The sequence below is a fragment of the Cetorhinus maximus genome, unplaced genomic scaffold (genome assembly GCF_964194155.1).
Source record: "Cetorhinus maximus unplaced genomic scaffold, sCetMax3.hap1.1 HAP1_SCAFFOLD_680, whole genome shotgun sequence".
Taxonomy (NCBI): domain Eukaryota; kingdom Metazoa; phylum Chordata; class Chondrichthyes; order Lamniformes; family Cetorhinidae; genus Cetorhinus; species Cetorhinus maximus.
This window is the reverse complement of record NW_027596622.1, coordinates 41963-112530: the sequence shown is the minus strand read 5'-3', so window position 1 is coordinate 112530 and position 70568 is coordinate 41963. Positions and strand designations below refer to the sequence as shown.

Here is a 70568-nt window from a genome sequence, read left to right as displayed (position 1 = left end):
TGGTGAAGAGGAAACTGGGCATGTGGGATCGACGCTCCCTCTCCATTGCGGGTAAGAACCTGGTCATCAGGTGTGAGGTACTCTCGCTGTTGCTGTACGTGGCGCAGGTCTGGCCCATTCCAGACTCCTGCGCGACGGCGATAACTCGAGCCATCTTCCGCTTTATCTGGAGGTCGAAAATGGATCGGGTCCGCAGGGACGCGATGTACAAGCCTCTAGATAAAGGGGGAAAAAACGTGCCCAACATCGCCCTCATACTGATGGCCACCTTTGTGTGCGGCTGCATCAAGCGGTGCGTAGACCCTCAGTACGCAAACACCAAGTGTCACTACGTGCTGAGGTTCTACCTGTCCCCGGTGTTGCGAAGGATGGGTCTGGCCACGCTGCCGCGGAACGCTCCAAGTAGTTGGACCGTGCCGTACCACCTGTCCCTGGTGGAAAAATTGATGCAGAAAAACACCTTTGACCACAAGTCCATCAGGCAGTGGTCAGCACGTAACGTCCTAGAGGCCCTGAGGGATAAGGAGAGGGTGGACCCTGTGGGATGGTTCCCCGAGCAGACTGTCAAAGTCATTTGGCAGAATGCCTCATCGCCAGAACTTTCCAACAAGCACCAAGACGTAGCTTGGCTGGTGGTGAGAAAGGCCCTCCCCGTCAGATCCTTCCTACACGCCAGGAAGCTCACCCCCTCTGCACGTTGCCCTCGAGGTGGCTGTGGTGGGGAAGAGACCGTTGTCCACCTCCTTGTGGATTGTGCCTTTGCAAAGAAAGTCTGGAGAGAGATGCAGTGGTTGCTGTCGAGGTTCATCCCGAGCAGTTCTGTGACACAGGACTCTGTGCTCTACGGGCTGTTCCCAGGGACACACACCGAGACAAACATCAACTGCAGCTGGAGGATCATCAACTCGGTGAACGAGGCGCTTTGGTCTGCCCGAAACTTGTTGGTCTTCCAGCACAAAGAGTTGTCCCCGACCGATTGTTGCGGACTGGCACAATCCAAAGTCCAGGACTACGTGCTGAGGGACGCACTAAAGCTTGGGGCAGCTGCCGCAAAGGCGCAATGGGGAAGGGTCGCTGTCTAAGACCTTTCTACCACAGCGCACCGAGAGACTGGGAACTGTTTAGAGCCCCTCGGGCTGTACAGATCAAAATGAAAGGCTGTAAATGATTGTAATATTGTTTGTACTGATGCACCTGGTGATACATTTTGTAAAAGTTTAACCTGGATTGTACCCTTGTAATGTTGTTTTTGAAATGGTTTGGAATGTGATTGAAGATATTTTATGAATAAAGTATATTTTTACAAAAAAAAAAAAAAAAATCTGTTCTTATCAGTTTAATATCTGATACGTCCCTTATCTGGGGACCATATATTAAATTGATTTTTGGAGCAGGGAGATGGAATAGGGGCTTGCTCCGTCCACTCCACGCATCGACCCGGTATTGCAGTATCTCTGGGAACGGTGCACCCTCCCCTTTCCAGGGGATTTTCAATGCTAAAAATAGTTTTCTTACAAACATCTGCTTTCTTTACTTCTCAACATGTACATGTTCCAAAATCCAACTTTCTTTCTTTCTCTCTCTCTCTCTCTCTCTCTCTCTCACTCACTCACCCGCAGCAGCTACACACAAAAAACACGCACTCTCACCCAACACTCGCCGGCAGGGCCGGCAGCAGATTGGACGCTACGTCCAGATCCCTGATGGAAACAGTTAAGGATGCCAAGCTGCACGACGTCTTCAGCAACCCTGCAGACGGAGCGCAGCGTAGATACACCTGGTCGCGGCCAGACGGGTCCATTCGTTCCAGGATAGACTTCCTGTTTGTGTCCCGTGCATTCACAGTCAGATCCACCGAGGTCAAGCCGGTGTTCTTCTCTGACCACTGCCTCCTACTGGCGGACTGCCACTTGGAGAAGGACCTGAGGGTGGGCAGGGGGGCATGGAAGCTAAATGTGCAACTGCTGACCCCAGAGAACATTGAGGAGCTCAAGAGGGATTACAAAGGTTGGAGAACCGTGAAACCCCTCTTTGAGTCCCTGACACACTGGTGGGAAGCGATCAAGGGAAACATCAAGAGGTTTTTCATCCTCAAAGGCACCCAGAAAGCTAGAAAGGAACAGAGGGAAATGTCCCGACTCCAGAAAAAGATGCAGAATCTGCTGCGGCTGCAGTCGATGGGGGTCGATGTCAAGGAGGAGCTCCAAGAGGTGAAGGGCCAGCAAGCCTCGCACTTTGCCTCGGAGGCCTCCAAGATCATCTTCCGTTCCAGAGTCCGCTCCGTGGAGCAGGATGAGACGTGCTCACGTTTCTTCTTCCAAAAGGTACACAGAGAGCGCTCTGTGATCAGCAGCCTGAAGGAAGAAGACGGCTCAGTAAAGTCATCACGGTCCGACATTGTGAGGATCAGCAAATCCTTTTATGCCGGATTGTATGACGTGAAGCCCACGGACAGCACGGCCTCCCAGTCCTTCCTGTCCTCTATCACGGAGGTCTTAGACCACAGTACGCGGGAGAGCCTGGACAAACCGCTAACTCCTGACGAACTGACTAAGGCCCTCGAGTCCTTCGAGAAGAGTAAAACCCCCGGAAGCGACGGCTTGCCGGCGGAGTTGTATTGGGCTCTGTGGGACTTGATCGGGCCAGACCTGCTAGGAGTGTACGAGAGTACGCTCCTGGCCGGTAGTATGTCAGAATCCATGAGGAAAGGCATCATCACCCTCATCTACAAGCACAAGGGGGAAAGGGAGGAAATTAGAAATTGGCGACCCATTTCACTGTTGAATGTGGACTATAAGATTCTGTCCAAGGTCATCGCCAACCGGGTTAAATCCGCTCTGGAATTGGTGATTCACCCTGACCAGACCTGCTCTGTGCCAGGCAGGAAGATCTCTGACAGCCTGGCGCTGCTCAGGGATACGATTGCCTATGTACAGGACAGGGGTGTGGATACCTGCCTCATCAGCTTGGATCAGGAGAAGGCCTTTGACAGAATATCGCACACCTACATGGGGGATGTGCTCTCCAAAATGGGCTTTGGGGAGGGAATTCGAAATTGGATCCAACTGCTCTACACTAACATCAGTAGCGCAGTCTCAATCAATGGGTGGGAAACAGATAGCTTTCCGATTAAATCTGGAGTCAGGCAGGGCTGTCCTCTCTCGCCTGTCCTTTTCGTGTGTTGCATAGAACCCTTTGCCGAGTCCATCAGGAACGACCCGGGCATAAGAGGAGTGACGATCCCAGGCAGTGGAGGCACTCAGGTAAAAGCCTCCCTGTACATGGACGACGTCGCCGTCTTCTGCTCGGATCCGCTGTCGGTGCGCAGACTGATGCACATCTGCGACCAGTTCGAACTGGCCTCGGGAGCCAAGGTAAATCGTGGGAAGAGCGAGGCCATGTTCTTTGGGAACTGGGCTGACCGATCCTTTGTCCCCTTCACTGTCAGGGCTGACGGCCTGAAGGTGCTGGGGATATGGTTCGGAGGGACCGGGGCATGCGTTAGAAACTGGAAGGAGCGAGTGGCTATGGTGAAGAGGAAACTGGGCATGTGGGATCGAAGCTCCCTCTCCATTGCGGGTAAGAACCTGGTCATCAGGTGTGAGGTACTCTCGCTGTTGCTGTACGTGGCGCAGGTCTGGCCCATTCCAGACTCCTGCGCGACGGCGATAACTCGAGCCATCTTCCGCTTTATCTGGAGGTCGAAAATGGATCGGGTCCGCAGGGACGCGATGTACAAGCCTCTAGATAAAGGGGGAAAAAACGTGCCCAACATCGCCCTCATACTGATGGCCACCTTTGTGTGCGGCTGCATCAAGCGGTGCGTAGACCCTCAGTACGCAAACACCAAGTGTCACTACGTGCTGAGGTTCTACCTGTCCCCGGTGTTGCGAAGGATGGGTCTGGCCACGCTGCCGCGGAACGCCCCAAGTAGTTGGACCGTGCCGTACCACCTGTCCCTGGTGGAAAAATTGATGCAGAAAAACACCTTTGACCACAAGTCCATCAGGCAGTGGTCAGCACGTAACGTCCTAGAGGCCCTGAGGGATAAGGAGAGGGTGGACCCTGTGGGATGGTTCCCCGAGCAGACTGTCAAAGTCATTTGGCAGAATGCCTCATCGCCAGAACTTTCCAACAAGCACCAAGACGTAGCTTGGCTGGTGGTGAGAAAGGCCCTCCCCGTCAGATCCTTCCTACACGCCAGGAAGCTCACCCCCTCTGCACGTTGCCCTCGAGGTGGCTGTGGTGGGGAAGAGACCGTTGTCCACCTCCTTGTGGATTGTGCCTTTGCAAAGAAAGTCTGGAGAGAGATGCAGTGGTTGCTGTCGAGGTTCATCCCGAGCAGTTCTGTGACACAGGACTCTGTGCTCTACGGGCTGTTCCCAGGGACACACACCGAGACAAACATCAACTGCAGCTGGAGGATCATCAACTCGGTGAACGAGGCGCTTTGGTCTGCCCGAAACTTGTTGGTCTTCCAGCACAAAGAGTTGTCCCCGACCGATTGTTGCGGACTGGCACAATCCAAAGTCCAGGACTACGTGCTGAGGGACGCACTAAAGCTTGGGGCAGCTGCCGCAAAGGCGCAATGGGGAAGGGTCGCTGTCTAAGACCTTTCTACCACAGCGCACCGAGAGACTGGGAACTGTTTAGAGCCCCTCGGGCTGTACAGATCAAAATGAAAGGCTGTAAATGATTGTAATATTGTTTGTACTGATGCACCTGGTGATACATTTTGTAAAAGTTTAACCTGGATTGTACCCTTGTAATGTTGTTTTTGAAATGGTTTTGAATGTGATTGAAGATATTTTATGAATAAAGTATATTTTTACAAAAAAAAACAACCTGTTCTTATCAGTTTAATATCTGATACGTCCCTTATCTGGGGACCATATATTAAATTGATTTTTGGAGCAGGGAGATGGAATAGGGGCTTGCTCCGTCCACTCCACGCATCGACCCGGTATTGCAGTATCTCTGGGAACGGTGCACCCTCCCCTTTCCAGGGGATTTTCAATGCTAAAAATAGTTTTCTTACAAACATCTGCTTTCTTTACTTCTCAACATGTACATGTTCCAAAATCCAACTTTCTTTCTTTCTCTCTCTCTCTCTCTCTCTCTCTCTCACTCACTCACCCGCAGCAGCTACACACAAAAAACACGCACTCTCACCCAACACTCGCCGGCAGGGCCGGCAGCAGATTGGACGCTACGTCCAGATCCCTGATGGAAACAGTTAAGGATGCCAAGCTGCACGACGTCTTCAGCAACCCTGCAGACGGAGCGCAGCGTAGATACACCTGGTCGCGGCCAGACGGGTCCATTCGTTCCAGGATAGACTTCCTGTTTGTGTCCCGTGCATTCACAGTCAGATCCACCGAGGTCAAGCCGGTGTTCTTCTCTGACCACTGCCTCCTACTGGCGGACTGCCACTTGGAGAAGGACCTGAGGGTGGGCAGGGGGAATGGAAGCTAAATGTGCAACTGCTGACCCCAGAGAACATTGAGGAGCTCAAGAGGGATTACAAAGGTTGGAGAACCGTGAAACCCCTCTTTGAGTCCCTGACACACTGGTGGGAAGCGATCAAGGGAAACATCAAGAGGTTTTTCATCCTCAAAGGCACCCAGAATGCTAGAAAGGAACAGAGGGAAATGTCCCGACTCCAGAAAAAGATGCAGAATCTGCTGCGGCTGCAGTCGATGGGGGTCGATGTCAAGGAGGAGCTCCAAGAGGTGAAGGGCCAGCAAGCCTCGCACTTTGCCTCGGAGGCCTCCAAGATCATCTTCCGTTCCAGAGTCCGCTCCGTGGAGCAGGATGAGACGTGCTCACGTTTCTTCTTCCAAAAGGTACACAGAGAGCGCTCTGTGATCAGCAGCCTGAAGGAAGAAGACGGCTCAGTAAAGTCATCACGGTCCGACATTCTGAGGATCAGCAAATCCTTTTATGCCGGATTGTATGACGTGAAGCCCACGGACAGCACGGCCTCCCAGTCCTTCCTGTCCTCTATCACGGAGGTCTTAGACCACAGTACGCGGGAGAGCCTGGACAAACCGCTAACTCCTGACGAACTGACTAAGGCCCTCGAGTCCTTCGAGAAGAGTAAAACCCCCGGAAGCGACGGCTTGCCGGCGGAGTTGTATTGGGCTCTGTGGGACTTGATCGGGCCAGACCTGCTAGGAGTGTACGAGAGTATGCTCCTGGCCGGTAGTATGTCAGAATCCATGAGGAAAGGCATCATCACCCTCATCTACAAGCACAAGGGGGAAAGGGAGGAAATTAGAAATTGGCGACCCATTTCACTGTTGAATGTGGACTATAAGATTCTGTCCAAGGTCATCGCCAACCGGGTCAAATCCGCTCTGGAATTGGTGATTCACCCTGACCAGACCTGCTCTGTGCCAGGCAGGAAGATCTCTGACAGCCTGGCGCTGCTCAGGGATACGATTGCCTATGTACAGGACAGGGGTGTGGATACCTGCCTCATCAGCTTGGATCAGGAGAAGGCCTTTGACAGAATATCGCACACCTACATGGGGGATGTGCTCTCCAAAATGGGCTTTGGGGAGGGAATTCGAAATTGGATCCAACTGCTCTACACTAACATCAGTAGCGCAGTCTCAATCAATGGGTGGGAAACAGATAGCTTTCCGATTAAATCTGGAGTCAGGCAGGGCTGTCCTCTCTCGCCTGTCCTTTTCGTGTGTTGCATAGAACCCTTTGCCGAGTCCATCAGGAACGACCCGGGCATAAGAGGAGTGACGATCCCAGGCAGTGGAGGCACTCAGGTAAATGCCTCCCTGTACATGGACGACGTCGCCGTTTTCTGCTCGGATCCGCTGTCGGTGCGCAGACTGATGCACATCTGCGACCAGTTCGAACTGGCCTCGGGAGCCCAGGTAAATCGTGGGAAGAGCGAGGCCATGTTCTTTGGGAACTGGGCTGACCGATCCTTTGTCCCCTTCACTGTCAGGGCTGACGGCCTGAGGGTGCTGGGGATATGGTTCGGAGGGACCGGGGCATGCGTTAGAAACTGGAAGGAGCGAGTGGCTATGGTGAAGAGGAAACTGGGCATGTGGGAGCGACGCTCCCTCTCCATTGCGGGTAAGAACCTGGTCATCAGGTGTGAGGTACTCTCGCTGTTGCTGTACGTGGCGCAGGTCTGGCCCATTCCAGACTCCTGCGCGACGGCGATCACTCGAGCCATCTTCCGCTTTATCTGGAGGTCGAAAATGGATCGGGTCCGCAGGGACGCGATGTACAAGCCTCTAGATAAAGGGGGAAAAAACGTGCCCAACATCGCCCTCATCCTGATGGCCACCTTTGTGTGCGGCTGCATCAAGCGGTGCGTAGACCCTCAGTACGCAAACACCAAGTGTCACTACGTGCTGAGGTTCTACCTGTCCCCGGTGTTGCGAAGGATGGGTCTGGCCACGCTGCCGCGGAACGCTCCAAGTAGTTGGACCGCGCCGTACCACCTGTCCCTGGTGGAAAAATTGATGCAGAAAAACACCTTTGACCACAAGTCCATCAGGCAGTGGTCAGCACGTAACGTCCTAGAGGCCCTGAGGGATAAGGAGAGGGTGGACCCTGTGGGATGGTTCCCCGAGCAGACTGTCAAAGTCATTTAGCAGAATGCCTCATCGCCAGAACTTTCCAACAAGCACCAAGACGTAGCTTGGCTGGTGGTGAGAAAGGCCCTCCTCGTCAGATCCTTCCTACACGCCAGGAAGCTCACCCCCTCTGCACGTTGCCCTCGAGGTGGCTGTGGTGGGGAAGAGACCGTTGTTCACCTCCTTGTGGATTGTGCCTTTGCAAAGAAAGTCTGGAGAGAGATGCAGTGGTTGCTGTCGAGGTTCATCCCGAGCAGCTCTGTGAGACAGGACTGTGTGCTCTACGGGCTGTTCCCAGGGACACACACCGAGACAAACATCAACTGCAGCTGGAGGATCATCAACTCAGTGAAAGAGGCGCTTTGGTCTGCCCGAAACTTGTTGGTCTTCCAGCACAAAGAGTTGTCCCCGACCGATTGTTGCGGACTGGCACAATCCAAAGTCCAGGACTACGTGCTGAGGGACGCACTAAAGCTTGGGGCAGCTGCCGCAAAGGCGCAATGGGGAAGGGTCGCTGTCTACGACCTTTCTACCACAGCGCACCGAGAGACTGGGAACTGTTTAGAGCCCCTCGGGCTGTACAGATCAAAATGAAAGGCTGTAAATGATTGTAATATTGTTTGTACTGATGCACCTGGTGATACATTTTGTAAAAGTTTAACCTGGATTGTACCCTTGTAATGTTGTTTTTGAAATGGTTTGGAATGTGATTGAAGATATTTTATGAATAAAGTATATTTTTACAAAAAAAAAAAAAAAAAATCTGTTCTTATCAGTTTAATATCTGATACGTCCCTTATCTGGGGACCATATATTAAATTGATTTTTGGAGCAGGGAGATGGAATAGGGGCTTGCTCCGTCCACTCCACGCATCGACCCGGTATTGCAGTATCTCTGGGAACGGTGCACCCTCCCCTTTCCAGGGGATTTTCAATGCTAAAAATAGTTTTCTTACAAACATCTGCTTTCTTTACTTCTCAACATGTACATGTTCCAAAATCCAACTTTCTTTCTTTCTCTCTCTCTCTCTCTCTCTCTCTCTCTCACTCACTCACCCGCAGCAGCTACACACAAAAAACACGCACTCTCACCCAACACTCGCCGGCAGGGCCGGCAGCAGATTGGACGCTACGTCCAGATCCCTGATGGAAACAGTTAAGGATGCCAAGCTGCACGACGTCTTCAGCAACCCTGCAGACGGAGCGCAGCGTAGATACACCTGGTCGCGGCCAGACGGGTCCATTCGTTCCAGGATAGACTTCCTGTTTGTGTCCCGTGCATTCACAGTCAGATCCACCGAGGTCAAGCCGGTGTTCTTCTCTGACCACTGCCTCCTACTGGCGGACTGCCACTTGGAGGAAGACCTGAGGGTGGGCAGGGGGGCATGGAAGCTAAATGTGCAACTGCTGACCCCAGAGAACATTGAGGAGCTCAAGAGGGATTACAAAGGTTGGAGAACCGTGAAACCCCTCTTTGAGTCCCTGACACACTGGTGGGAAGTGACCAAGGGAAGCATCAAGAGGTTTTTCATCCGCAAAGGCACCCAGAAAGCTAGAAAGGAACAGAGGGAAATGTCCCGACTCCAGAAAAAGATGCAGAACCTGCTCCGGCTGCAGTCGATGGGGGTCGATGTCAAGGAGGAGCTCCAAGAGGTGAAGGGCCAGCAAGCCTCGCACTTTGCCTCGGAGGCCTCCAAGATCATCTTCCATTCCAGAGTCCGCTCCGTGGAGCAGGATGAGACGTGCTCACGTTTCTTCTTCCAAAAGGTACACAGAGAGCGCTCTGTGATCAGCAGCCTGAAGGAAGAAGACGGCTCAGTAAAGTCATCACGGTCCGACATTCTGAGGATCAGCAAATCCTTTTATGCCGGATTGTATGACGTGAAGCCCACGGACAGCACGGCCTCCCAGTCCTTCCTGTCCTCTATCACGGAGGTCTTAGACCACAGCACGCGGGAGAGCCTGGACAAACCGCTAACTCCTGACGAACTGACTAAGGCCCTCGAGTCCTTCGAGAAGAATAAAACCCCCGGAAGCGACGGCTTGCCGGCGGAGTTGTATTGGGCTCTGTGGGACTTGATCGGGCCAGACCTGCTAGGAGTGTACGAGAGAATGCTCCTGGCCGGTAGTATGTCAGAATCCATGAGGAAAGGCATCATCACCCTCATCTACAAGCACAAGGGGGAAAGGGAGGAAATTAGAAATTGGCGACCCATTTCACTGTTGAATGTGGACTATAAGATTCTGTCCAAGGTCATCGCCAATCGGGTCAAATCCGCTCTGGAATTGGTGATTCACCCTGACCAGACCTGCTCTGTGCCAGGCAGGAAGATCTCTGACAGCCTGGCGCTGCTCAGGGATACGATTGCCTATGTACAGGACAGGGGTGTGGATACCTGCCTCATCAGCTTGGATCAGGAGAAGGCCTTTGACAGAATATCGCACACCTACATGGGGGATGTGCTCTCCAAAATGGGGTTTGGGGAGGGAATTCGAAATTGGATCCAACTGCTCTACACTAACATCAGTAGCGCAGTCTCAATCAATGGGTGGGAAACAGATAGCTTCCCGATCAAATCTGGAGTCAGGCAGGGCTGTCCTCTCTCGCCTGTCCTTTTCGTGTGTTGCATAGAACCCTTTGCCGAGTCCATCAGGAAGGATCCGGGCATAAGAGGAGTGACGATCCCAGGCAGTGGAGGCACTCAGGTAAAAGCCTCCCTGTACATGGACGACGTCGCCGTCTTCTGCTCGGATCCGCTGTCGGTGCGCAGACTGATGCACATCTGCGACCAGTTCGAACTGGCCTCGGGAGCCAAGGTAAATCGTGGGAAGAGCGAGGCCATGTTCTTTGGGAACTGGGCTGACCGATCCTTTGTCCCCTTCACTGTCAGGGCTGACGGCCTGAAGGTGCTGGGGATATGGTTCGGAGGGACCGGGGCATGCGTTAGAAACTGGAAGGAGCGAGTGGCTATGGTGAAGAGGAAACTGGGCATGTGGGATCGACGCTCCCTCTCCGTTGCGGGTAAGAACCTGGTCATCAGGTGTGAGGTACTCTCGCTGTTGCTGTACGTGGCGCAGGTCTGGCCCATTCCAGACTCCTGCGCGACGGCGATAACTCGAGCCATCTTCCGCTTTATCTGGAGGTCGAAAATGGATCGTGTCCGCAGGGACGCGATGTACAAGCCTCTAGATAAAGGGGGAAAAAACGTGCCCAACATCGCCCTCATACTGATGGCCACCTTTGTGTGCGGCTGCATCAAGCGGTGCGTAGACCCTCAGTACGCAAACACCAAGTGTCACTACGTGCTGAGGTTCTACCTGTCCCCGGTGTTGCGAAGGATGGGTCTGGCCACGCTGCCGCGGAACGCTCCAAGTAGTTGGACCGCGCCGTACCACCTGTCCCTGGTGGAAAAATTGATGCAGAAAAACACCTTTGACCACAAGTCCATCAGGCAGTGGTCAGCACGTAACGTCCTAGAGGCCCTGAGGGATAAGGAGAGGGTGGACCCTGTGGGATGGTTCCCCGAGCAGACTGTCAAAGTCATTTGGCAGAATGCCTCATCGCCAGAACTTTCCAACAAGCACCAAGACGTAGCTTGGCTGGTGGTGAGAAAGGCCCTCCCCGTCAGATCCTTCCTACACGCCAGGAAGCTCACCCCCTCTGCACGTTGCCCTCGAGGTGGCTGTGGTGGGGAAGAGACCGTTGTCCACCTCCTTGTGGATTGTGCCTTTGCAAAGAAAGTCTGGAGAGAGATGCAGTGGTTGCTGTCGAGGTTCATCCCGAGCAGTTCTGTGAGACAGGACTCTGTGCTCTACGGGCTGTTCCCAGGGACACACACCGAGACAAACATCGACTGCAGCTGGAGGATCATCAACTCGGTGAAAGAGGCGCTTTGGTCTGCCCGAAACTTGTTGGTCTTCCAGCACAAAGAGTTGTCCCCGACCGATTGTTGCGGACTGGCACAATCCAAAGTCCAGGACTACGTGCTGAGGGACGCACTAAAGCTTGGGGCAGCTGCCGCAAAGGCGCAATGGGGAAGGGTCGCTGTCTAAGACCTTTCTACCACAGCGCACCGAGAGACTGGGAACTGTTTAGAGCCCCTCGGGCTGTACAGATCAAAATGAAAGGCTGTAAATGACTGTAATATTGTTTGTACTGATGCACCTGGTGATACATTTTGTAAAAGTTTAACCTGGATTGTACCCTTGTAATGTTGTTTTTGAAATGGTTTTGAATGTGATTGAAGATATTTTATGAATAAAGTATATTTTTACAAAAAAAAAAAAAAATCTGTTCTTATCAGTTTAATATCTGATACGTCCCTTATCTGGGGACCATATATTAAATTGATTTTTGGAGCAGGGAGATGGAATAGGGGCTTGCTCCGTCCACTCCACGCATCGACCCGGTATTGCAGTATCTCTGGGAACGGTGCACCCTCCCCTTTCCAGGGGATTTTCAATGCTAAAAATAGTTTTCTTACAAACATCTGCTTTCTTTACTTCTCAACATGTACATGTTCCAAAATCCAACTTTCTTTCTTTCTCTCTCTCTCTCTCTCTCTCTCTCTCACTCACTCACCCGCAGCAGCTACACACAAAAAACACGCACTCTCACCCAACACTCGCCGGCAGGGCCGGCAGCAGATTGGACGCTACGTCCAGATCCCTGACGGAAACAGTTAAGGATGCCAAGCTGCACGACGTCTTCAGCAACCCTGCAGACGGAGCGCAGCGTAGATACACCTGGTCGCGGCCAGACGGGTCCATTCGTTCCAGGATAGACTTCCTGTTTGTGTCCCGTGCATTCACAGTCAGATCCACCGAGGTCAAGCCGGTGTTCTTCTCTGACCACTGCCTCCTACTGGCGGACTGCCACTTGGAGAAGGACCTGAGGGTGGGCAGGGGGGCATGGAAGCTAAATGTGCAACTGCTGACCCCAGAGAACATTGAGGAGCTCAAGAGGGATTACAAAGGTTGGAGAACCGTGAAACCCCTCTTTGAGTCCCTGACACACTGGTGGGAAGCGATCAAGGGAAGCATCAAGAGGTTTTTCATCCTCAAAGGCACCCAGAAAGCTAGAAAGGAACAGAGGGAAATGTCCCGACTCCAGATAAAGATGCAGAATCTGCTGCGGCTGCAGTCGATGGGGGTCGATGTCAAGGAGGAGCTCCAAGAGGTGAAGGGCCAGCAAGCCTCGCACTTTGCCTCGGAGGCCTCCAAGATCATCTTCCGTTCCAGAGTCCGCTCCGTGGAGCAGGATGAGACGTGCTCACGTTTCTTCTTCCAAAAGGTACACAGAGAGCGCTCTGTGATCAGCAGCCTGAAGGAAGAAGACGGCTCAGTAAAGTCATCACGGTCCGACATTGTGAGGATCAGCAAATCCTTTTATGCCGGACTGTATGACGTGAAGCCCACGGACAGCACGGCCTCCCAGTCCTTCCTGTCCTCTATCACGGAGGTCTTAGACCACAGTACGCGGGAGAGCCTGGACAAACCGCTAACTCCTGACGAACTGACTAAGGCCCTCGAGTCCTTCGAGAAGAGTAAAACCCCCGGAAGCGACGGCTTGCTGACGCAGTTGTATTGGGCTCTGTGGGACTTGATCGGGCCAGACCTGCTAGGAGTGTACGAGAGTATGCTCCTGGCCGGTAGTATGTCAGAATCCATGAGGAAAGGCATCATCACCCTCATCTACAAGCACAAGGGGGAAAGGGAGGAAATTAGAAATTGGCGACCCATTTCACTGTTGAATTTGGACTATAAGATTCTGTCCAAGGTCATCGCCAACCGGGTCAAATCCGCTCTGGAATTGGTGATTCACCCTGACCAGACCTGCTCTGTGCCAGGCAGGAAGATCTCTGACAGCCTGGCGCTGCTCAGGGATACGATTGCCTATGTACAGGACAGGGGTGTGGATACCTGCCTCATCAGCTTGGATCAGGAGAAGGCCTTTGACAGAATATCGCACACCTACATGGGGGATGTGCTCTCCAAAATGGGGTTTGGGGAGGGAATTCGAAATTGGATCCAACTGCTCTACACTAACATCAGTAGCGCAGTCTCAATCAATGGGTGGGAAACAGATAGCTTTCCGATGAAATCTGGAGTCAGGCAGGGCTGTCCTCTCTCGCCTGTCCTTTTCGTGTGTTGCATAGAACCCTTTGCCGAGTCCATCAGGAAGGATCCGGGCATAAGAGGAGTGACGATCCCAGGCAGTGGAGGCACTCAGGTAAATGCCTCCCTGTACATGGACGACGTCGCCGTCTTCTGCTCGGATCCGCTGTCGGTGCGCAGACTGATGCACATCTGCGACCAGTTCGAACTGGCCTCGGGAGCCAAGGTAAATCGTGGGAAGAGCGAGGCCATGTTCTTTGGGAACTGGGCTGACCGATCCTTTGTCCCCTTCACTGTCAGGGCTGACGGCCTGAAGGTGCTGGGGATATGGTTCGGAGGGACCGGGGCATGCGTTAGAAACTGGAAGGAGCGAGTGGCTATGGTGAAGAGGAAACTGGGCATGTGGGATCGACGCTCCCTCTCCATTGCGGGTAAGAACCTGGTCATCAGGTGTGAGGTACTCTCGCTGTTGCTGTACGTGGCGCAGGTCTGGCCCATTCCAGACTCCTGCGCGACGGCGATAACTCGAGCCATCTTCCGCTTTATCTGGAGGTCGAAAATGGATCGTGTCCGCAGGGACGCGATGTACAAGCCTCTAGATAAAGGGGGAAAAAACGTGCCCAACATCGCCCTCATACTGATGGCCACCTTTGTGTGCGGCTGCATCAAGCGGTGCGTAGACCCTCAGTACGCAAACACCAAGTGTCACTACGTGCTGAAGTTCTACCTGTCCCCGGTGTTGCGAAGGATGGGTCTGGCCACGCTGCCGCGGAACGCTCCAAGTAGTTGGACCGCGCCGTACCACCTGTCCCTGGTGGAAAAATTGATGCAGAAAAACACCTTTGACCACAAGTCCATCAGGCAGTGGTCAGCACGTAACGTCCTAGAGGCCCTGAGGGATAAGGAGAGGGTGGACCCTGTGGGATGGTTCCCCGAGCAGACTGTCAAAGTCATTTGGCAGAATGCCTCATCGCCAGAACTTTCCAACAAGCACCAAGACGTAGCTTGGCTGGTGGTGAGAAAGGCCCTCCCCGTCAGATCCTTCCTACACGCCAGGAAGCTCACCCCCTCTGCACGTTGCCCTCGAGGTGGCTGTGGTGGGGAAGAGACCGTTGTCCACCTCCTTGTGGATTGTGCCTTTGCAAAGAAAGTCTGGAGAGAGATGCAGTGGTTGCTGTCGAGGTTCATCCCGAGCAGTTCTGTGAGACAGGACTCTGTGCTCTACGGGCTGTTCCCAGGGACACACACCGAGACAAACATCAACTGCAGCTGGAGGATCATCAACTCGGTGAACGAGGCGCTTTGGTCTGCCCGAAACTTGTTGGTCTTCCAGCACAAAGAGTTGTCCCCGACCGATTGTTGCGGACTGGCACAATCCAAAGTCCAGGACTACGTGCTGAGGGACGCACTAAAGCTTGGGGCAGCTGCCGCAAAGGCGCAATGGGGAAGGGTCGCTGTCTAAGACCTTTCTACCACAGTGCACCGAGAGACTGGGAACTGTTTAGAGCCCCTCGGGCTGTACAGATCAAAATGAAAGGCTGTAAATGATTGTAATATTGTTTGTACTGATGCACCTGGTGATACATTTTGTAAAAGTTTAACCTGGATTGTACCCTTGTAATGTTGTTTTTGAAATGGTTTGGAATGTGATTGAAGATATTTTATGAATAAAGTATATTTTTACAAAAAAAAAAAAAAATCTGTTCTTATCAGTTTAATATCTGATACGTCCCTTATCTGGGGACCATATATTAAATTGATTTTTGGAGCAGGGAGATGGAATAGGGGCTTGCTCCGTCCACTCCACGCATCGACCCGGTATTGCAGTATCTCTGGGAACGGTGCACCCTCCCCTTTCCAGGGGATTTTCAATGCTAAAAATAGTTTTCTTACAAACATCTGCTTTCTTTACTTCTCAACATGTACATGTTCCAAAATCCAACTTTCTTTCTTTCTCTCTCTCTCTCTCTCTCTCTCTCTCTCACTCACTCACCCGCAGCAGCTACACACAAAAAACACGCACTCTCACCCAACACTCGCCGGCAGGGCCGGCAGCAGATTGGACGCTACGTCCAGATCCCTGATGGAAACAGTTAAGGATGCCAAGCTGCACGACGTCTTCAGCAACCCTGCAGACGGAGCGCAGCGTAGATACACCTGGTCGCGGCCAGACGGGTCCATTCGTTCCAGGATAGACTTCCTGTTTGTGTCCCGTGCATTCACAGTCAGATCCACCGAGGTCAAGCCGGTGTTCTTCTCTGACCACTGCCTCCTACTGGCGGACTGCCACTTGGAGGAAGACCTGAGGGTGGGCAGGGGGGCATGGAAGCTAAATGTGCAACTGCTGACCCCAGAGAACATTGAGGAGCTCAAGAGGGATTACAAAGGTTGGAGAACCGTGAAACCCCTCTTTGAGTCCCTGACACACTGGTGGGAAGCGATCAAGGGAAGCATCAAGAGGTTTTTCATCCTCAAAGGCACCCAGAAAGCTAGAAAGGAACAGAGGGAAATGTCCCGACTCCAGAAAAAGATGCAGAATCTGCTGCGGCTGCAGTCGATGGGGGTCGATGTCAAGGAGGAGCTCCAAGAGGTGAAGGGCCAGCAAGCCTCGCACTTTGCCTCGGAGGCCTCCAAGATCATCTTCCGTTCCAGAGTCCGCTCCATGGAGCAGGATGAGACGTGCTCACGTTTCTTCTTCCAAAAGGTACACAGAGAGCGCTCTGTGATCAGCAGCCTGAAGGAAGAAGACGGCTCAGTAAAGTCATCACGGTCCGACATTGTGAGGATCAGCAAATCCTTTTATGCCGGATTGTATGACGTGAAGCCCACGGACAGCACGGCCTCCCAGTCCTTCCTGTCCTCTATCACGGAGGTCTTAGACCACAGTACGCGGGAGAGCCTGGACAAACCGCTAACTCCTGAAGAACTGACTAAGGCCCTCGAGTCCTTGGAGAAGAGTAAAACCCCCGGAAGCGACGGCTTGCCGGCGGAGTTGTATTCGGCTCTGTGGGACTTGATCGGCCCAGACCTGCTAGGAGTGTACGAGAGTATGCTCCTGGCCGGTAGTATGTCAGAATCCATGAGGAAAGGCATCATCACCCTCATCTACAAGCACAAGGGGGAAAGGGAGGAAATTAGAAATTGGCGACCCATTTCACTGTTGAATGTGGACTATAAGATTCTGTCCAAGATCATCGCCAACCGGGTCAAATCCGCTCTGGAATTGGTGATTCACCCTGACCAGACCTGCTCTGTGCCAGGCAGGAAGATCTCTGACAGCCTGGCGCTGCTCAGGGATACGATTGCCTATGTACAGGACAGGGGGGTGGATACCTGCCTCATCAGCTTGGATCAGGAGAAGGCCTTTGACAGAATATCGCACACCTACATGGGGGATGTGCGCTCCAAAATGGGGTTTGGGGAGGGAATTCGAAATTGGATCCAACTGCTCTACACTAACATCAGTAGCGCAGTCTCAATCAATGGGTGGGAAACGGATAGCTTTCCGATTAAATCTGGAGTCAGGCAGGGCTGTCCTCTCTCGCCTGTCCTTTTCGTGTGTTGCATAGAACCCTTTGCCGAGTCCATCAGGAAGGATCCGGGCATAAGAGGAGTGACGATCCCAGGCAGTGGAGGCACTCAGGTAAAAGCCTCCCTGTACATGGACGACGTCGCCGTCTTCTGCTCGGATCCGCTGTCGGTGCGCAGACTGATGCACATCTGCGACCAGTTCGAACTGGCCTCGGGAGCCAAGGTAAATCGTGGGAAGAGCGAGGCCACGTTCTTTGGGAACTGGGCTGACCGATCCTTTGTCCCCTTCACTGTCAGGGCTGACGGCCTGAAGGTGCTGGGGATATGGTTCGGAGGGACCGGGGCATGCGTTAGAAACTGGAAGGAGCGAGTGGCTATGGTGAAAAGGAAACTGGGCATGTGGGAGCGACGCTCCCTCTCCATTGCGGGTAAGAACCTGGTCATCAGGTGTGAGGTACTCTCGCTGTTGCTGTACGTGGCGCAGGTCTGGCCCATTCCACACTCCTGCGCGATGGCGATCACTCGAGCCATCTTCCGCTTTATCTGGAGGTCGAAAATGGATCGTGTCTGCAGGGACGCGATGTACAAGCCTCTAGATAAAGGGGGAAAAAACGTGCCCAACATCGCCCTCATACTGATGGCCACCTTTGTGTGTGGCTGCATCAAGCGGTGCGTAGACCCTCAGTACGCAAACACCAAGCGTCACTACGTGCTGAGGTTCTACCTGTCCCCGGTGTTGCGAAGGATGGGTCTGGCCACGCTGCCGCGGAACGCTCCAAGTAGTTGGACCGTGCCGTACCACCTGTCCCTGGTGGAAAAATTGATGCAGAAAAACACCTTTGACCACAAGTCCATCAGGCAGTGGTCAGCACGTAACGTCCTAGAGGCCCTGAGGGATAAGGAGAGGGTGGACCCTGTGGGATGGTTCCCCGAGCAGACTGTCAAAGTCATTTGGCAGAATGCCTCATCGCCAGAACTTTCCAACAAGCACCAAGACGTAGCTTGGCTGGTGGTGAGAAAGGCCCTCCCCGTCAGATCCTTCCTACACGCCAGGAGTCTCACCCCCTCTGCACGATGCCCTCGAGGTGGCTGTGGTGGGGAAGAGACCGTTGTCCACCTCCTTGTGGATTGTGCCTTTGCAAAGAAAGTCTGGAGAGAGATGCAGTGGTTGCTGTCGAGGTTCATCCCGAGCAGTTCTGTGACACAGGACTCTGTGCTCTACGGGCTGTTCCCAGGGACACACACCGAGACAAACATCAACTGCAGCTGGAGGATCATCAACTCGGTGAACGAGGCGCTTTGGTCTGCCCGAAACTTGTTGGTCTTCCAGCACAAAGAGTTGTCCCCGACCGATTGTTGCGGACTGGCACAATCCAAAGTCCAGGACTACGTGCTGAGGGACGCACTAAAGCTTGGGGCAGCTGCCGCAAAGGCGCAATGGGGAAGGGTCGCTGTCTAAGACCTTTCTACCACAGCGCACCGAGAGACTGGGAACTGTTTAGAGCCCCTCGGGCTGTACAGATCAAAATGAAAGGCTGTAAATGACTGTAATATTGTTTGTACTGATGCACCTGGTGATACATTTTGTAAAAGTTTAACCTGGATTGTACCCTTGTAATGTTGTTTTTGAAATGGTTTTGAATGTGATTGAAGATTTTTATGAATAAAGTATATTTTTACAAAAAAAAAAAAAAAATCTGTTCTTATCAGTTTAATATCTGATACGTCCCTTATCTGGGGACCATATATTAAATTGATTTTTGGAGCAGGGAGATGGAATAGGGGCTTGCTCCGTCCACTCCACGCATCGACCCGGTATTGCAGTATCTCTGGGAACGGTGCACCCTCCCCTTTCCAGGGGATTTTCAATGCTAAAAATAGTTTTCTTACAAACATCTGCTTTCTTTACTTCTCAACATGTACATGTTCCAAAATCCAACTTTCTTTGGAAAAACTCAGCAAGTCTGGCAGCATCGGCGGAGAAGAAATCAGTCAACGTTTCGAGCCCTCATGGCCCTTCAGCAGAACTGAAGCATAGTTTCAACAAGGGAGAAATATAAATTGGTTTAAGGTGGGTGGGGGGGAAGAGACACATTGAGGGTGTGGTGTGAGCAGATAATCAAAAGATGTCAGAGACAAAAGGGTCAAAGAGGTGTTGAAGGTGGTGGTCTTTGTCTGAGAAAAGTGCTAATTAAGAATGCAAGACAGGATATTCAAAGTACAGCTCTAGTGGGGGTGGGGTGGAAAGACTAAAGGTCTTTAGTCTTTCCACCCCACCCCCACTAGAGCTGTACTTTGAATATCCTGTCTTGCATTCTTAATTAGCACTTTTCTCAGACAAAGACCACCACCTTCAACACCTCTTTGACCCTTTTGTCTCTGACATCTTTTGATTATCTGCTCACACTACACCCTCAATGTGTCTCTTCCCCCCCCACCCACCTTAAACCAATTTATATTTCTCCCTTGTTGAAACTATGCTTCAGTTCTGCTGAAGGGCCATGAGGGCTCGAAACGTTGACTGGTTTCTTCTCCGCCGATGCTGCCAGACTTGCTGAGTTTTTCCAGGTAATTCTGTTTTTATTTTGTTTTGGATTTCCAGCATCCGCAGTAGCTTTTAGCTTTTTGTTTTTATCCAACTTTCTTTCTTTCTCTCTCTCTCTCTCTCTCTCTCTCTCTCACTCACTCACCCGCAGCAGCTACACACAAAAAACACGCACGCTCACCCAACACTCACAGACAGCACTCTCATCTCACAAACACTCTACCTCACTTATACAAAAACAGCTTTCACTTGCAAATACACCTCTCAAACACTCTCTCAGCTGCACCTTTCGCCTCACAACATTTTAAACCAGCTCTCTGCTGCCGCTGCCGCTGCTGCTGCTGACACAGCAACAATCAAAACTCACACCTCAAAGCTCACACACTTTACACAGCTACTCCGAAACCTCTACATCCACATTCACACAATCCTTACATTGCACAAGGAGCCCATTCCGCCCGTCGTGCCTGCACCAGCTCTCCCGGTGAACATTTCACCTCGTGCCTTTCTCCTGCCTTCTCCACGTAACCCGGCACATGCTTTCTTTTCAAATAATCATCTCATTCCCTCTTCAATTGAACCTGCCTCCGCCGCGCTATCAGGTGGTGCATTCCAGACCCTGACCGCTCGCTGCTCCTATCGCTTTTGCTTCTTTTGCCAGTTACTTTAAACCTGTGCCCTCTCCTTCTCGATCCTTGCCCCGGTGCAAACAGTTTCTCCCTATCTACTCTCTCCAGACCCCTCATGATTTTCAATACCTCTATCAAGTCTCCTCTCAGACTTCTTTTCCCCAAGGAATACAGTCCCAACTTCTCCAATCTTACTTCATAACTCAACTTCCTCGCCCCTGGAACCAAACTCGTAAACCTCTTCTGCACTCTCTCCAATGCCTCCACTACCTTCCTAAAATGCAAGTCAAAATGCAATCCCTCAGAGTCGGCATGGCTTTACGAAGAGTAAATCGTGTTTGACTAATTTGCTAGAGTTCTTTGAAGATGTGACAAGCAAAGTGGATAACGGGGATCCTGTAGATGTAGTATGTCTGGACTTCCAGAAGGCATTTGATAAGGTGCCGCACAAAAGATTAATACACAAGATAAGATCACACGCAGCTAAGGGTAATATATTAGCTTGGATAGAGGATTGGCTAACCAACAGAAAGCAGAGAGTCAAGATAAATGGGTCTTGTGTGGATGCCAAGCTGTAACTAGTGGGGTGCCACAGGGTTCGGTCCTCGGGCCCCAACTATTTACTTGGATTCAGGAGTAGAAGGTACTATAGCTAAATTTGCAGATGACACCAAAATAGGTGGGAAAGTAAGTTGCAATGAAGAAATAAGAAATTTACAAATGGATATGGACAGGTTAGGTGAACGGGCCAAAATTTGGCAGATGGAGTTTAACTAAGTTAAATAAGTTTAATAAGTGTGCGGTTATCCATTTTGGTCAGAAGAATAAAAAGGCGACTTATTATTCAAATGGAGAGAAACTTCAGAAATGCTTCAGCACAGAGGGATCTGGGTGTCCTCGCGCACGAATCGCTGAAAGCTAGTATGCAGGTACAGCAGGTAACAAGGAAGGCAAATGGAATCGCTTCTCGGCCTTTTGGCTAAGATCAAGTGTTGCAGGGGCGACACCATGGTCCTACCAAGGCAAGGTCGGGATGGAAGGGCTATAACCAATCGCAATCGAAATCCATACCGTGGGTTACCTATCACCGTCCGAGTCACGGTGAACCACAGCGACGAAGGAGGATCACCTATGGATCGGGGCTTCTTCACCAGGAGGATCCTGTTGAAGGCGTGCGGCTTCCAAGCTACGGAGATCTTCACCCTGCACGACTCCCGCAAAGGTGGTTATTTCGACGTGACGTTCAAGCAAGTGGCAGACTGCGTCCGGCTCCTGAGGGTGTTCGAGGAGAAGAGAGACCTGCCGGAGATGAAGATCCTGACGGCGGAGCCGCACTTTTCTCTGCCGTTGCAACGGGAACGTGAGGTGATGGTGCATGTGTACAACCCCTTCGTCCCTGTCGCCGACGTGGTCACCTTCCTCACCAGGTACTTCGATAAGGTGGGGAGCGGCACCGAGATTCGAGACGACTTGGGGATCTGGACAGGCAAACGCCTGTTTAAGGTCACGCTAAAGACCGATGGTAAGGGAGCCATTTTCCACCCTCCTTCCAGTTTCGCTATCGGGGGAAACCGTGGCTACCTGGTCTACGCTGGGCAACCCAAGCATTGTCGCTCATGCGGCAAGGCTGGTCATGTGGCGGCCAACTGCAGCGCCTCCCTCTGCAAGATCTGCAAACAGGAAGGGCACCAGACAAAAGACTGCAAACAGGCCAAGTGCTGCAACCTGTGTGGCGAGGCAAGTCACCTCTACAGGACCTGCCCCAAACGCTGCCGTACTTACGCACAGGCAGCCAAAGCCGACCACGGGGAAGCAGAAGAAATGTTCCGTGTCACTCCAACCACCAAGGCCCCCAGGGAGCTCAACGGGACAAAGGAGGACACAGAGAGAGACAAGGTGGAGAAAGAGATTGAGGCAACAGAGAGCCAATCAACAGCACCACCCCCTGAACCTTCCAGTCCTCAGGACAGCGAATCAATGGAGGAGGAGGCAGCAGTGGAAAAGCAGCAGGGGGAGTGGCGGACGGTGAAGAACAAGAAAAGTAAGAGGGAGCGAAGAAGAAGCAAAGGCGTTTCCCAGAGAAGCGGCAAGAGGCGTCTCCCATCCGACACGGATGACAAGGGCAGCAGCTCTTCGGATGAGGAAGTGCCAGAGCGGCACCGACAGAAGAGGCGGCAAAGCTCCAGGGCGGTGGAGGACGAGACACCCGAGCTCCAGAAAATTGGAGACAACAAGGAGACCAACGCACCCCAACTTTGCCTGCAACCTGAGGAGGCCAGTGCACCACAGCCCCTGGAATCTGGGAGCAGTGAGGCAATCATCGCACCCCAGCTCCAGGAAGCCGGGAACAGCAACCCCCCAGAGGGGGTGAGTTTTGGAGAAGCTTCTCCAGCAAAGGTCATCTCAAAATCCGCTCACTACGTGAACCTCCAGATGCCACTGGAGCAGAACACGGCCAAGGAGATCTACCTCAGCCCATCCAAAGTGAAGGAATTTGAGCTCACTACGGGTATGAAGGAGCAGACTAAAGGTCTGGGACTCTCAGAGACAGTGGGTTTGGTAGGAGAATAAATGCTTTAATATGGGTTTAAAGATTGTATCCATAAATGTGCGTAGCATTAAATCTACTACGCGATGTGTTGCGACCTTGGACTACCTAGCCAAGGTCAAAGCTGACCTGTTGTTTCTGCAGGAGTGTGCGATACCGCACCTCAGCTCCTACAGGCAATGGTCACGATGGTGGTCCCACGGGCCATCGATCTGGTCGGGCGGAAACGACTCTCGTTCCTCCGGCCTGGGTATTCTGCTGCGGGGAGGCAACTTCACCGTCTCCGAGGTCAAGGAGGTGGTGGGCGGGCGACTCCTGGTAGCAGACGTAATGTACAAGAACGCTCCACTCCGGTTAATTAACGTGTACGGCCCGGCACAAAGGGCTGAGCGGCTGGAGGTTTTTCAGCAGCTCCCACTGCTGCTGGCGACCTCCAGGCCGGTCATTCTGGGCGGGGACTTCAACTGCATCATCGATGCGGCTGGACGATCCGGCAGGGCCGGAAGCAGATTGGACGCTACGTCCAGATCCCTGATGGAAACAGTTAAGGATGCCAAGCTGCACGACGTCTTCAGCAACCCTGCAGACGGAGCGCAGCGTAGATACACCTGGTCGCGGCCAGACGGGTCCATTCGTTCCAGGATAGACTTCCTGTTTGTGTCCCGTGCATTCACAGTCAGATCCACCGAGGTCAAGCCGGTGTTCTTCTCTGACCACTGCCTCCTACTGGCGGACTGCCACTTGGAGGAAGACCTGAGGGTGGGCAGGGGGGCATGGAAGCTAAATGTGCAACTGCTGACCCCAGAGAACATTGAGGAGCTCAAGAGGGATTACAAAGGTTGGAGAACCGTGAAACCCCTCTTTGAGTCCCTGACACACTGGTGGGAAGTGATCAAGGGAAGCATCAAGAGGTTTTTCATCCTCAAAGGCACCCAGAAAGCTAGAAAGGAACAGAGGGAAATGTCCCGACTCCAGGAAAAGATGCAGAATCTGCTCCGGCTGCAGTCGATGGGGGTGGATGTCAAGGAGGAGCTCCAAGAGGTGAAGGGCCAGCAAGCCTCGCACTTTGCCTCGGAGGCCTCCAAGATCATCTTCCGTTCCAGAGTCCGCTCCGTGGAGCAGGATGAGACGTGCTCACGTTTCTTCTTCCAAAAGGTACACAGAGAGCGCTCTGTGATCAGCAGCCTGAAGGAAGAAGACGGCTCAGTAAAGTCATCACGGTCCGACATTCTGAGGATCAGCAAATCCTTTTATGCCGGACTGTATGACGTGAAGCCCACGGACAGCACGGCCTCCCAGTCCTTCCTGTCCTCTATCACGGAGGTCCTAGACCACAGTACTCGGGAGAGCCTAGACAAACCGCTAACCCCTGACGAACTGACTAAGGCCCTCGAGTCCTTCGAGAAGAGTAAAACCCCCGGAAGCGACGGCCTGCCGGCGGAGTTGTATTCGGCTCTGTGGGACTTGATCGGCCCAGACCTGCTAGAAGTGTACGAGAGTATGCTCCTGGCCGGCAGCATGTCAGAATCCATGAGGAAAGGCATCATCACCCTCATCTACAAGCACAAGGGGGAAAGGGAGGAAATTAGAAATTGGCGACCCATTTCACTGTTGAATATGGACTATAAGATTCTGTCCAAGGTCATCGCCAACCGGGTCAAATCCACTCTGGAATTGGTGATTCACCCTGACCAGACCTGCTCTGTGCCAGGCAGGAAGATCTCTGACAGCCTGGCGCTGCTCAGGGATACGATTGCCTATGTACAGGACAGGGGTGTGGATACCTGCCTCATCAGCTTGGATCAGGAGAAGGCCTTTGACAGAATATCGCACACCTACATGGGGGATGTGCTCTCCAAAATGGGCTTTGGGGAGGGAATTCGAAATTGGATCCAACTGCTCTACACTAACATCAGTAGCGCAGTCTCAATCAATGGGTGGGAAACAGATAGCTTTCCGATTAAATCTGGAGTCAGGCAGGGCTGCCCTCTCTCGCCTGTCCTTTTTGTGTGCTGCATAGAACCCTTTGCCGAGTCCATCAGGAAGGATCCGGGCATAAGAGGAGTGACGATCCCAGGCAGTGGAGGCACTCAGGTAAAAGCCTCCCTGTACATGGACGACGTCGCCGTCTTCTGCTCGGATCCGCTGTCGGTGCGCAGACTGATGCACGTCTGCGACCAGTTCGAACTGGCCTCGGGAGCCAAGGTAAATCGTGGGAAGAGCGAGGCCATGTTCTTTGGGAAGTGGGCTGACCGATCCTTTGTCCCCTTCACTGTCAGGGCTGACGGCCTGAAGGTGCTGGGGATATGGTTCGGAGGGACCGGGGCATGCGTTAGAAACTGGAAGGAGCGAGTGGCTATGGTGAAAAGGAAACTGGGCATGTGGGAGCGACGCTCCCTCTCCATTGCGGGTAAGAACCTGGTCATCAGGTGTGAGGTACTCTCGCTGTTGCTGTACGTGGCGCAGGTCTGGCCCATTCCACACTCCTGCGCGATGGCGATCACTCGAGCCATCTTCCGCTTTATCTGGAGGTCGAAAATGGATCGTGTCTGCAGGGACGCGATGTACAAGCCTCTAGATAAAGGGGGAAAAAACGTGCCCAACATCGCCCTCATACTGATGGCCACCTTTGTGTGCGGCTGCATCAAGCGGTGCGTAGACCCTCAGTACGCAAACACCAAGTGTCACTACGTGCTGAGGTTCTACCTGTCCCCGGTGTTGCGAAGGATGGGTCTGGCCACGCTGCCGCGGAACGCTCCAAGTAGTTGGACCGTGCCGTACCACCTGTCCCTGGTGGAAAAATTTATGCAGAAAAACACCTTTGACCACAAGTCCATCAGGCAGTGGTCAGCACGTAACGTCCTAGAGGCCCTGAGGGATAAGGAGAGGGTGGACCCTGTGGGATGGTTCCCCGAGCAGACTGTCAAAGTCATTTGGCAGAATGCCTCATCGCCAGAACTTTCCAACAAGCACCAAGACGTAGCTTGGCTGGTGGTGAGAAAGGCCCTCCCCGTCAGATCCTTCCTACACGCCAGGAGTCTCACCCCCTCTGCACGATGCCCTCGAGGTGGCTGTGGTGGGGAAGAGACCGTTGTTCACCTCCTTGTGGATTGTGCCTTTGCAAAGAAAGTCTGGAGAGAGATGCAGTGGTTGCTGTCGAGGTTCATCCCGAGCAGTTCTGTGACACAGGACTCTGTGCTCTACGGGCTGTTCCCAGGGACACACACCGAGACAAACATCAACTGCAGCTGGAGGATCATCAACTCGGTGAAAGACGCGCTTTGGTCTGCCCGAAACTTGTTGGTCTTCCAGCACAAAGAGTTGTCCCCGACCGATTGTTGCGGACTGGCACAATCCAAAGTCCAGGACTACGTGCTGAGAGACGCACTAAAGCTTGGGGCAGCTGCCGCAAAGGCGCAATGGGGAAGGGTCGCTGTCTAAGACCTTTCTACCACAGCGCACCGAGAGACTGGGAACTGTTTAGAGCCCCTCGGGCTGTACAGATCAAAATGAAAGGCTGTAAATGACTGTAATATTGTTTGTACTGATGCACCTGGTGATACATTTTGTAAAAGTTTAACCTGGATTGTACCCTTGTAATGTTGTTTTTGAAATGGTTTTGAATGTGATTGAAGATTTTTATGAATAAAGTATATTTTTACAATAAAAAAAAAAAAAAAAAAAAAAATCTGTTCTTATCAGTTTAATATCTGATACGTCCCTTATCTGGGGACCATATATTAAATTGATTTTTGGAGCAGGGAGATGGAATAGGGGCTTGCTCCGTCCACTCCACGCATCGACCCGGTATTGCAGTATCTCTGGGAACGGTGCACCCTCCCCTTTCCAGGGGATTTTCAATGCTAAAAATAGTTTTCTTACAAACATCTGCTTTCTTTACTTCTCAACATGTACATGTTCCAAAATCCAACTTTCTTTGGAAAAACTCAGCAAGTCTGGCAGCATCGGCGGAGAAGAAATCAGTCAACGTTTCGAGCCCTCATGGCCCTTCAGCAGAACTGAAGCATAGTTTCAACAAGGGAGAAATATAAATTGGTTTAAGGTGGGTGGGGGGGAAGAGACACATTGAGGGTGTGGTGTGAGCAGATAATCAAAAGATGTCAGAGACAAAAGGGTCAAAGAGGTGTTGAAGGTGGTGGTCTTTGTCTGAGAAAAGTGCTAATTAAGAATGCAAGACAGGATATTCAAAGTACAGCTCTAGTGGGGGTGGGGTGGAAAGACTAAAGGTCTTTAGTCATTCTTAATTAGCACTTTTCTCAGACAAAGACCACCACCTTCAACACCTCTTTGACCCTTTTGTCTCTGACATCTTTTGATTATCTGCTCACACTACACCCTCAATGTGTCTCTTCCCCCCCCACCCACCTTAAACCAATTTATATTTCTCCCTTGTTGAAACTATGCTTCAGTTCTGCTGAAGGGCCATGAGGGCTCGAAACGTTGACTGGTTTCTTCTCCGCCGATGCTGCCAGACTTGCTGAGTTTTTCCAGGTAATTCTGTTTTTATTTTGTTTTGGATTTCCAGCATCCGCAGTAGCTTTTAGCTTTTTGTTTTTATCCAACTTTCTTTCTTTCTCTCTCTCTCTCTCTCTCTCTCTCTCTCACTCACTCACCCGCAGCAGCTACACACAAAAAACACGCACGCTCACCCAACACTCACAGACAGCACTCTCATCTCACAAACACTCTACCTCACTTATACAAAAACAGCTTTCACTTGCAAATACACCTCTCAAACACTCTCTCAGCTGCACCTTTCGCCTCACAACATTTTAAACCAGCTCTCTGCTGCCGCTGCCGCTGCTGCTGCTGACACAGCAACAATCAAAACTCACACCTCAAAGCTCACACACTTTACACAGCTACTCCGAAACCTCTACATCCACATTCACACAATCCTTACATTGCACAAGGAGCCCATTCCGCCCGTCGTGCCTGCACCAGCTCTCCCGGTGAACATTTCACCTCGTGCCTTTCTCCTGCCTTCTCCACGTAACCCGGCACATGCTTTCTTTTCAAATAATCATCTCATTCCCTCTTCAATTGAACCTGCCTCCGCCGCGCTATCAGGTGGTGCATTCCAGACCCTGACCGCTCGCTGCTCCTATCGCTTTTGCTTCTTTTGCCAGTTACTTTAAACCTGTGCCCTCTCCTTCTCGATCCTTGCCCCGGTGCAAACAGTTTCTCCCTATCTACTCTCTCCAGACCCCTCATGATTTTCAATACCTCTATCAAGTCTCCTCTCAGACTTCTTTTCCCCAAGGAATACAGTCCCAACTTCTCCAATCTTACTTCATAACTCAACTTCCTCGCCCCTGGAACCAAACTCGTAAACCTCTTCTGCACTCTCTCCAATGCCTCCACTACCTTCCTAAAATGCAAGTCAAAATGCAATCCCTCAGAGTCGGCATGGCTTTACGAAGAGTAAATCGTGTTTGACTAATTTGCTAGAGTTCTTTGAAGATGTGACAAGCAAAGTGGATAACGGGGATCCTGTACATGTAGTATGTCTGGACTTCCAGAAGGCATTTGATAAGGTGCCGCACAAAAGATTAATACACAAGATAAGATCACACGCAGCTAAGGGTAATATATTAGCTTGGATAGAGGATTGGCTAACCAACAGAAAGCAGAGAGTCAAGATAAATGGGTCTTTTGTGGATGCCAAGCTGTAACTAGTGGGGTGCCACAGGGTTCGGTCCTCGGGCCCCAACTATTTACTTGGATTCAGGAGTAGAAGGTACTATAGCTAAATTTGCAGATGACACCAAAATAGGTGGGAAAGTAAGTTGCAATGAAGAAATAAGAAATTTACAAATGGATATGGACAGGTTAGGTGAACGGGCCAAAATTTGGCAGATGGAGTTTAACTAAGTTAAATAAGTTTAATAAGTGTGCGGTTATCCATTTTGGTCAGAAGAATAAAAAGGCGACTTATTATTCAAATGGAGAGAAACTTCAGAAATGCTTCAGCACAGAGGGATCTGGGTGTCCTCGCGCACGAATCGCTGAAAGCTAGTATGCAGGTACAGCAGGTAACAAGGAAGGCAAATGGAATCGCTTCTCGGCCTTTTGGCTAAGATCAAGTGTTGCAGGGGCGACACCATGGTCCTACCAAGGCAAGGTCGGGATGGAAGGGCTATAACCAATCGCAATCGAAATCCATACCGTGGGTTACCTATCACCGTCCGAGTCACGGTGAACCACAGCGAAGGAGGATCACCTATGGATCGGGGCTTCTTCACCAGGAGGATCCTGTTGAAGGCGTGCGGCTTCCAAGCTACGGAGATCTTCACCCTGCACGACTCCCGCAAAGGTGGTTATTTCGACGTCACGTTCAAGCAAGTGGCAGACTGCGTCCGACTCCTGAGGGTGTTCGAGGAGAAGAGAGACCTGCCGGAGATGAAGATCCTGACGGCGGAGCCGCACTTTTCTCTGCCGTTGCAACGGGAACGTGAGGTGATGGTGCATGTGTACAACCCCTTCGTCCCTGTCGCCGACGTGGTCACCTTCCTCACCAGGTACTTCGATAAGGTGGGGAGCGGCACCGAGATTCGAGACGACTTGGGGATCTGGACAGGCAAACGCCTGTTTAAGGTCACGCTAAAGACCGATGGTAAGGGAGTCATTTTCCACCCTCCTTCCAGTTTCGCAATCGGGGGAAACCGTGGCTACCTGGTCTACGCTGGGCAACCCAAGCATTGTCGCTCATGCGGCAAGGCTGGCCATGTGGCGGCCAACTGCAGCGCCTCCCTCTGCAAGATCTGCAAACAGGAAGGGCACCAGACAAAAGACTGCAAACAGGCCAAGTGCTGCAACCTGTGTGGCGAGGCAAGTCACCTCTACAGGACCTGCCCCAAACGCTGCCGTACTTACGCACAGGCAGCCAAAGCCGACCAGGGGGAAGCAGAAGAAAGGTTCCGTGTCACTCCAACCACCAAGGCCCCCAGGGAGCTCAACGGGACAAAGGAGGACACAGAGAGAGACAAGGTGGAGAAAGAGATTGAGGCAACAGAGAGCCAATCAACAGCACTACCCCCTGAACCTTCCAGCCCTCAGGACAGCGAATCAATGGAGGAGGAGGCAGCAGTGGAAAAGCAGCAGGGGGAGTGGCGGACGGTGAAGAACAAGAAAAGTAAGAGGGAGCGAAGAAGAAGCAAAGGCGTTTCCCAGAGAAGCGGCAAGAGGCGTCTCCCATCTGACACGGATGACAAGGGCAGCAGCTCTTCGGATGAGGAAGTGCCAGAGCGGCACCGACAGAAGAGGCGGCAAAGCTCCAGGGCGTTGGAGGACGAGACACCCGAGCTCCAGAAAATTGGAGACAACAAGGAGACCAGCGCACCCCAACTTGGCCTGCAACCTGAGGAGGCCAGTGCACCACAGCCCCTGGAATCTGGGAGCAGTGAGGCAATCATCGCACCCCAGCTCCAGGAAGCCGGGAACAGCAACCCCCCAGAGGGGGTGAGTTTTGGAGAAGCTTCTCCAGCAAAGGTCATCTCAAAATCCGCTCACTACGTGAACCTCCAGATGCCACTGGAGCAGAACACGGCCAAGGAGATCTACCTCAGCCCATCCAAAGTGAAGGAATTTGAGCTCACTACGGGTATGAAGGAGCAGACTAAAGGTCTGGGACTCTCAGAGACAGTGGGATTGGTAGGAGAATAAATGCTTTAATATGGGTTTAAAGATTGTATCCATAAATGTGCGTAGCATTAAATCTACTACGCGATGTGTTGCGACCTTGGACTACCTAGCCAAGGTCAAAGCTGACCTGTTGTTTCTGCAGGAGTGTGCGATACCGCACCTCAGCTCCTACAGGCAATGGTCACGATGGTGGTCCCACGGGCCATCGATCTGGTCGGGCGGAAACGACTCTCGTTCCTCCGGCCTGGGTATTCTGCTGCGGGGAGGCAACTTCACCGTCTCCGAGGTCAAGGAGGTGGTGGGCGGGCGACTCCTGGTAGCAGACGTAATGTACAAGAACGCTCCACTCCGGTTAATAAACGTGTACGGCCCGGCACAAGGGGCTGAGCGGCTGGAGGTTTTTCAGCAGCTCCCACTGCTGCTGGCGACCTCCAGGCCGGTCATTCTGGGCGGGGACTTCAACTGCATCATCGATGCGGCTGGACGATCCAGCAGGGCCGGAAGCAGATTGGACGCTACGTCCAGATCCCTGATGGAAACAGTTAAGGATGCCAAGCTGCACGACGTCTTCAGCAACCCTGCAGACGGAGCGCAGCGTAGATACACCTGGTCGCGGCCAGACGGGTCCATTCGTTCCAGGATAGACTTCCTGTTTGTGTCCCGTGCATTCACAGTCAGATCCACCGAGGTCAAGCCGGTGTTCTTCTCTGACCACTGCCTCCTACTGGCGGACTGCCACTTGGAGGAAGACCTGAGGGTGGGCAGGGGGGCATGGAAGCTAAATGTGCAACTGCTGACCCCAGAGAACATTGAGGAGCTCAAGAGGGATTACAAAGGTTGGAGAACCGTGAAACCCCTCTTTGAGTCCCTGACACACTGGTGGGAAGTGATCAAGGGAAGCATCAAGAGGTTTTTCATCCTCAAAGGCACCCAGAAAGCTAGAAAGGAACAGAGGGAAATGTCCCGACTCCAGGAAAAGATGCAGAATCTGCTCCGGCTGCAGTCGATGGGGGTCGATGTCAAGGAGGAGCTCCAAGAGGTGAAGGGCCAGCAAGCCTCGCACTTTGCCTCGGAGGCCTCCAAGATCATCTTCCGTTCCAGAGTCCGCTCCGTGGAGCAGGATGAGACGTGCTCACGTTTCTTCTTCCAAAAGGTACACAGAGAGCGCTCTGTGATCAGCAGCCTGAAGGAAGAAGACGGCTCAGTAAAGTCATCACGGTCCGACATTCTGAGGATCAGCAAATCCTTTTATGCCGGACTGTATGACGTGAAGCCCACGGACAGCACGGCCTCCCAGTCCTTCCTGTCCTCTATCACGGAGGTCCTAGACCACAGTACGCGGGAGAGCCTAGACAAACCGCTAACTCCTGACGAACTGACTAAGGCCCTCGAGTCCTTCGAGAAGAGTAAAACCCCCGGAAGCGACGGCCTGCCGGCGGAGTTGTATTCGGCTCTGTGGGACTTGATCGGCCCAGACCTGCTAGAAGTGTACGAGAGTATGCTCCTGGCCGGCAGCATGTCAGAATCCATGAGGAAAGGCATCATCACCCTCATCTACAAGCACAAGGGGGAAAGGGAGGAAATTAGAAATTGGCGACCCATTTCACTGTTGAATATGGACTATAAGATTCTGTCCAAGGTCATCGCCAACCGGGTCAAATCCGCTCTGGAATTGGTGATTCACCCTGACCAGACCTGCTCTGTGCCAGGCAGGAAGATCTCTGACAGCCTGGCGCTGCTCAGGGATACGATTGCCTATGTACAGGACAGGGGTGTGGATACCTGCCTCATCAGCTTGGATCAGGAGAAGGCCTTTGACAGAATATCGCACACCTACATGGGGGATGTGCTCTCCAAAATGGGCTTTGGGGAGGGAATTCGAAATTGGATCCAACTGCTCTACACTAACATCAGTAGCGCAGTCTCAATCAATGGGTGGGAAACAGATAGCTTTCCGATTAAATCTGGAGTCAGGCAGGGCTGCCCTCTCTCGCCTGTCCTTTTTGTGTGCTGCATAGAACCCTTTGCCGAGTCCATCAGGAAGGATCCGGGCATAAGAGGAGTGACGATCCCAGGCAGTGGAGGCACTCAGGTAAAAGCCTCCCTGTACATGGACGACGTCGCCGTCTTCTGCTCGGATCCGCTGTCGGTGCGCAGACTGATGCACGTCTGCGACCAGTTCGAACTGGCCTCGGGAGCCAAGGTAAATCGTGGGAAGAGCGAGGCCACGTTCTTTGGGAACTGGGCTGACCGATCCTTTGTCCCCTTCACTGTCAGGGCTGACGGCCTGAAGGTGCTGGGGATATGGTTCGGAGGGACCGGGGCATGCGTTAGAAACTGGAAGGAGCGAGTGGCTATGGTGAAAAGGAAACTGGGCATGTGGGAGCGACGCTCCCTCTCCATTGCGGGTAAGAACCTGGTCATCAGGTGTGAGGTACTCTCGCTGTTGCTGTACGTGGCGCAGGTCTGGCCCATTCCACACTCCTGCGCGATGGCGATCACTCGAGCCATCTTCCGCTTTATCTGGAGGTCGAAAATGGATCGTGTCTGCAGGGACGCGATGTACAAGCCTCTAGATAAAGGGGGAAAAAACGTGCCCAACATCGCCCTCATACTGATGGCCACCTTTGTGTGTGGCTGCATCAAGCGGTGCGTAGACCCTCAGTACGCAAACACCAAGTGTCACTACGTGCTGAGGTTCTACCTGTCCCCGGTGTTGCGAAGGATGGGTCTGGCCACGCTGCCGCGGAACGCTCCAAGTAGTTGGACCGTGCCGTACCACCTGTCCCTGGTGGAAAAATTTATGCAGAAAAACACCTTTGACCACAAGTCCATCAGGCAGTGGTCAGCACGTAACGTCCTAGAGGCCCTGAGGGATAAGGAGAGGGTGGACCCTGTGGGATGGTTCCCCGAGCAGACTGTCAAAGTCATTTGGCAGAATGCCTCATCGCCAGAACTTTCCAACAAGCACCAAGACGTAGCTTGGCTGGTGGTGAGAAAGGCCCTCCCCGTCAGATCCTTCCTACACGCCAGGAGTCTCACCCCCTCTGCACGATGCCCTCGAGGTGGCTGTGGTGGGGAAGAGACCGTTGTTCACCTCCTTGTGGATTGTGCCTTTGCAAAGAAAGTCTGGAGAGAGATGCAGTGGTTGCTGTCGAGGTTCATCCCGAGCAGTTCTGTGACACAGGACTCTGTGCTCTACGGGCTGTTCCCAGGGACACACACCGAGACAAACATCAACTGCAGCTGGAGGATCATCAACTCGGTGAAAGAGGCGCTTTGGTCTGCCCGAAACTTGTTCGTCTTCCAGCACAAAGAGTTGTCCCCGACCGATTGTTGCGGACTGGCACAATCCAAAGTCCAGGACTACGTGCTGAGGGACGCACTAAAGCTTGGGGCAGCTGCCGCAAAGGCGCAATGGGGAAGGGTCGCTGTCTAAGACCTTTCTACCACAGCGCACCGAGAGACTGGGAACTGTTTAGAGCCCCTCGGGCTGTACAGATCAAAATGAAAGGCTGTAAATGACTGTAATATTGTTTGTACTGATGCACCTGGTGATACATTTTGTAAAAGTTTAACCTGGATTGTACCCTTGTAATGTTGTTTTTGAAATGGTTTTGAATGTGATTGAAGATTTTTATGAATAAAGTATATTTTTACAAAAAAAAAAAAAAAAAAAAATCTGTTCTTATCAGTTTAATATCTGATACGTCCCTTATCTGGGGACCATATATTAAATTGATTTTTGGAGCAGGGAGATGGAATAGGGGCTTGCTCCGTCCACTCCACGCATCGACCCGGTATTGCAGTATCTCTGGGAACGGTGCACCCTCCCCTTTCCAGGGGATTTTCAATGCTAAAAATAGTTTTCTTACAAACATCTGCTTTCTTTACTTCTCAACATGTACATGTTCCAAAATCCAACTTTCTTTGGAAAAACTCAGCAAGTCTGGCAGCATCGGCGGAGAAGAAATCAGTCAACGTTTCGAGCCCTCATGGCCCTTCAGCAGAACTGAAGCATAGTTTCAACAAGGGAGAAATATAAATTGGTTTAAGGTGGGTGGGGGGGAAGAGACACATTGAGGGTGTGGTGTGAGCAGATAATCAAAAGATGTCAGAGACAAAAGGGTCAAAGAGGTGTTGAAGGTGGTGGTCTTTGTCTGAGAAAAGTGCTAATTAAGAATGCAAGACAGGATATTCAAAGTACAGCTCTAGTGGGGGTGGGGTGGAAAGACTAAAGGTCTTTAGTCTTTCCACCCCACCCCCACTAGAGCTGTACTTTGAATATCCTGTCTTGCATTCTTAATTAGCACTTTTCTCAGACAAAGACCACCACCTTCAACACCTCTTTGACCCTTTTGTCTCTGACATCTTTTGATTATCTGCTCACACCACACCCTCAATGTGTCTCTTCCCCCCCCACCCACCTTAAACCAATTTATATTTCTCCCTTGTTGAAACTATGCTTCAGTTCTGCTGAAGGGCCATGAGGGCTCGAAACGTTGACTGGTTTCTTCTCCGCCGATGCTGCCAGACTTGCTGAGTTTTTCCAGGTAATTCTGTTTTTATTTTGTTTTGGATTTCCAGCATCCGCAGTAGCTTTTAGCTTTTTGTTTTTATCCAACTTTCTTTCTTTCTCTCTCTCTCTCTCTCTCTCTCTCACTCACTCACCCGCAGCAGCTACACACAAAAAACACGCACGCTCACCCAACACTCACAGACAGCACTCTCATCTCACAAACACTCTACCTCACTTATACAAAAACAGCTTTCACTTGCAAATACACCTCTCAAACACTCTCTCAGCTGCACCTTTCGCCTCACAACATTTTAAACCAGCTCTCTGCTGCCGCTGCCGCTGCTGCTGCTGACACAGCAACAATCAAAACTCACACCTCAAAGCTCACACACTTTACACAGCTACTCCGAAACCTCTACATCCACATTCACACAATCCTTACATTGCACAAGGAGCCCATTCCGCCCGTCGTGCCTGCACCAGCTCTCCCGGTGAACATTTCACCTCGTGCCTTTCTCCTGCCTTCTCCACGTAACCCGGCACATGCTTTCTTTTCAAATAATCATCTCATTCCCTCTTCAATTGAACCTGCCTCCGCCGCGCTATCAGGTGGTGCATTCCAGACCCTGACCGCTCGCTGCTCCTATCGCTTTTGCTTCTTTTGCCAGTTACTTTAAACCTGTGCCCTCTCCTTCTCGATCCTTGCCCCGGTGCAAACAGTTTCTCCCTATCTACTCTCTCCAGACCCCTCATGATTTTCAATACCTCTATCAAGTCTCCTCTCAGACTTCTTTTCCCCAAGGAATACAGTCCCAACTTCTCCAATCTTACTTCATAACTCAACTTCCTCGCCCCTGGAACCAAACTCGTAAACCTCTTCTGCACTCTCTCCAATGCCTCCACTACCTTCCTAAAATGCAAGTCAAAATGCAATCCCTCAGAGTCGGCATGGCTTTACGAAGAGTAAATCGTGTTTGACTAATTTGCTAGAGTTCTTTGAAGATGTGACAAGCAAAGTGGATAACGGGGATCCTGTAGATGTAGTATGTCTGGACTTCCAGAAGGCATTTGATAAGGTGCCGCACAAAAGATTAATACACAAGATAAGATCACACGCAGCTAAGGGTAATATATTAGCTTGGATAGAGGATTGGCTAACCAACAGAAAGCAGAGAGTCAAGATAAATGGGTCTTTTGTGGATGCCAAGCTGTAACTAGTGGGGTGCCACAGGGTTCGGTCCTCGGGCCCCAACTATTTACTTGGATTCAGGAGTAGAAGGTACTATAGCTAAATTTGCAGATGACACCAAAATAGGTGGGAAAGTAAGTTGCAATGAAGAAATAAGAAATTTACAAATGGATATGGACAGGTTAGGTGAACGGGCCAAAATTTGGCAGATGGAGTTTAACTAAGTTAAATAAGTTTAATAAGTGTGCGGTTATCCATTTTGGTCAGAAGAATAAAAAGGCGACTTATTATTCAAATGGAGAGAAACTTCAGAAATGCTTCAGCACAGAGGGATCTGGGTGTCCTCGCGCACGAATCGCTGAAAGCTAGTATGCAGGTACAGCAGGTAACAAGGAAGGCAAATGGAATCGCTTCTCGGCCTTTTGGCTAAGATCAAGTGTTGCAGGGGCGACACCATGGTCCTACCAAGGCAAGGTCGGGATGGAAGGGCTATAACCAATCGCAATCGAAATCCATACCGTGGGTTACCTATCACCGTCCGAGTCACGGTGAACCACAGCGAAGGAGGATCACCTATGGATCGGGGCTTCTTCACCAGGAGGATCCTGTTGAAGGCGTGCGGCTTCCAAGCTACGGAGATCTTCACCCTGCACGACTCCCGCAAAGGTGGTTATTTCGACGTCACGTTCAAGCAAGTGGCAGACTGCGTCCGACTCCTGAGGGTGTTCGAGGAGAAGAGAGACCTGCCGGAGATGAAGATCCTGACGGCGGAGCCGCACTTTTCTCTGCCGTTGCAACGGGAACGTGAGGTGATGGTGCATGTGTACAACCCCTTCGTCCCTGTCGCCGACGTGGTCACCTTCCTCACCAGGTACTTCGATAAGGTGGGGAGCGGCACCGAGATTCGAGACGACTTGGGGATCTGGACAGGCAAACGCCTGTTTAAGGTCACGCTAAAGACCGATGGTAAGGGAGTCATTTTCCACCCTCCTTCCAGTTTCGCAATCGGGGGAAACCGTGGCTACCTGGTCTACGCTGGGCAACCCAAGCATTGTCGCTCATGCGGCAAGGCTGGCCATGTGGCGGCCAACTGCAGCGCCTCCCTCTGCAAGATCTGCAAACAGGAAGGGCACCAGACAAAAGACTGCAAACAGGCCAAGTGCTGCAACCTGTGTGGCGAGGCAAGTCACCTCTACAGGACCTGCCCCAAACGCTGCCGTACTTACGCACAGGCAGCCAAAGCCGACCAGGGGGAAGCAGAAGAAATGTTCCGTGTCACTCCAACCACCAAGGCCCCCAGGGAGCTCAACGGGACAAAGGAGGACACAGAGAGAGACAAGGTGGAGAAAGAGATTGAGGCAACAGAGAGCCAATCAACAGCACTACCCCCTGAACCTTCCAGCCCTCAGGACAGCGAATCAATGGAGGAGGAGGCAGCAGTGGAAAAGCAGCAGGGGGAGTGGCGGACGGTGAAGAACAAGAAAAGTAAGAGGGAGCGAAGAAGAAGCAAAGGCGTTTCCCAGAGAAGCGGCAAGAGGCGTCTCCCATCTGACACGGATGACAAGGGCAGCAGCTCTTCGGATGAGGAAGTGCCAGAGCGGCACCGACAGAAGAGGCGGCAAAGCTCCAGGGCGTTGGAGGACGAGACACCCGAGCTCCAGAAAATTGGAGACAACAAGGAGACCAGCGCACCCCAACTTGGCCTGCAACCTGAGGAGGCCAGTGCACCACAGCCCCTGGAATCTGGGAGCAGTGAGGCAATCATCGCACCCCAGCTCCAGGAAGCCGGGAACAGCAACCCCCCAGAGGGGGTGAGTTTTGGAGAAGCTTCTCCAGCAAAGGTCATCTCAAAATCCGCTCACTACGTGAACCTCCAGATGCCACTGGAGCAGAACACGGCCAAGGAGATCTACCTCAGCCCATCCAAAGTGAAGGAATTTGAGCTCACTACGGGTATGAAGGAGCAGACTAAAGGTCTGGGACTCTCAGAGACAGTGGGATTGGTAGGAGAATAAATGCTTTAATATGGGTTTAAAGATTGTATCCATAAATGTGCGTAGCATTAAATCTACTACGCGATGTGTTGCGACCTTGGACTACCTAGCCAAGGTCAAAGCTGACCTGTTGTTTCTGCAGGAGTGTGCGATACCGCACCTCAGCTCCTACAGGCAATGGTCACGATGGTGGTCCCACGGGCCATCGATCTGGTCGGGCGGAAACGACTCTCGTTCCTCCGGCCTGGGTATTCTGCTGCGGGGAGGCAACTTCACCGTCTCCGAGGTCAAGGAGGTGGTGGGCGGGCGACTCCTGGTAGCAGACGTAATGTACAAGAACGCTCCACTCCGGTTAATAAACGTGTACGGCCCGGCACAAGGGGCTGAGCGGCTGGAGGTTTTTCAGCAGCTCCCACTGCTGCTGGCGACCTCCAGGCCGGTCATTCTGGGCGGGGACTTCAACTGCATCATCGATGCGGCTGGACGATCCAGCAGGGCCGGAAGCAGATTGGACGCTACGTCCAGATCCCTGATGGAAACAGTTAAGGATGCCAAGCTGCACGACGTCTTCAGCAACCCTGCAGACGGAGCGCAGCGTAGATACACCTGGTCGCGGCCAGACGGGTCCATTCGTTCCAGGATAGACTTCCTGTTTGTGTCCCGTGCATTCACAGTCAGATCCACCGAGGTCAAGCCGGTGTTCTTCTCTGACCACTGCCTCCTACTGGCGGACTGCCACTTGGAGGAAGACCTGAGGGTGGGCAGGGGGGCATGGAAGCTAAATGTGCAACTGCTGACCCCAGAGAACATTGAGGAGCTCAAGAGGGATTACAAAGGTTGGAGAACCGTGAAACCCCTCTTTGAGTCCCTGACACACTGGTGGGAAGTGATCAAGGGAAGCATCAAGAGGTTTTTCATCCTCAAAGGCACCCAGAAAGCTAGAAAGGAACAGAGGGAAATGTCCCGACTCCAGGAAAAGATGCAGAATCTGCTCCGGCTGCAGTCGATGGGGGTCGATGTCAAGGAGGAGCTCCAAGAGGTGAAGGGCCAGCAAGCCTCGCACTTTGCCTCGGAGGCCTCCAAGATCATCTTCCGTTCCAGAGTCCGCTCCGTGGAGCAGGATGAGACGTGCTCACGTTTCTTCTTCCAAAAGGTACACAGAGAGCGCTCTGTGATCAGCAGCCTGAAGGAAGAAGACGGCTCAGTAAAGTCATCACGGTCCGACATTCTGAGGATCAGCAAATCCTTTTATGCCGGACTGTATGACGTGAAGCCCACGGACAGCACGGCCTCCCAGTCCTTCCTGTCCTCTATCACGGAGGTCCTAGACCACAGTACGCGGGAGAGCCTAGACAAACCGCTAACTCCTGACGAACTGACTAAGGCCCTCGAGTCCTTCGAGAAGAGTAAAACCCCCGGAAGCGACGGCCTGCCGGCGGAGTTGTATTCGGCTCTGTGGGACTTGATCGGCCCAGACCTGCTAGAAGTGTACGAGAGTATGCTCCTGGCCGGCAGCATGTCAGAATCCATGAGGAAAGGCATCATCACCCTCATCTACAAGCACAAGGGGGAAAGGGAGGAAATTAGAAATTGGCGACCCATTTCACTGTTGAATATGGACTATAAGATTCTGTCCAAGGTCATCGCCAACCGGGTCAAATCCGCTCTGGAATTGGTGATTCACCCTGACCAGACCTGCTCTGTGCCAGGCAGGAAGATCTCTGACAGCCTGGCGCTGCTCAGGGATACGATTGCCTATGTACAGGACAGGGGTGTGGATACCTGCCTCATCAGCTTGGATCAGGAGAAGGCCTTTGACAGAATATCGCACACCTACATGGGGGATGTGCTCTCCAAAATGGGCTTTGGGGAGGGAATTCGAAATTGGATCCAACTGCTCTACACTAACATCAGTAGCGCAGTCTCAATCAATGGGTGGGAAACAGATAGCTTTCCGATTAAATCTGGAGTCAGGCAGGGCTGCCCTCTCTCGCCTGTCCTTTTTGTGTGCTGCATAGAACCCTTTGCCGAGTCCATCAGGAAGGATCCGGGCATAAGAGGAGTGACGATCCCAGGCAGTGGAGGCACTCAGGTAAAAGCCTCCCTGTACATGGACGACGTCGCCGTCTTCTGCTCGGATCCGCTGTCGGTGCGCAGACTGATGCACGTCTGCGACCAGTTCGAACTGGCCTCGGGAGCCAAGGTAAATCGTGGGAAGAGCGAGGCCACGTTCTTTGGGAACTGGGCTGACCGATCCTTTGTCCCCTTCACTGTCAGGGCTGACGGCCTGAAGGTGCTGGGGATATGGTTCGGAGGGACCGGGGCATGCGTTAGAAACTGGAAGGAGCGAGTGGCTATGGTGAAAAGGAAACTGGGCATGTGGGAGCGACGCTCCCTCTCCATTGCGGGTAAGAACCTGGTCATCAGGTGTGAGGTACTCTCGCTGTTGCTGTACGTGGCGCAGGTCTGGCCCATTCCACACTCCTGCGCGATGGCGATCACTCGAGCCATCTTCCGCTTTATCTGGAGGTCGAAAATGGATCGTGTCTGCAGGGACGCGATGTACAAGCCTCTAGATAAAGGGGGAAAAAACGTGCCCAACATCGCCCTCATACTGATGGCCACCTTTGTGTGTGGCTGCATCAAGCGGTGCGTAGACCCTCAGTACGCAAACACCAAGTGTCACTACGTGCTGAGGTTCTACCTGTCCCCGGTGTTGCGAAGGATGGGTCTGGCCACGCTGCCGCGGAACGCTCCAAGTAGTTGGACCGTGCCGTACCACCTGTCCCTGGTGGAAAAATTTATGCAGAAAAACACCTTTGACCACAAGTCCATCAGGCAGTGGTCAGCACGTAACGTCCTAGAGGCCCTGAGGGATAAGGAGAGGGTGGACCCTGTGGGATGGTTCCCCGAGCAGACTGTCAAAGTCATTTGGCAGAATGCCTCATCGCCAGAACTTTCCAACAAGCACCAAGACGTAGCTTGGCTGGTGGTGAGAAAGGCCCTCCCCGTCAGATCCTTCCTACACGCCAGGAGTCTCACCCCCTCTGCACGATGCCCTCGAGGTGGCTGTGGTGGGGAAGAGACCGTTGTTCACCTCCTTGTGGATTGTGCCTTTGCAAAGAAAGTCTGGAGAGAGATGCAGTGGTTGCTGTCGAGGTTCATCCCGAGCAGTTCTGTGACACAGGACTCTGTGCTCTACGGGCTGTTCCCAGGGACACACACCGAGACAAACATCAACTGCAGCTGGAGGATCATCAACTCGGTGAAAGAGGCGCTTTGGTCTGCCCGAAACTTGTTCGTCTTCCAGCACAAAGAGTTGTCCCCGACCGATTGTTGCGGACTGGCACAATCCAAAGTCCAGGACTACGTGCTGAGGGACGCACTAAAGCTTGGGGCAGCTGCCGCAAAGGCGCAATGGGGAAGGGTCGCTGTCTAAGACCTTTCTACCACAGCGCACCGAGAGACTGGGAACTGTTTAGAGCCCCTCGGGCTGTACAGATCAAAATGAAAGGCTGTAAATGACTGTAATATTGTTTGTACTGATGCACCTGGTGATACATTTTGTAAAAGTTTAACCTGGATTGTACCCTTGTAATGTTGTTTTTGAAATGGTTTTGAATGTGATTGAAGATTTTTATGAATAAAGTATATTTTTACAAAAAAAAAAAAAAAAAAAAAATCTGTTCTTATCAGTTTAATATCTGATACGTCCCTTATCTGGGGACCATATATTAAATTGATTTTTGGAGCAGGGAGATGGAATAGGGGCTTGCTCCGTCCACTCCACGCATCGACCCGGTATTGCAGTATCTCTGGGAACGGTGCACCCTCCCCTTTCCAGGGGATTTTCAATGCTAAAAATAGTTTTCTTACAAACATCTGCTTTCTTTACTTCTCAACATGTACATGTTCCAAAATCCAACTTTCTTTGGAAAAACTCAGCAAGTCTGGCAGCATCGGCGGAGAAGAAATCAGTCAACGTTTCGAGCCCTCATGGCCCTTCAGCAGAACTGAAGCATAGTTTCAACAAGGGAGAAATATAAATTGGTTTAAGGTGGGTGGGGGGGAAGAGACACATTGAGGGTGTGGTGTGAGCAGATAATCAAAAGATGTCAGAGACAAAAGGGTCAAAGAGGTGTTGAAGGTGGTGGTCTTTGTCTGAGAAAAGTGCTAATTAAGAATGCAAGACAGGATATTCAAAGTACAGCTCTAGTGGGGGTGGGGTGGAAAGACTAAAGGTCTTTAGTCTTTCCACCCCACCCCCACTAGAGCTGTACTTTGAATATCCTGTCTTGCATTCTTAATTAGCACTTTTCTCAGACAAAGACCACCACCTTCAACACCTCTTTGACCCTTTTGTCTCTGACATCTTTTGATTATCTGCTCACACTACACCCTCAATGTGTCTCTTCCCCCCCCACCCACCTTAAACCAATTTATATTTCTCCCTTGTTGAAACTATGCTTCAGTTCTGCTGAAGGGCCATGAGGGCTCGAAACGTTGACTGGTTTCTTCTCCGCCGATGCTGCCAGACTTGCTGAGTTTTTCCAGGTAATTCTGTTTTTATTTTGTTTTGGATTTCCAGCATCCGCAGTAGCTTTTAGCTTTTTGTTTTTATCCAACTTTCTTTCTTTCTCTCTCTCTCTCTCTCTCTCTCTCTCTCACTCACTCACCCGCAGCAGCTACACACAAAAAACACGCACGCTCACCCAACACTCACAGACAGCACTCTCATCTCACAAACACTCTACCTCACTTATACAAAAACAGCTTTCACTTGCAAATACACCTCTCAAACACTCTCTCAGCTGCACCTTTCGCCTCACAACATTTTAAACCAGCTCTCTGCTGCCGCTGCCGCTGCTGCTGCTGACACAGCAACAATCAAAACTCACACCTCAAAGCTCACACACTTTACACAGCTACTCCGAAACCTCTACATCCACATTCACACAATCCTTACATTGCACAAGGAGCCCATTCCGCCCGTCGTGCCTGCACCAGCTCTCCCGGTGAACATTTCACCTCGTGCCTTTCTCCTGCCTTCTCCACGTAACCCGGCACATGCTTTCTTTTCAAATAATCATCTCATTCCCTCTTCAATTGAACCTGCCTCCGCCGCGCTATCAGGTGGTGCATTCCAGACCCTGACCGCTCGCTGCTCCTATCGCTTTTGCTTCTTTTGCCAGTTACTTTAAACCTGTGCCCTCTCCTTCTCGATCCTTGCCCCGGTGCAAACAGTTTCTCCCTATCTACTCTCTCCAGACCCCTCATGATTTTCAATACCTCTATCAAGTCTCCTCTCAGACTTCTTTTCCCCAAGGAATACAGTCCCAACTTCTCCAATCTTACTTCATAACTCAACTTCCTCGCCCCTGGAACCAAACTCGTAAACCTCTTCTGCACTCTCTCCAATGCCTCCACTACCTTCCTAAAATGCAAGTCAAAATGCAATCCCTCAGAGTCGGCATGGCTTTACGAAGAGTAAATCGTGTTTGACTAATTTGCTAGAGTTCTTTGAAGATGTGACAAGCAAAGTGGATAACGGGGATCCTGTAGATGTAGTATGTCTGGACTTCCAGAAGGCATTTGATAAGGTGCCGCACAAAAGATTAATACACAAGATAAGATCACACGCAGCTAAGGGTAATATATTAGCTTGGATAGAGGATTGGCTAACCAACAGAAAGCAGAGAGTCAAGATAAATGGGTCTTGTGTGGATGCCAAGCTGTAACTAGTGGGGTGCCACAGGGTTCGGTCCTCGGGCCCCAACTATTTACTTGGATTCAGGAGTAGAAGGTACTATAGCTAAATTTGCAGATGACACCAAAATAGGTGGGAAAGTAAGTTGCAATGAAGAAATAAGAAATTTACAAATGGATATGGACAGGTTAGGTGAACGGGCCAAAATTTGGCAGATGGAGTTTAACTAAGTTAAATAAGTTTAATAAGTGTGCGGTTATCCATTTTGGTCAGAAGAATAAAAAGGCGACTTATTATTCAAATGGAGAGAAACTTCAGAAATGCTTCAGCACAGAGGGATCTGGGTGTCCTCGCGCACGAATCGCTGAAAGCTAGTATGCAGGTACAGCAGGTAACAAGGAAGGCAAATGGAATCGCTTCTCGGCCTTTTGGCTAAGATCAAGTGTTGCAGGGGCGACACCATGGTCCTACCAAGGCAAGGTCGGGATGGAAGGGCTATAACCAATCGCAATCGAAATCCATACCGTGGGTTACCTATCACCGTCCGAGTCACGGTGAACCACAGCGACGAAGGAGGATCACCTATGGATCGGGGCTTCTTCACCAGGAGGATCCTGTTGAAGGCGTGCGGCTTCCAAGCTACGGAGATCTTCACCCTGCACGACTCCCGCAAAGGTGGTTATTTCGACGTGACGTTCAAGCAAGTGGCAGACTGCGTCCGGCTCCTGAGGGTGTTCGAGGAGAAGAGAGACCTGCCGGAGATGAAGATCCTGACGGCGGAGCCGCACTTTTCTCTGCCGTTGCAACGGGAACGTGAGGTGATGGTGCATGTGTACAACCCCTTCGTCCCTGTCGCCGACGTGGTCACCTTCCTCACCAGGTACTTCGATAAGGTGGGGAGCGGCACCGAGATTCGAGACGACTTGGGGATCTGGACAGGCAAACGCCTGTTTAAGGTCACGCTAAAGACCGATGGTAAGGGAGCCATTTTCCACCCTCCTTCCAGTTTCGCTATCGGGGGAAACCGTGGCTACCTGGTCTACGCTGGGCAACCCAAGCATTGTCGCTCATGCGGCAAGGCTGGTCATGTGGCGGCCAACTGCAGCGCCTCCCTCTGCAAGATCTGCAAACAGGAAGGGCACCAGACAAAAGACTGCAAACAGGCCAAGTGCTGCAACCTGTGTGGCGAGGCAAGTCACCTCTACAGGACCTGCCCCAAACGCTGCCGTACTTACGCACAGGCAGCCAAAGCCGACCACGGGGAAGCAGAAGAAATGTTTCGTGTCACTCCAACCACCAAGGCCCCCAGGGAGCTCAACGGGACAAAGGAGGACACAGAGAGAGACAAGGTGGAGAAAGAGATTGAGGCAACAGAGAGCCAATCAACAGCACTACCCCCTGAACCTTCCAGTCCTCAGGACAGCGAATCAATGGAGGAGGAGGCAGCAGTGGAAAAGCAGCAGGGGGAGTGGCGGACGGTGAAGAACAAGAAAAGTAAGAGGGAGCGAAGAAGAAGCAAAGGCGTTTCCCAGAGAAGCGGCAAGAGGCGTCTCCCATCCGACACGGATGACAAGGGCAGCAGCTCTTCGGATGATGAAGTGCCAGAGCGGCACCGACAGAAGAGGCGGCAAAGCTCCAGGGCGTTGGAGGACGAGACACCCGAGCTCCAGAAAATTGGAGACAACAAGGAGACCAGCGCACCCCAACTTTGCCTGCAACCTGAGGAGGCCAGTGCACCACAGCCCCTGGAATCTGGGAGCAGTGAGGCAATCATCGCACCCCAGCTCCAGGAAGCCGGGAACAGCAACACCCCAGAGGGGGTGAGTTTTGGAGAAGCTTCTCCAGCAAAGGTCATCTCAAAATCCGCTCGCTACGTGAACCTCCAGATGCCACTGGAGCAGAACACGGCCAAGGAGATCTACCTCAGCCCATCCAAAGTGAAGGAATTTGAGCTCACTACGGGTATGAAGGAGCAGACTAAAGGTCTGGGACTCTCAGAGACAGTGGGTTTGGTAGGAGAATAAATGCTTTAATATGGGTTTAAAGATTGTATCCATAAATGTGCGTAGCATTAAATCTACTACGCGATGTGTTGCGACCTTGGACTACCTAGCCAAGGTCAAAGCTGACCTGTTGTTTCTGCAGGAGTGTGCGATACCGCACCTCAGCTCCTACAGGCAATGGTCACGATGGTGGTCCCACGGGCCATCGATCTGGTCGGGCGGAAACGACTCTCGTTCCTCCGGCCTGGGTATTCTGCTGCGGGGAGGCAACTTCACCGTCTCCGAGGTCAAGGAGGTGGTGGGCGGGCGACTCCTGGTAGCAGACGTAATGTACAAGAACGCTCCACTCCGGTTAATTAACGTGTACGGCCCGGCACAAGGGGCTGAGCGGCTGGAGGTTTTTCAGCAGCTCCCACTGCTGCTGGCGACCTCCAGGCCGGTCATTCTGGGCGGGGACTTCAACTGCATCATCGATGCGGCTGGACGATCCGGCAGGGCCGGAAGCAGATTGGACGCTACGTCCAGATCCCTGATGGAAACAGTTAAGGATGCCAAGCTGCACGACGTCTTCAGCAACCCTGCAGACGGAGCGCAGCGTAGATACACCTGGTCGCGGCCAGACGGGTCCATTCGTTCCAGGATAGACTTCCTGTTTGTGTCCCGTGCATTCACAGTCAGATCCACCGAGGTCAAGCCGGTGTTCTTCTCTGACCACTGCCTCCTACTGGCGGACTGCCACTTGGAGGAAGACCTGAGGGTGGGCAGGGGGGCATGGAAGCTAAATGTGCAACTGCTGACCCCAGAGAACATTGAGGAGCTCAAGAGGGATTACAAAGGTTGGAGAACCGTGAAACCCCTCTTTGAGTCCCTGACACACTGGTGGGAAGTGATCAAGGGAAGCATCAAGAGGTTTTTCATCCTCAAAGGCACCCAGAAAGCTAGAAAGGAACAGAGGGAAATGTCCCGACTCCAGGAAAAGATGCAGAATCTGCTCCGGCTGCAGTCGATGGGGGTCGATGTCAAGGAGGAGCTCCAAGAGGTGAAGGGCCAGCAAGCCTCGCACTTTGCCTCGGAGGCCTCCAAGATCATCTTCCGTTCCAGAGTCCGCTCCGTGGAGCAGGATGAGACGTGCTCACGTTTCTTCTTCCAAAAGGTACACAGAGAGCGCTCTGTGATCAGCAGCCTGAAGGAAGAAGACGGCTCAGTAAAGTCATCACGGTCCGACATTCTGAGGATCAGCAAATCCTTTTATGCCGGACTGTATGACGTGAAGCCCACGGACAGCACGGCCTCCCAGTCCTTCCTGTCCTCTATCACGGAGGTCCTAGACCACAGTACGCGGGAGAGCCTAGACAAACCGCTAACTCCTGACGAACTGACTAAGGCCCTCGAGTCCTTCGAGAAGAGTAAAACCCCCGGAAGCGACGGCCTGCCGGCGGAGTTGTATTCGGCTCTGTGGGACTTGATCGGCCCAGACCTGCTAGAAGTGTACGAGAGTATGCTCCTGGCCGGCAGCATGTCAGAATCCATGAGGAAAGGCATCATCACCCTCATCTACAAGCAGAAGGGGGAAAGGGAGGAAATTAGAAATTGGCGACCCATTTCACTGTTGAATATGGACTATAAGATTCTGTCCAAGGTCATCGCCAACCGGGTCAAATCCGCTCTGGAATTGGTGATTCACCCTGACCAGACCTGCTCTGTGCCAGGCAGGAAGATCTCTGACAGCCTGGCGCTGCTCAGGGATACGATTGCCTATGTACAGGACAGGGGTGTGGATACCTGCCTCATCAGCTTGGATCAGGAGAAGGCCTTTGACAGAATATCGCACACCTACATGGGGGATGTGCTCTCCAAAATGGGCTTTGGGGAGGGAATTCGAAATTGGATCCAACTGCTCTACACTAACATCAGTAGCGCAGTCTCAATCAATGGATGGGAAACGGATAGCTTTCCGATTAAATCTGGAGTCAGGCAGGGCTGTCCTCTCTCGCCTGTCCTTTTCGTGTGTTGCATAGAACCCTTTGCCGAGTCCATCAGGAAGGATCCGGGCATAAGAGGAGTGACGATCCCAGGCAGTGGAGGCACTCAGGTAAAAGCCTCCCTGTACATGGACGACGTCGCCGTCTTCTGCTCGGATCCGCTGTCGGTGCGCAGACTGATGCACGTCTGCGACCAGTTCGAACTGGCCTCGGGAGCCAAGGTAAATCGTGGGAAGAGCGAGGCCATGTTCTTTGGGAACTGGGCTGACCGATCCTTTGTCCCCTTCACTGTCAGGGCTGACGGCCTGAAGGTGCTGGGGATATGGTTCGGAGGGACCGGGGCATGCGTTAGAAACTGGAAGGAGCGAGTGGCTATGGTGAAGAGGAAACTGGGCATGTGGGATCGACGCTCCCTCTCCATTGCGGGTAAGAACCTGGTCATCAGGTGTGAGGTACTCTCGCTGTTGCTGTACGTGGCGCAGGTCTGGCCCATTCCAGACTCCTGCGCGACGGCGATCACTCGAGCCATCTTCCGCTTTATCTGGAGGTCGAAAATGGATCGGGTCCGCAGGGACGCGATGTACAAGCCTCTAGATAAAGGGGGAAAAAACGTGCCCAACATCGCCCTCATACTGATGGCCACCTTTGTGTGCGGCTGCATCAAGCGGTGCGTAGACCCTCAGTACGCAAACACCAAGTGTCACTACGTGCTGAGGTTCTACCTGTCCCCGGTGTTGCGAAGGATGGGTCTGGCCACGCTGCCGCGGAACGCTCCAAGTAGTTGGACCGTGCCGTACCACCTGTCCCTGGTGGAAAAATTTATGCAGAAAAACACCTTTGACCACAAGTCCATCAGGCAGTGGTCAGCACGTAACGTCCTAGAGGCCCTGAGGGAAAAGGAGAGGGTGGACCCTGTGGGATGGTTCCCCGAGCAGACTGTCAAAGTCATTTGGCAGAATGCCTCATCGCCAGAACTTTCCAACAAGCACCAAGACGTAGCTTGGCTGGTGGTGAGAAAGGCCCTCCCCGTCAGATCCTTCCTACACGCCAGGAAGCTCACCCCCTCTGCACGTTGCCCTCGAGGTGGCTGTGGTGGGGAAGAGACCGTTGTCCACCTCCTTGTGGATTGTGCCTTTGCAAAGAAAGTCTGGAGAGAGATGCAGTGGTTGCTGTCGAGGTTCATCCCGAGCAGTTCTGTGACACAGGACTCTGTGCTCTACGGGCTGTTCCCAGGGACACACACCGAGACAAACATCGACTGCAGCTGGAGGATCATCAACTCGGTGAAAGAGGCGCTTTGGTCTGCCCGAAACTTGTTGGTCTTCCAGCACAAAGAGTTGTCCCCGACCGATTGTTGTGGACTGGCACAATCCAAAGTCCAGGACTACGTGCTGAGGGACGCACTAAAGCTTGGGGCAGCTGCCGCAAAGGCGCAATGGGGAAGGGTCGCTGTCTAAGACCTTTCTACCACAGCGCACCGAGAGACTGGGAACTGTTTAGAGCCCCTCGGGCTGTACAGATCAAAATGAAAGGCTGTAAATGACTGTAATATTGTTTGTACTGATGCACCTGGTGATACATTTTGTAAAAGTGTAACCTGGATTGTACCCTTGTAATGTTGTTTTTGAAATGGTTTTGAATGTGATTGAAGATATTTTATGAATAAAGTATATTTTTACAAAAAAAAAAAAAAAAAATCTGTTCTTATCAGTTTAATATCTGATACGTCCCTTATCTGGGGACCATATATTAAATTGATTTTTGGAGCAGGGAGATGGAATAGGGGCTTGCTCCGTCCACTCCACGCATCGACCCGGTATTGCAGTATCTCTGGGAACGGTGCACCCTCCCCTTTCCAGGGGATTTTCAATGCTAAAAATAGTTTTCTTACAAACATCTGCTTTCTCTACTTCTCAACATGTACATGTTCCAAAATCCAACTTTCTTTCTTTCTCTCTCTCTCTCTCTCTCTCTCTCACTCACTCACTCACCCGCAGCAGCTACACACAAAAAACACGCACTCTCACCCAACACTCGCCGGCAGGGCCGGCAGCAGATTGGACGCTACGTCCAGATCCCTGATGGAAACAGTTAAGGATGCCAAGCTGCACGACGTCTTCAGCAACCCTGCAGACGGAGCGCAGCGTAGATACACCTGGTCGCGGCCAGACGGGTCCATTCGTTCCAGGATAGACTTCCTGTTTGTGTCCCGTGCATTCACAGTCAGATCCACCGAGGTCAAGCCGGTGTTCTTCTCTGACCACTGCCTCCTACTGGCGGACTGCCACTTGGAGGAAGACCTGAGGGTGGGCAGGGGGGCATGGAAGCTAAATGTGCAACTGCTGACCCCAGAGAACATTGAGGAGCTCAAGAGGGATTACAAAGGTTGGAGAACCGTGAAACCCCTCTTTGAGTCCCTGACACACTGGTGGGAAGTGATCAAGGGAAGCATCAAGAGGTTCTTCATCCTCAAAGGCACCCAGAAAGCTAGAAAGGAACAGAGGGAAATGTCCCGACTCCAGGAAAAGATGCAGAATCTGCTCCGGCTGCAGTCGATGGGGGTCGATGTCAAGGAGGAGCTCCAAGAGGTGAAGGGCCAGCAAGCCTCGCACTTTGCCTCGGAGGCCTCCAAGATCATCTTCCGTTCCAGAGTCCGCTCCGTGGAGCAGGATGAGACGTGCTCACGTTTCTTCTTCCAAAAGGTACACAGAGAGCGCTCTGTGATCAGCAGCCTGAAGGAAGAAGACGGCTCAGTAAAGTCATCACGGTCCGACATTCTGAGGATCAGCAAATCCTTTTATGCCGGACTGTATGACGTGAAGCCCACGGACAGCACGGCCTCCCAGTCCTTCCTGTCCTCTATCACGGAGGTCTTAGACCACAGTACGCGGGAGAGCCTGGACAAACCGCTAACTCCTGAGGAACTGACTAAGGCCCTCGAGTCCTTCGAGAAGAGTAAAACCCCCGGAAGCGACGGCTTGCCGGCGGAGTTGTATTCGGCTCTGTGGGACTTGATCGGCCCAGACCTGCTACGAGTGTACGAGAGTATGCTCCTGGCCGGTAGTATGTCAGAATCCATGAGGAAAGGCATCATCACCCTCATCTACAAGCACAAGGGGGAAAGGGAGGAAATTAGAAATTGGCGACCCATTTCACTGTTGAATGTGGACTATAAGATTCTGTCCAAGGTCATCGCCAATCGGGTCAAATCCGCTCTGGAATTGGTGATTCACCCTGACCAGACCTGCTCTGTGCCAGGCAGGAAGATCTCTGACAGCCTGGCGCTGCTCAGGGATACGATTGCCTATGTACAGGACAGGGGTGTGGATACCTGCCTCATCAGCTTGGATCAGGAGAAGGCCTTTGACAGAATATCGCACACCTACATGGGGGATGTGCTCTCCAAAATGGGCTTTGGGGAGGGAATTCGAAATTGGATCCAACTGCTCTACACTAACATCAGTAGCGCAGTGTCAATCATTGGGTGGGAAACAGATAGCTTCCCGATCAAATCTGGAGTCAGGCAGGGCTGTCCTCTCTCGCCTGTCCTTTTCGTGTGTTGCATAGAACCCTTTGCCGAGTCCATCAGGAAGGATCCGGGCATAAGAGGAGTGACGATCCCAGGCAGTGGAGGCACTCAGGTAAAAGCCTCCCTGTACATGGACGACGTCGCCGTCTTCTGCTCGGATCCGCTGTCGGTGCGCAGACTGATGCACATCTGCGACCAGTTCGAACTGGCCTCGGGAGCCAAGGTAAATCGTGGGAAGAGCGAGGCCATGTTCTTTGGGAACTGGGCTGACCGATCCTTTGTCCCCTTCACTGTCAGGGCTGACGGCCTGAGGGTGCTGGGGATATGGTTCGGAGGGACCGGGGCATGCGTTAGAAACTGGAAGGAGCGAGTGGCTATGGTGAAGAGGAAACTGGGCATGTGGGATCGACGCTCCCTCTCCGTTGCGGGTAAGAACCTGGTCATCAGGTGTGAGGTACTCTCGCTGTTGCTGTACGTGGCGCAGGTCTGGCCCATTCCAGACTCCTGCGCGACGGCGATAACTCGAGCCATCTTCCGCTTTATCTGGAGGTCGAAAATGGATCGTGTCCGCAGGGACGCGATGTACAAGCCTCTAGATAAAGGGGGAAAAAACGTGCCCAACATCGCCCTCATACTGATGGCCACCTTTGTGTGCGGCTGCATCAAGCGGTGCGTAGACCCTCAGTACGCAAACACCAAGTGTCACTACGTGCTGAGGTTCTACCTGTCCCCGGTGTTGCGAAGGATGGGTCTGGCCACGCTGCCGCGGAACGCTCCAAGTAGTTGGACCGCGCCGTACCACCTGTCCCTGGTGGAAAAATTGATGCAGAAAAACACCTTTGACCACAAGTCCATCAGGCAGTGGTCAGCACGTAACGTCCTAGAGGCCCTGAGGGATAAGGAGAGGGTGGACCCTGTGGGATGGTTCCCCGAGCAGACTGTCAAAGTCATTTGGCAGAATGCCTCATCGCCAGAACTTTCCAACAAGCACCAAGACGTAGCTTGGCTGGTGGTGAGAAAGGCTCTCCCCGTCAGATCCTTCCTACACGCCAGGAAGCTCACCCCCTCTGCACGTTGCCCTCGAGGTGGCTGTGGTGGGGAAGAGACCGTTGTCCACCTCCTTGTGGATTGTGCCTTTGCAAAGAAAGTCTGGAGAGAGATGCAGTGGTTGCTGTCGAGGTTCATCCCGAGCAGTTCTGTGAGACAGGACTCTGTGCTCTACGGGCTGTTCCCAGGGACACACACCGAGACAAACATCGACTGCAGCTGGAGGATCATCAACTCGGTGAAAGAGGCGCTTTGGTCTGCCCGAAACTTCTTGGTCTTCCAGCACAAAGAGTTGTCCCCGACCGATTGTTGCGGACTGGCACAATCCAAAGTCCAGGACTACGTGCTGAGGGACGCACTAAAGCTTGGGGCAGCTGCCGCAAAGGCGCAATGGGGAAGGGTCGCTGTCTAAGACCTTTCTACCACAGCGCACCGAGAGACTGGGAACTGTTTAGAGCCCCTCGGGCTGTACAGATCAAAATGAAAGGCTGTAAATGACTGTAATATTGTTTGTACTGATGCACCTGGTGATACATTTTGTAAAAGTTTAACCTGGATTGTACCCTTGTAATGTTGTTTTTGAAATGGTTTTGAATGTGATTGAAGATATTTTATGAATAAAGTATATTTTTACAAAAAAAAAAAAAAAATCTGTTCTTATCAGTTTAATATCTGATACGTCCCTTATCTGGGGACCATATATTAAATTGATTTTTGGAGCAGGGAGATGGAATAGGGGCTTGCTCCGTCCACTCCACGCATCGACCCGGTATTGCAGTATCTCTGGGAACGGTGCACCCTCCCCTTTCCAGGGGATTTTCAATGCTAAAAATAGTTTTCTTACAAACATCTGCTTTCTTTACTTCTCAACATGTACATGTTCCAAAATCCAACTTTCTTTCTTCTCTCTCTCTCTCTCTCTCTCTCTCTCTCACTCACTCACCCGCAGCAGCTACACACAAAAAACACGCACTCTCACCCAACACTCGCCGGCAGGGCCGGCAGCAGATTGGACGCTACGTCCAGATCCCTGACGGAAACAGTTAAGGATGCCAAGCTGCACGACGTCTTCAGCAACCCTGCAGACGGAGCGCAGCGTAGATACACCTGGTCGCGGCCAGACGGGTCCATTCGTTCCAGGATAGACTTCCTGTTTGTGTCCCGTGCATTCACAGTCAGATCCACCGAGGTCAAGCCGGTGTTCTTCTCTGACCACTGCCTCCTACTGGCGGACTGCCACTTGGAGGAAGACCTGAGGGTGGGCAGGGGGGCATGGAAGCTAAATGTGCAACTGCTGACCCCAGAGAACATTGAGGAGCTCAAGAGGGATTACAAAGGTTGGAGAACCGTGAAACCCCTCTTTGAGTCCCTGACACACTGGTGGGAAGCGATCAAGGGAAGCATCAAGAGGTTTTTCATCCTCAAAGGCACCCAGAAAGCTAGAAAGGAACAGAGGGAAATGTCCCGACTCCAGAAAAAGATGCAGAATCTGCTGCGGCTGCAGTCGATGGGGGTCGATGTCAAGGAGGAGCTCCAAGAGGTGAAGGGCCAGCAAGCCTCGCACTTTGCCTCGGAGGCCTCCAAGATCATCTTCCGTTCCAGAGTCCGCTCCGTGGAGCAGGATGAGACGTGCTCACGTTTCTTCTTCCAAAAGGTACACAGAGAGCGCTCTGTGATCAGCAGCCTGAAGGAAGAAGACGGCTCAGTAAAGTCATCACGGTCCGACATTCTGAGGATCAGCAAATCCTTTTATGCCGGACTGTATGACGTGAAGCCCACGGACAGCACGGCCTCCCAGTCCTTCCTGTCCTCTATCACGGAGGTCTTAGACCACAGTACGCGGGAGAGCCTGGACAAACCGCTAACTCCTGACGAACTGACTAAGGCCCTCGAGTCCTTCGAGAAGAGTAAAACCTCCGGAAGCGACGGCTTGCCGGCGGAGTTGTATTGGGCTCTGTGGGACTTGATCGGGCCAGACCTGCTAGGAGTGTACGAGAGTATGCTCCTGGCCGGTAGTATGTCAGAATCCATGAGGAAAGGCATCATCACCCTCATCTACAAGCACAAGGGGGAAAGGGAGGAAATTAGAAATTGGCGACCCATTTCACTGTTGAATGCGGACTATAAGATTCTGTCCAAGGTCATCGCCAACCGGGTCAAATCCGCTCTGGAATTGGTGATTCACCCTGACCAGACCTGCTCTGTGCCAGGCAGGAAGATCTCTGACAGCCTGGCGCTGCTCAGGGATACGATTGCCTATGTACAGGACAGGGGTGTGGATACCTGCCTCATCAGCTTGGATCAGGAGAAGGCCTTTGACAGAATATCGCACACCTACATGGGGGATGTGCTCTCCAAAATGGGCTTTGGGGAGGGAATTCGAAATTGGATCCAACTGCTCTACACTAACATCAGTAGCGCAGTGTCAATCATTGGGTGGGAAACAGATAGCTTTCCGATTAAATCTGGAGTCAGGCAGGGCTGTCCTCTCTCGCCTGTCCTTTTCGTGTGTTGCATAGAACCCTTTGCCGAGTCCATCAGGAAGGATCCGGGCATAAGAGGAGTGACGATCCCAGGCAGTGGAGGCACTCAGGTAAAAGCCTCCCTGTACATGGACGACGTCGCCGTCTTCTGCTCGGATCCGCTGTCGGTGCGCAGACTGATGCACATCTGCGACCAGTTCGAACTGGCCTCGGGAGCCCATAAATCGTGGGAAGAGCGAGGCCATGTTCTTTGGGAACTGGGCTGACCGATCCTTTGTCCCCTTCACTGTCAGGGCTGACGGCCTGCGGGTGCTGGGGATATGGTTCGGAGGGACCGGGGCATGCGTTAGAAACTGGAAGGAGCGAGTGGCTATGGTGAAGAGGAAACTGGGCATGTGGGAGCGACGCTCCCTCTCCATTGCGGGTAAGAACCTGGTCATCAGGTGTGAGGTACTCTCGCTGTTGCTGTACGTGGCGCAGGTCTGGCCCATTCCAGACTCCTGCGCGACGGCGATCACTCGAGCCATCTTCCGCTTTATCTGGAGGTCGAAAATGGATCGTGTCCGCAGGGACGCGATGTATAAGCCTCTAGATAAAGGGGGAAAAAACGTGCCCAACATCGCCCTCATCCTGATGGCCACCTTTGTGTGCGGCTGCATCAAGCGGTGCGTAGACCCTCAGTACGCAAACACCAAGTGTCACTACGTGCTGAGGTTCTACCTGTCCCCGGTGTTGCGAAGGATGGGTCTGGCCACGCTGCCGCGGAACGCTCCAAGTAGTTGGACCGTGCCGTACCACCTGTCCCTGGTGGAAAAATTGATGCAGAAAAACACCTTTGACCACAAGTCCATCAGGCAGTGGTCAGCACGTAACGTCCTAGAGGCCCTGAGGGATAAGGAGAGGGTGGACCCTGTGGGATGGTTCCCCGAGCAGACTGTCAAAGTCATTTGGCAGAATGCCTCATCGCCAGAACTTTCCAACAAGCACCAAGACGTAGCTTGGCTGGTGGTGAGAAAGGCCCTCCCCGTCAGATCCTTCCTACACGCCAGGAAGCTCACCCCCTGTGCACCTTGCCCTCGAGGTGGCTGTGGTGGGGAAGAGACCGTTGTTCACCTCCTTGTGGATTGTGCCTTTGCAAAGAAAGTCTGGAGAGAGATGCAGTGGTTGCTGTCGAGGTTCATCCCGAGCAGCTCTGTGAGACAGGACTCTGTGCTCTACGGGCTGTTCCCAGGTACACACACCGAGACAAACATCAACTGCAGCTGGAGGATCATCAACTCAGTGAAAGAGGCGCTTTGGTCTGCCCGAAACTTGTTGGTCTTCCAGCACAAAGAGTTGTCCCCGACCGATTGTTGCGGACTGGCACAATCCAAAGTCCAGGACTACGTGCTGAGGGACGCACTAAAGCTTGGGGCAGCTGCCGCAAAGGCGCAATGGGGAAGGGTCGCTGTCTAAGACCTTTCTACCACAGCGCACCGAGAGACTGGGAACTGTTTAGAGCCCCTCGGGCTGTACAGATCAAAATGAAAGGCTGTAAATGAGTGTAATATTGTTTGTACTGATGCACCTGGTGATACATTTTGTAAAAGTTTAACCTGGATTGTACCCTTGTAATGTTGTTTTTGAAATGGTTTTGAATGTGATTGAAGATATTTTATGAATAAAGTATATTTTTACAAAAAAAAAAAAAAATCTGTTCTTATCAGTTTAATATCTGATACGTCCCTTATCTGGGGACCATATATTAAATTGATTTTTGGAGCAGGGAGATGGAATAGGGGCTTGCTCCGTCCACTCCACGCATCGACCCGGTATTGCAGTATCTCTGGGAACGGTGCACCCTCCCCTTTCCAGGGGATTTTCAATGCTAAAAATAGTTTTCTTACAAACATCTGCTTTCTTTACTTCTCAACATGTACATGTTCCAAAATCCAACTTTCTTTCTTTCTCTCTCTCTCTCTCTCTCTCTCTCTCACTCACTCACTCACCCGCAGCAGCTACACACAAAAAACACGCACTCTCACCCAACACTCGCTGGCAGGGCCGGCAGCAGATTGGACGCTACGTCCAGATCCCTGATGGAAACAGTTAAGGATGCCAAGCTGCACGACGTCTTCAGCAACCCTGCAGACGGAGCGCAGCGTAGATACACCTGGTCGCGGCCAGACGGGTCCATTCGTTCCAGGATAGACTTCCTGTTTGTGTCCCGTGCATTCACAGTCAGATCCACCGAGGTCAAGCCGGTGTTCTTCTCTGACCACTGCCTCCTACTGGCGGACTGCCACTTGGAGAAGGACCTGAGGGTGGGCAGGGGGGCATGGAAGCTAAATGTGCAACTGCTGACCCCAGAGAACATTGAGGAGCTCAAGAGGGATTACAAAGGTTGGAGAACCGTGAAACCCCTCTTTGAGTCCCTGACACACTGGTGGGAAGCGATCAAGGGAAACATCAAGAGGTTTTTCATCCTCAAAGGCACCCAGAAAGCTAGAAAGGAACAGAGGGAAATGTCCCGACTCCAGAAAAAGATGCAGAATCTGCTGCGGCTGCAGTCGATGGGGGTCGATGTCAAGGAGGAGCTCCAAGAGGTGAAGGGCCAGCAAGCCTCGCACTTTGCCTCGGAGGCCTCCAAGATCATCTTCCGTTCCAGAGTCCGCTCCATGGAGCAGGATGAGACGTGCTCACGTTTCTTCTTCCAAAAGGTACACAGAGAGCGCTCTGTGATCAGCAGCCTGAAGGAAGAAGACGGCTCAGTAAAGTCATCACGGTCCGACATTCTGAGGATCAGCAAATCCTTTTATGCCGGATTGTATGACGTGAAGCCCACGGACAGCACGGCCTCCCAGTCCTTCCTGTCCTCTATCACGGAGGTCTTAGACCACAGTACGCGGGAGAGCCTGGACAAACCGCTAACTCCTGAAGAACTGACTAAGGCCCTCGAGTCCTTGGAGAAGAGTAAAACCCCCGGAAGCGATGGCTTGCCGACGGAGTTGTATTCGGCTCTGTGGGACTTGATCGGCCCAGACCTGCTAGGAGTGTACGAGAGTATGCTCCTGGCCGGTAGTATGTCAGAATCCATGAGGAAAGGCATCATCACCCTCATCTACAAGCACAAGGGGGAAAGGGAGGAAATTAGAAATTGGCGACCCATTTCACTGTTGAATGTGGACTATAAGATTCTGTCCAAGATCATCGCCAACCGGGTCAAATCCGCTCTGGAATTGGTGATTCACCCTGACCAGACCTGCTCTGTGCCAGGCAGGAAGATCTCTGACAGCCTGGCGCTGCTCAGGGATATGATTGCCTATGTACAGGACAGGGGGGTGGATACCTGCCTCATCAGCTTGGATCAGGAGAAGGCCTTTGACAGAATATCGCACACCTACATGGGGGATGTGCGCTCCAAAATGGGGTTTGGGGAGGGAATTCGAAATTGGATCCAACTGCTCTACACTAACATCAGTAGCGCAGTCTCAATCAATGGGTGGGAAACGGATAGCTTTCCGATTAAATCTGGAGTCAGGCAGGGCTGTCCTCTCTCGCCTGTCCTTTTCGTGTGTTGCATAGAACCCTTTGCCGAGTCCATCAGGAAGGATCCGGGCATAAGAGGAGTGACGATCCCAGGCAGTGGAGGCACTCAGGTAAAAGCCTCCCTGTACATGGACGACGTCGCCGTCTTCTGCTCGGATCCGCTGTCGGTGCGCAGACTGATGCACATCTGCGACCAGTTCGAACTGGCCTCGGGAGCCAAGGTAAATCGTGGGAAGAGCGAGGCCATGTTCTTTGGGAACTGGGCTGACCGATCCTTTGTCCCCTTCACTGTCAGGGCTGACGGCCTGAAGGTGCTGGGGATATGGTTCGGAGGGACCGGGGCATGCGTTAGAAACTGGAAGGAGCGAGTGGCTATGGTGAAGAGGAAACTGGGCATGTGGGAGCGACGCTCCCTCTCCATTGCGGGTAAGAACCTGGTCATCAGGTGTGAGGTACTCTCGCTGTTGCTGTACGTGGCGCAGGTCTGGCCCATTCCAGACTCCTGCGCGACGGCGATCACTCGAGCCATCTTCCGCTTTATCTGGAGGTCGAAAATGGATCGTGTCCGCAGGGACGCGATCTACAAGCCTCTAGATAAAGGGGGAAAAAACGTGCCCAACATCGCCCTCATACTGATGGCCACCTTTGTGTGCGGCTGCATCAAGCGGTGCGTAGACCCTCAGTACGCAAACACCAAGCGTCACTACGTGCTGAGGTTCTACCTGTCCCCGGTGTTGCGAAGGATGGGTCTGGCCACGCTGCCGCGGAACGCTCCAAGTAGTTGGACCGTGCCGTACCACCTGTCCCTGGTGGAAAAATTGATGCAGAAAAACACCTTTGACCACAAGTCCATCAGGCAGTGGTCAGCACGTAACGTCCTAGAGGCCCTGAGGGATAAGGAGAGGGTGGACCCTGTGGGATGGTTCCCCGAGCAGACTGTCAAAGTCATTTGGCAGAATGCCTCATCGCCAGAACTTTCCAACAAGCACCAAGACGTAGCTTGGCTGGTGGTGAGAAAGGCCCTCCCCGTCAGATCCTTCCTACACGCCAGGAAGCTCACCCCCTCTGCACGTTGCCCTCGAGGTGGCTGTGGTGGGGAAGAGACCGTTGTCCACCTCCTTGTGGATTGTGCCTTTGCAAAGAAAGTCTGGAGAGAGATGCAGTGGTTGCTGTCGAGGTTCATCCCGAGCAGTTCTGTGACACAGGACTCTGTGCTCTACGGGCTGTTCCCAGGGACACACACCGAGACAAACATCAACTGCAGCTGGAGGATCATCAACTCGGTGAAAGAGGCGCTTTGGTCTGCCCGAAACTTGTTGGTCTTCCAGCACAAAGAGTTGTCCCCGACCGATTGTTGCGGACTGGCACAATCCAAAGTCCAGGACTACGTGCTGAGGGACGCACTAAAGCTTGGGGCAGCTGCCGCAAAGGCGCAATGGGGAAGGGTCGCTGTCTAAGACCTTTCTACCACAGCGCACCGAGAGACTGGGAACTGTTTAGAGCCCCTCGGGCTGTACAGATCAAAATGAAAGGCTGTAAATGATTGTAATATTGTTTGTACTAATGCACCTGGTGATACATTTTGTAAAAGTTTAACCCTGGATTGTACCCTTGTAAGGTTGTTTTTGAAATGGTGTGGAATGTGATTGAAGATATTTTATGAATAAAGTATATTTTTACAAAATAAAAAAAAAATCTGTTCTTATCAGTTTAATATCTGATACGTCCCTTATCTGGGGACCATATATTAAATTGATTTTTGGAGCAGGGAGATGGAATAGGGGCTTGCTCCGTCCACTCCACGCATCGACCCGGTATTGCAGTATCTCTGGGAACGGTGCACCCTCCCCTTTCCAGGGGATTTTCAATGCTAAAAATAGTTTTCTTACAAACATCTGCTTTCTTTACTTCTCAACATGTACATGTTCCAAAATCCAACTTTCTTTCTTTCTCTCTCTCTCTCTCTCTCTCTCACTCACTCACTCACCCGCAGCAGCTACACACAAAAAACACGCACTCTCACCCAACACTCGCCGGCAGGGCCGGCAGCAGATTGGACGCTACGTCCAGATCCCTGATGGAAACAGTTAAGGATGCCAAGCTGCACGACGTCTTCAGCAACCCTGCAGACCGAGCGCAGCGTAGATACACCTGGTCGCGGCCAGACGGGTCCATTCGTTCCAGGATAGACTTCCTGTTTGTGTCCCGTGCATTCACAGTCAGATCCACCGAGGTCAAGCCGGTGTTCTTCTCTGACCACTGCCTCCTACTGGCGGACTGCCACTTGGAGAAGGACCTGAGGGTGGGCAGGGGGGCATGGAAGCTAAATGTGCAACTGCTGACCCCAGAGAACATTGAGGAGCTCAAGAGGGATTACAAAGGTTGGAGAACCGTGAAACCCCTCTTTGAGTCCCTGACACACTGGTGGGAAGCGATCAAGGGAAACATCAAGAGGTTTTTCATCCTCAAAGGCACCCAGAAAGCTAGAAAGGAACCGAGGGAAATGTCCCGACTCCAGAAAAAGATGCAGAATCTGCTCCGGCTGCAGTCGATGGGGGTCGATGTCAAGGAGGAGCTCCAAGAGGTGAAGGGCCAGCAAGCCTCGCACTTTGCCTCGGAGGCCTCCAAGATCATCTTCCGTTCCAGAGTCCGCTCCATGGAGCAGGATGAGACGTGCTCACGTTTCTTCTTCCAAAAGGTACACAGAGAGCGCTCTGTGATCAGCAGCCTGAAGGAAGAAGACGGCTCAGTAAAGTCATCACGGTCCGACATTGTGAGGATCAGCAAATCCTTTTATGCCGGATTGTATGACGTGAAGCCCACGGACAGCACGGCCTCCCAGTCCTTCCTGTCCTCTATCACGGAGGTCTTAGACCACAGTACGCGGGAGAGCCTGGACAAACCGCTAACTCCTGATGAACTGACTAAGGCCCTCGAGTCCTTGGAGAAGAGTAAAACCCCCGGAAGCGACGGCTTGCCGACGGAGTTGTATTCGGCTCTGTGGGACTTGATCGGCCCAGACCTGCTAGGAGTGTACGAGAGTATGCTCCTGGCCGGTAGTATGTCAGAATCCATGAGGAAAGGCATCATCACCCTCATCTACAAGCACAAGGGGGAAAGGGAGGAAATTAGAAATTGGCGACCCATTTCGCTGTTGAATGTGGACTATAAGATTCTGTCCAAGGTCATCGCCAACCGGGTCAAATCCGCTCTGGAATTGGTGATTCACCCTGACCAGACCTGCTCTGTGCCAGGCAGGAAGATCTCTGACAGCCTGGCGCTGCTCAGGGATACGATTGCCTATGTACAGGACAGGGGTGTGGATACCTGCCTCATCAGCTTGGATCAGGAGAAGGCCTTTGACAGAATATCGCACACCCACATGGTAGATGTGCGCTCCAAAATGGGGTTTGGGGAGGGAATTCGAAATTGGATCCAACTGCTCTACACTAACATCAGTAGCGCAGTCTCAATCAACGGGTGGGAAACAGATAGCTTTCCGATTAAATCTGGAGTCAGGCAGGGCTGTCCTCTCTCGCCTGTTCTTTTCGTGTGTTGCATAGAACCCTTTGCCGAGTCCATCAGGAAGGATCCGGGCATAAGAGGAGTGACGATCCCAGGCAGTGGAGGCATTCAGGTAAAAGCCTCCCTGTACATGGACGACGTCGCCGTCTTCTGGTCGGATCCGCTGTCGGTGCGCAGACTGATCCACATCTGCGACAAGATAGGATATAAAGCAGTGTAAAGTAAGTTAATAACAAATTGAGAAAGTAAATATGGAACACAAAATATTTTAAAACGAGGGCACAGGTTAAAAACATGATCCTAATTTCTGTTGAACTGAATGAGGCGAGTCATTACAGTGCGTGACCGATTTGTTTAAGTGTGCGGGCCCATTAAATTTTTTGCACAGCCGCGCAAATTTAAAGGGGCTTATGTGGCGGTGTGTCTGTGAGGAAACGTTGACTGTGACCTCTCCTCATATCTTGTATCCCACTGTGAAACCATCTTCAGCTCCCAAATTGCACTCAGACAATGTGCTACATTTGCATATTGTGCAGGAGTCGGGGGAGGGGTCATGGGGCTGCCCCTTGTCTCTGTACTTGAAAACTGTCTCTAATGGCAGCCAGGCAGCAACTGTTGTGCTTACTCAAAGCCAACCTGAAGAAAAGGCAAGACATGTTGGGTGCTGAGAGGGAGAAGCATTGCCACTTTAGGTTCTACTTGGATTTTACTGAGGTAAAAGGTGATTGAAAAAGTCAAGCATTTCTCCCCTAGCAGTTACCACTGAGGACAAATAATAGCGAGCGCTGATCTGTCACTGAGCACTGAGGCCGGCCAAGGGGAGGCATCTGAAAGCTGCAGAGAAAGCAAGAAGCCAGGATGGACGACTGAGAATACAGAAAAATACTGGCTGAGGTAGACAGCAAAAACTGTGACACAAGCTCAGGTAAGCGTGGTGTTTTGCAGTTCAAGTGCATCACTTTGTGACAGTATAGATATTTTTCACTTTCCTAGGATAAGGCTGTTCCCTTTCTAGAAGTTAGAAGCAGCCGTGCAGATGTATTTTCTGCGCTCCTTTGCTTGCCTGCTGAATAGGACTGATTGGAGGTGAAAAGGTGATTAAAAGAGAGCCGACATCATTGCAGGCTGGCAGATACTGTGCTGTGCTGTGCTGTGCTGTGCACGCAGGTGGTTTTGTTGTTTGGCTTGTATGTGACTTCTGGTTGAAGCTGAAAGATTTCTAAAATTTTGAAGGAAATAATCTTTGAGAAGGGGAGAAACATTTTCAACATTTTAACAGGATCTAAGGCTGTTCACTGTGTCGTACCTGTACTTATCCTTGCTGCCACCTGTCTTCTCACTGCTGATCATCATCTTGTGTTATTATAATGATATAATGCATTGGACCTATTTACTGTGACTTCATAACATGACACATTTCCCTTCTGGTGATGTCATGCTGACATCCCGTAAAGGAAATAGACCAACAGTCAGCCCAAAAGAAGGCCCAATGCCAAGCAAAGGAAGCCCATAACGAGGATGCTAGACAGCTCGTACAAAAGAAAGCAGGGCATCAGGAAACAACTCAACAGCAGCTGACGTAGTACTCTCCAGGTTCAGTGCAGGAGAAGTACTGGAATCAGTAAAAACTAATGCCCCTACATGTACGAACATACAACTTAGGAGCAGGAGTAGGCCACTGGGCCCCAAGAGCCTGCTCCACTATTCAGAAGATCATGGCTGATCTGATTGCAACCTCAACCCCACATTCCTGCCTACCACCGATAACCTTCCACCCCGCCTTGTTAATCTATCCAGCTCTGTCTTGAAAATATTCAAAGACCCTGTTTCCACCACCTTTTGAGGAAGAGAGTTCCAAAGACTCACTACGCTCTGAGAGAAACGCTCCTGACTTTGCCTTCCCTGTAGATGTGGAAGGAGTTTAGCTGCATGCCAGGTCAGCCGGCAAGCTCCACAGACTGATCGGCGCAGGCTTGGAGGGCCGAAATACATGTTCCTGTGCTGTACGTTTTTTTTGTTCTTTGTTCTTTGACTGCCCAAACTGAAAGCAAAGACAAAAATACAGCAGGCCTCGATCGAAGAACTCCTCTGCGCTGTGAGCTAGTTGCTCACACGGAAACTCAGCTACAAAGACTCGTGGATTGTCTCTCATGCCTGTCACGTGTTCTCCCTTGTGACTGACCGTTTCTCGAAATTTCCCATTACCTGCCAGTTACACGACACATCTAGCGCAACCATTGCAGGAAGGAACATTGCAGACATTTCAAAATGGTCATAACAGACAGTCAGACAGTGCAATGGTATTTAAGTTGCCTACATAGATCATGTTTCACTCTGAGGTGCTTCAAGGCAAAAGTGATACATGTAGTATTCACTGGAAACATTCACCGTGTGTCTTACAGCCCGAGGAGCCTATGCAAATCCCAGCCCCTTGGTGCACTATGGCTGAAAGGTCGTAGACAGCCACCTTTCCCCATTGCGCCTCTGCCCCAAACTTTAGTGCGTCCCTCAGCACGTAGTCCTGGACCTTGGAATGTGCCAACTCTTTGCAATGGAAGACCAAGAAGTTTCAGGCAGCCAAAGAGCGTCTTTCACCGAGTTGATCCTCCGGCTGCAGTTGATGCTTGTCTCGGCGTGTGTCCCTGGGAACAGCCCGTAGAGCACAGTGTCCGGACCTGTGTCACGGAACTGCTCGGGATGAACCTCGACAAGAACCACGGCCACTCTCTTCAGACCTTTTCTGCAAAGGCAGATTCCACAAGGAGGTGGGCAACGGTCTCTTCCCCACCACAGCCACCTCGAGGGCAACGTGCAGAGGGGGTGAGGCTCCTGGCATGTAGGAAGGACCTGACGGCAAGGTCCTTTCTCACCACCAGCCAAGCTACGTCTTTGTGCTTGTTGGAAGGTTCTGGTGATGAGGCATTCTGCCAAATGACCCTGACAGTCTGTTCGGCGAACCATCCGACGGGATCCACCATCTCCTTTTCCCGCAGGGCCTCTAGGGTGATACGTGCTAACCACTGCCTGATGGACTTGCGGTTCCTCTGCATAATTTTTCCACACGGGACAGGTGATATGGCACTTGGAGCTTTCCGTGGCAGCGTGACCAGACCCATCCTTCGCAACACCAGGGACAGGTAGAACCTCAGCACGTAGTGACGCTTGGTGTTTGGGTCTACACACAGCTTGATACAGCCATACACAAAGGTGGCCATCAGGATGAGGGTGATGTTGGGCATGTTTTCTCCCCCTTCATCCAGAGGTTTTTTACATCATGTCCCTGCAAACATGGTCCACTTTTGACCTCCAGACAAAGCGGAAGTTGGCTCGCGTGATCGCCACAGCGCAGGAGTGAGGAATGGGCCAGACCTGCGCCATGTACAACACTGAGAGTGCCTCACGCCTGATGAGCAGGTTCTTACCCGCAATGGAGAGGGAGCTTTGCTCCCACAAGCCCAGTTCTTTTCTCACCATGGCTACTCGCTCCTTCCAGTTTCTAACGCATTCCCTGGTCCCTCCGAACCATATCCCCAGCAGCTTCAGGCAGTCTGACCTGCTGGTGAAAGGGACAAAGCTTAGTTCAGTTCCCAAAGGGCACGGCCTCGCTCTTGCCACGGTTTACCCTTGGCACCCGAGGCCGGTTCGAAGTGGTCGCAGGTGTTGATCGGTCTGCGCACCGATGTGTGAAAAGTGGGGAGTTGACCGTACTACCGCATCACCACACTGCCCCAGGTCCAATAGCATGGCGGAATGTATATACTGTAAAGTGCTTACTTATGAAATGTCAGCAAAGTAAACAAGGCTTGTGACGGCCTGTCACAATGCTACACCTTAGAGCGACAGCGCTCAGTGCAACCACTCCTTCACCAGCAGAATTACAGTGCGAACAACCCTTCCCAGTCATCATTGGACAAAAGGTATGACTACAACACCCAACCGATGGAACATGAAATCCGGCAGAAATCAGCAGCATCTGTCCAGAACCATGATCAGATCAAGTACGAGCACCCATTGTGAAGAAACCGATGGCGAATCAGGGAAGTACCAGAACAAGAAACACCAAGTAACCCCATCGCAAGCAGAACGCGATCTAAGACACGATCCCAGCGCAAGACTCCTACAGACAACCAGAATTGTGAGAACGTACGGCAATCTCAAACCAACTTCACAGTATCAACGAACCACCATTCCGTCCCAGGGACTCATAAGGTGATCACTTTGTACAATTGTAGGTTCAAACACAGAAGAGCAATTTGTTGTAATGTAAATAGTTCTTATTATTTAAGGGTACAGCTTGGAGTTGTTGTGGTATACCTTTAAAGAGCGTATCTAAAATTGCTGTGCATCGCCAGGCAGGGTGTGACGTGTATATACTCATGTATAATTCTCGGGCCGATGATAGGAGCTGTCCTAGAGACCTAGATATTGTTGTATATATTTCATCTCTTCAAATCAAAGAATTGAGTTAGCGATCCTCTTTGTGTCGTCGGTGTGTTTGCGTAAGGTGGAAAACACAACATGGAGGACCCCCATTTAAAGTGAATGGCAAAAGAACTAAGGCGACATGAGGAGAAACCTTCTTGCGCAGCGAGTGGTTAGAATCTGCAATGCACTGCCTGAGAGTGTGCTGGGGGCACTTTCAAGAGTGGCTTTCAAAAGAGAATCGGATAATTATCTGAAGAGAAAATATTTGCAGGGCTATGGGGAAAAGGCAGGTGAGTGGCACTAGGGGAGTTGCTCTTGCAAAGAGCTAGCACAGACACGACAGGCCGAATGGCCTCCTTTTCTGCTCTAACCAATCTAGGACTCTATGTGTGCAGCTCTGCACACTTGCTTGCTGCATTGTCACTCACGCCCTGCAAGACACGCAACTGCTTTCAAAAGCTTCTTCCACAGCAGCCTCTGACACTGACGTCCATGTGGATAGGCACAACCCTCTCCCATCTGATTGGTGGAATACTGCCGATCTACATAACTCTGATGCAGTCTCACTGAAAGAGAGAGAACAAAGGCAACTTTTCCAATTAGAAATCCCGGGACAAATATGCCAACAGTGAAACCGTCAGTGCTTAGATATATATATACATAAGTCTTTGAACGCTGTCAGTCTGCTTTAAAGGAGGGAAGGCAGATGGCACTCGGGGAAGTCAAGGGCGGCGCCGGCATCGCTTCTCGGCCTTTTGGCTAAGATCAAGTGTAGTATCTGTTCTACCACCCCCTGAACCTTCCAGTCCTCAGGACAGCGAATCAATGGAGGAGGAGGCAGCAGTGGAAAAGCAGCAGGGGGAGTGGCGGACGGTGAAGAACAAGAAAAGTAAGAGGGAGCGAAGAAGAAGCAAAGGCGTTTCCCAGAGAAGCGGCAAGAGGCGTCTCCCATCCGACACGGATGACAAGGGCAGCAGCTCTTCGGATGAGGAAGTGCCAGAGCGGCACCGACAGAAGAGGCGGCAAAGCTCCAGGGCGTTGGAGGACGAGACACCCGAGCTCCAGAAAATTGGAGACAACAAGGAGACCAACGCACCCCAACTTTGCCTGCAACCTGAGGAGGCCAGTGCACCACAGCCCCTGGAATCTGGGAGCAGTGAGGCAATCATCGCACCCCAGCTCCAGGAAGCCGGGAACAGCAACCCCCCAGAGGGGGTGAGTTTTGGAGAAGCTTCTCCAGCAAAGGTCATCTCAAAATCCGCTCACTACGTGAACCTCCAGATGCCACTGGAGCAGAACACGGCCAAGGAGATCTACCTCAGCCCATCCAAAGTGAAGGAATTTGAGCTCACTACGGGTATGAAGGAGCAGACTAAAGGTCTGGGACTCTCAGAGACAGTGGGTTTGGTAGGAGAATAAATGCTTTAATATGGGTTTAAAGATTGTATCCATAAATGTGCGTAGCATTAAATCTACTACGCGATGTGTTGCGACCTTGGACTACCTAGCCAAGGTCAAAGCTGACCTGTTGTTTCTGCAGGAGTGTGCGATACCGCACCTCAGCTCCTACAGGCAATGGTCACGATGGTGGTCCCACGGGCCATCGATCTGGTCGGGCGGAAACGACTCTCGTTCCTCCGGCCTGGGTATTCTGCTGCGGGGAGGCAACTTCACCGTCTCCGAGGTCAAGGAGGTGGTGGGCGGGCGACTCCTGGTAGCAGACGTAATGTACAAGAACGCTCCACTCCGGTTAATTAACGTGTACGGCCCGGCACAAAGGGCTGAGCGGCTGGAGGTTTTTCAGCAGCTCCCACTGCTGCTGGCGACCTCCAGGCCGGTCATTCTGGGCGGGGACTTCAACTGCATCATCGATGCGGCTGGACGATCCGGCAGGGCCGGAAGCAGATTGGACGCTACGTCCAGATCCCTGATGGAAACAGTTAAGGATGCCAAGCTGCACGACGTCTTCAGCAACCCTGCAGACGGAGCGCAGCGTAGATACACCTGGTCGCGGCCAGACGGGTCCATTCGTTCCAGGATAGACTTCCTGTTTGTGTCCCGTGCATTCACAGTCAGATCCACCGAGGTCAAGCCGGTGTTCTTCTCTGACCACTGCCTCCTACTGGCGGACTGCCACTTGGAGGAAGACCTGAGGGTGGGCAGGGGGGCATGGAAGCTAAATGTGCAACTGCTGACCCCAGAGAACATTGAGGAGCTCAAGAGGGATTACAAAGGTTGGAGAACCGTGAAACCCCTCTTTGAGTCCCTGACACACTGGTGGGAAGTGATCAAGGGAAGCATCAAGAGGTTTTTCATCCTCAAAGGCACCCAGAAAGCTAGAAAGGAACAGAGGGAAATGTCCCGACTCCAGGAAAAGATGCAGAATCTGCTCCGGCTGCAGTCGATGGGGGTCGATGTCAAGGAGGAGCTCCAAGAGGTGAAGGGCCAGCAAGCCTCGCACTTTGCCTCGGAGGCCTCCAAGATCATCTTCCGTTCCAGAGTCCGCTCCGTGGAGCAGGATGAGACGTGCTCACGTTTCTTCTTCCAAAAGGTACACAGAGAGCGCTCTGTGATCAGCAGCCTGAAGGAAGAAGACGGCTCAGTAAAGTCATCACGGTCCGACATTCTGAGGATCAGCAAATCCTTTTATGCCGGACTGTATGACGTGAAGCCCACGGACAGCACGGCCTCCCAGTCCTTCCTGTCCTCTATCACGGAGGTCCTAGACCACAGTACGCGGGAGAGCCTAGACAAACCGCTAACTCCTGACGAACTGACTAAGGCCCTCGAGTCCTTCGAGAAGAGTAAAACCCCCGGAAGCGACGGCCTGCCGGCGGAGTTGTATTCGGCTCTGTGGGACTTGATCGGCCCAGACCTGCTAGAAGTGTACGAGAGTATGCTCCTGGCCGGCAGCATGTCAGAATCCATGAGGAAAGGCATCATCACCCTCATCTACAAGCACAAGGGGGAAAGGGAGGAAATTAGAAATTGGCGACCCATTTCACTGTTGAATATGGACTATAAGATTCTGTCCAAGGTCATCGCCAACCGGGTCAAATCCGCTCTGGAATTGGTGATTCACCCTGACCAGACCTGCTCTGTGCCAGGCAGGAAGATCTCTGACAGCCTGGCGCTGCTCAGGGATACGATTGCCTATGTACAGGACAGGGGTGTGGATACCTGCCTCATCAGCTTGGATCAGGAGAAGGCCTTTGACAGAATATCGCACACCTACATGGGGGATGTGCTCTCCAAAATGGGGTTTGGGGAGGGAATTCGAAATTGGATCCAACTGCTCTACACTAACATCAGTAGCGCAGTCTCAATCAATGGGTGGGAAACAGATAGCTTTCCGATTAAATCTGGAGTCAGGCAGGGCTGCCCTCTCTCGCCTGTCCTTTTTGTGTGCTGCATAGAACCCTTTGCCGAGTCCATCAGGAAGGATCCGGGCATAAGAGGAGTGACGATCCCAGGCAGTGGAGGCACTCAGGTAAAAGCCTCCCTGTACATGGACGACGTCGCCGTCTTCTGCTCGGATCCGCTGTCGGTGCGCAGACTGATGCACGTCTGCGACCAGTTCGAACTGGCCTCGGGAGCCAAGGTAAATCGTGGGAAGAGCGAGGCCATGTTCTTTGGGAAGTGGGCTGACCGATCCTTTGTCCCCTTCACTGTCAGGGCTGACGGCCTGAAGGTGCTGGGGATATGGTTCGGAGGGACCGGGGCATGCGTTAGAAACTGGAAGGAGCGAGTGGCTATGGTGAAAAGGAAACTGGGCATGTGGGAGCGACGCTCCCTCTCCATTGCGGGTAAGAACCTGGTCATCAGGTGTGAGGTACTCTCGCTGTTGCTGTACGTGGCGCAGGTCTGGCCCATTCCACACTCCTGCGCGATGGCGATCACTCGAGCCATCTTCCGCTTTATCTGGAGGTCGAAAATGGATCGTGTCTGCAGGGACGCGATGTACAAGCCTCTAGATAAAGGGGGAAAAAACG

The 70568-nt window shown here is 52.1% G+C and overlaps 3 non-coding genes and 11 pseudogenes across 3 annotated transcripts; all 14 read left to right on the top strand.

The window, feature by feature from the left end:
- Positions 1–1294: 1294 nt before the first annotated feature.
- On the top strand, positions 1295–1474 carry LOC144674487 (U2 spliceosomal RNA; annotated as a pseudogene).
- Positions 1475–4822: 3348 nt separating this feature from the next.
- LOC144674500 (U2 spliceosomal RNA) lies at positions 4823–4997 on the top strand (annotated as a pseudogene).
- Positions 4998–8344: 3347 nt separating this feature from the next.
- Positions 8345–8525, top strand: LOC144674489 (U2 spliceosomal RNA; annotated as a pseudogene).
- A 3350-nt stretch (positions 8526–11875) lies between these two features.
- Positions 11876–12053, top strand: LOC144674508 (U2 spliceosomal RNA; annotated as a pseudogene).
- A 3348-nt stretch (positions 12054–15401) lies between these two features.
- On the top strand, positions 15402–15579 carry LOC144674507 (U2 spliceosomal RNA; annotated as a pseudogene).
- A 3349-nt stretch (positions 15580–18928) lies between these two features.
- LOC144674486 (U2 spliceosomal RNA) lies at positions 18929–19107 on the top strand (annotated as a pseudogene).
- Positions 19108–26632: 7525 nt separating this feature from the next.
- LOC144674499 (U2 spliceosomal RNA) lies at positions 26633–26821 on the top strand. Its single transcript, XR_013574570.1, has one exon. It is a non-coding gene; the product is annotated as a U2 spliceosomal RNA (small nuclear RNA).
- Positions 26822–34295: 7474 nt separating this feature from the next.
- On the top strand, positions 34296–34479 carry LOC144674497 (U2 spliceosomal RNA). Its single transcript, XR_013574568.1, has one exon. It is a non-coding gene; the product is annotated as a U2 spliceosomal RNA (small nuclear RNA).
- Positions 34480–41997: 7518 nt separating this feature from the next.
- LOC144674498 (U2 spliceosomal RNA) lies at positions 41998–42182 on the top strand. The gene has a single exon (XR_013574569.1). It is a non-coding gene; the product is annotated as a U2 spliceosomal RNA (small nuclear RNA).
- A 7526-nt stretch (positions 42183–49708) lies between these two features.
- Positions 49709–49889, top strand: LOC144674493 (U2 spliceosomal RNA; annotated as a pseudogene).
- A 3350-nt stretch (positions 49890–53239) lies between these two features.
- On the top strand, positions 53240–53418 carry LOC144674485 (U2 spliceosomal RNA; annotated as a pseudogene).
- Positions 53419–56765: 3347 nt separating this feature from the next.
- On the top strand, positions 56766–56943 carry LOC144674506 (U2 spliceosomal RNA; annotated as a pseudogene).
- A 3353-nt stretch (positions 56944–60296) lies between these two features.
- Positions 60297–60474, top strand: LOC144674496 (U2 spliceosomal RNA; annotated as a pseudogene).
- Positions 60475–67315: 6841 nt separating this feature from the next.
- Positions 67316–67403, top strand: LOC144674505 (U2 spliceosomal RNA; annotated as a pseudogene).
- Positions 67404–70568: the final 3165 nt, after the last annotated feature.